Source organism: Rhinolophus sinicus, linkage group LG11 (assembly GCF_036562045.2).
Source record: "Rhinolophus sinicus isolate RSC01 linkage group LG11, ASM3656204v1, whole genome shotgun sequence".
NCBI lineage: Eukaryota > Metazoa > Chordata > Mammalia > Chiroptera > Rhinolophidae > Rhinolophus > Rhinolophus sinicus.
In genome coordinates this window covers 20,466,688-20,524,883 of record NC_133760.1, presented here as the reverse complement: position 1 = coordinate 20,524,883, position 58,196 = coordinate 20,466,688, and the positions used below count along the sequence as shown (strand labels likewise).

Below are 58,196 nucleotides of genomic sequence, written 5' to 3'. Positions count from 1 at the left end.
ATATCAATTTGAGATATAATGTGGAGAGCAAAAAGACTGACCCAAGAGAACACCCTGTAGGTGAAGTGTTAGTACAAACCAGCAAAGCGGATGTCCAGTGTTAGAGGTTGGGACAAGAGTCACCTCCAGGGAGGGGGTGGGGGAAAAGGTGGGATTTGGGGGCCAGGTCTGCCCTGTTTCTTGATCTGGTTGCTGAACGGTGTGTTCAGTTTTCGAATCCATCTAGCTGCACACTTTTGATTTGAACACCTTTTTGGGGCATGAATGTTATATTAATAATAATAATAATAAAAAACTTTAAAATGGCAAAAGTGCACGTGATAAAATCTTAACATTAAAAAAACAAATCCAAAGTCTGGTTTCTCTTGAAAAATCAGAAGCTCTAGAAACCCAAGCCCTTGCGGTAAGGGAGGGAGGGCTGGCGCCCAGTGGCCCTAGCTGACTTAGCCTGAGCACAACCTCCCTACCTGCTTCACCCACCTCCCTGGCCCCCAAAGGCACTTGCATCTGTAGTCTCTCACTTCTGAGGTGAGGAAGCTGAGACTCAGAGGGAGGAAGTGGCTTGCCTGAGGCCACACAGCCCTGTGAGTGGCAGAGCAGTGACTGAAATGCAGATTTCCAGGCCCACAGGCCACCACCCCATGCGGGTCAGTCTAACTTCAACTAGGCTGGAAGAAGGCAATGTCACACTCAAGGTTAAAGCTGGATTCTTGTTATGACTGTAGTGAACAGAGGCCAGCTGCTCCTTAGCCTCTGGCTTTTAATTTCCTGGACAGCCTGGAAGGGGATATAGTTTCAAGCCCTCCTACTGTCGACTTTTCTCTCATGTTTAAAGCAACAAGGACCCACTGAGAAAGGGGTACTGACCCCCTGGTTAGTCCTAAGCCTGGGGGTGGCTTTATAAGAGCAGGACATTGGGTATCCTACCCAAGAGCCAGCAGACACGTGGGTGCTAATGCAGGCAGGTGTCTCATGGGCTAGTAACTCACAGTAACACGGAAATAGAAAGTCTCGGGTTCAGCTCTTTCCACACGTTATATTCTCATTGCAACCAATTCTATGGGCTGACTTCAGGGAGCAAAGAAAGTGGGGACTTAAAATATCCCACTCTACCCCCTGCCTGAAATTCCACGATGGAAGCTTCCGTCCCATGATTATTTCTCTTCCCCTGGAAAGGGCACTTCTTTGCTATTATCAGTCCTTGGCAGCTCACCGTGGAGGAAGTTGCTGGGAGCAAGCGCTCCAAGGTAGAAGGCCAGATACCTGCGATGCGGGGGTTGTGGGGGGAAGGACTGGAGAGTGGGGTGCAGGGAAGACGCTAGACTCCTCTATGAACGTATTGAGCACTTTCTGTGTTCAGGTGAGGTCCTTGCCCTCCAGAGGAACTGGATGGACAAAGAACCATAATGGAAGGATGGACAAATGTCCTGGGCACACAGGAGAGACAGCAAACCACACAGGTGGGAAGGGCTTAACCTCATGAAGCCTCAGTTTCCTTATCTGCAAAGTGGGGCTCATATGAATACACACTGAGGACTGTTGTGAAGCCTGGATGAGAAAGTCAGGGAAAGCACTAAGCACAGTGCTTGGCATGCAGTAGGTGCTCAATAAGCGCCAGGGGTAGGAGGTGTCATGGTTGCCCCTGGGGCTGGCCCTGGCCTGGTGGTTCTCACTGATAGTTTTAACTCGCTGAGTATTTTTGGCCCAGTTGCTGGCAGCTGGCCACACCCCCATCCCTACGCGTTCAATTCAATTCCCTGGCCTGTAAGCCCCAGGAAGATGGGAACCCCAGTGTATCCCCAGCACCTAGAACAGTGTCTGCACATGGTTGACACTCAATAAGTATTTGGCTGACAATGAATGAATGAATGAATGAATCAATCAATCAATCAATCAATCAATCAGTGAGTGCACCTTTGAAGCCTAGCTCAAACGGCACCTCCTCTCTGAAGCCCCTGATTGCTTCCTCCCCTGGGCTCCTATGGCGCGTGTACACCCCCTCACACCGCAGGGGTCTCTGAGCACCATGAAAGCATGTGTTCTTTGAGGGCAGGAAGTGTTTTCTCACCCACCCAGTTCCTAGCACTAAATGTGTGCTCAGTCAGTACTTGCAAGAATGAATACGTGAACGAAATGAATCAGAAATGACTGGTGAAGCTGGTGAAGCAGGGAGTGAATGAGGAGATGAGTGATTAGATGATAAACCCATGAGTGCTGCGCCCCTGGCTTGTGGCCACAGGGAAGACTTGCTTCCTGTTTCCTCCCTTCCTCTCCCATCATCACATCTACTTCTGTAGTCAAATCTCCCTCAGCGTCCCTCTTCTAAGGACAGGTGTGATTTCATAAGGCCCACCTGGACAATTCAGGATAACCCTCCCATATCAAGAATCTCAATCACACACTCAGTGTCCCTTTGGCCATAGAAAGCCACAGTCAAAGTTTCCAGGGATTAGGACGTGGGCAACTTAGGACGCCGTTATTCAACTGACCACAGTGCTTGCCAAAACATCCCAGGTCTTCCATGGACAGTGGCTACTCAGCCTTCAGATTTCAGCCTCCACTTCCTCATCAACAGGGTCTTTTCAGGAATTTAAGGTCAGAGGGTCCTGAGTTTGGCTTCTGGACTTCTCTATTATTGCTCTATTTTTAGCTTCCCTGAGCCTCAGTCAGCGGGTGGTCCTTGTAATGTATGCACTTAATGCCCATGAAATGCCCAGTACATCCAAGACTGGGCGCCAGCCCTGGTTCTGGTCCTGCCTCGACTTTCCCCCATGGAAAGCCCACAGCCGGGGTCTTTGCAAACTCTCAGAGCTGGAAGGACGCAGAGAGCCTGCGGCATCCCGCAGAGCTCTTCATTCAAAGCCACCAAGACAGGTCTTCCCATTTCCAGCCACTACATCAGAGGGATTTTTTTGTCTCCGTGTCTCTATTTACACAGTGATAAGATCTTGAAGGAATGTGTGTAAATCCAAAGTGTAGGTTGAGTGTGACTTAGCATCCCTGTTTGGAAGTCAAAGCCGTCACGAGCATCTCAGACATCTAGAAACATCGTCGGAGCGCGTTGATCCCCGAGTTCCCTGCTCGTGGAGCACTAGTTTCCTGACAAAAGCCCCAACTTGCCTGCTGGTACGAACCTCTGCCGCTGTGGAAATGATTTGGGACCTCTTCTCCAAAGGAGGGCACTCCCTTCCCTTATAAATAAACCCAGGAAAGCCTATCTGCCACCTGAGCTACCTCTGTTGTCTGTCACACTGCAGTACTATTATTTAGTCCATATTTTAAAAATCAACCTACTGTGGTTTTTCTTTTCTTAGCCTTAGCCTAGGCAATATCCATGAAATTAGAGTTTGGATGAGCCATATAGCTCAGTAATAACAGCACAGAGAGTGGATCCAAACTGTTGAGATGGAAAGCCTGGGTCTTCTACAGTGGTGTGACCTTGGGCAAATTATTTAAACTGCCTGGGCCTCCATTTCCACATCTGCAGAATGGGAATGCCAATGGCATGTACTGCATAGTGTGGTTGAAAGGATTAAATGAGTTCATATATGTAAAGTGCTTAGAACAGCGAAGTGCTGTTTAACAACTGGCTCTGGGGTGAGCCCTGATTTGCAGTATTTGCTGATATCCAATTTCCTCGGTGTAAATGCTTTCGTCATGGCTGGTTTCAAGCTAGTAATGTAAGGTCACCAAACGTGGAACTGGGAAGGGACGGAGCACAGTTGGCTCCTGTCAGCCAATAATAGCTACCTCCAGCACACCATCGAGCCCATAGCACCGAGTGTTACGTTAGTCAGTAGTTCTCAAAGTGGGGTCCCTGGACCAGCAGCGTCAGCACCACCTGAGGCCTTGCTAGAAATGCAGATTCTTGGGCCCCACCCAGAACCACTTGACCAGAAATGCTAGGGGTGGGCGCAGCAATCTGCATTTTAACGGGTCCTCAGGGTATGCTCAAGGGGCAGAACTGCTGATGGCAGGGTTAGCGTGTTTTTGTACGTTTTAATACATTCCAATTACATAGCAACTAGCATAATGACTGGTCCTCTGTGTTCCCTGAAGTCACAGCGCAAATTGCCAGTCTCCTATCTGTCTGTCACCTTTTGGGAAGAATGACCTAACCCCAGGGACTACAGAGAGCCGTAGAAGCAGAGGGACAGCCTCAGGGCCACACAGCTTGTCCAAGGCAGACCCAGAATCAGAGCCAGGTCCCCTCACTCCCTCTGGTCTTCACCCAGGGATCTCGTTTCCAGGGATCTCCTGGGGTAGATCTAATGCCTTTGGCGTTCTGACTTTTCTTATTTGGTGGTGTTTGTTGATTCTCAAAAGCCCCCTGGGTGAAGGGAACGTTATTTCAAATGAGAAAGCACAGGTTAAGGGGTCAGACAGACAGCTTTCAAGTGCCAGTTCTACCCCTTCTGGCTACATGACCTCAGGCAGGCAGGCTGGCCATTCCCAGTGTGGGCTCCTCAGCCTGCAGATGGGGACGCACCACTCGCCCATGACCAGCTGCACCAACACCTGGCACCCAAAGGCAAAGGGGCCATGAGGTCATCCCAGGGTTGAAATCAGAAACTCTGAAACCAGAGCCCAGAAACAGCGTTTCAGAGTAGAACCCAAGGATACCATGAAAATGGCCTCTGGCATTTGTTTAAAAAAAAAACTAAGTGTGAATCATGAATCATTAAAAAGCTGTCTTGTCCTGTACTTACAATGAAGTCCCAGGGGTTCCCAGAGAATTCAAAGGGGTGCTGATGTGTGTCGTCACTGCCAGGGGTCCCCAAGAGTCAGTGACCATTACCAGGGGTCCCCGAGCATGGGTTGTCCCTGACAGGGGCCCCAGGAAGGAGGGAACATTTATTCCCAGGAGGGAAGCATTTGTAGCATCTTCTTCCTGACCTGGCACCCTTACCCATCCCCCACTCTCTCCTTTCAGGTTTATTAAAGATTTTTTTTTTTTTTTTTTTACTTCAGTACAAATAACTAGTGAAGTCACCAGTTTGGCCTTGGGAGAAATTTAACCCATCTCAATTTTCCCCCATTTTCACGTGGCAAAACCTAATCAACACGAGGCTTGAACATGTTCTCACATTCTTTCCCAGGCCTTGTCACACTGCCAGTATTTTAGGACAACGATAGTAGCTGCCATTTACTGAGTGCTCATTGTGGCCCAGGTGCCCTCCTAGGTGCTGGGAATGGAGAAGAGAAGGGAGCAGATGGAGCCGGCATTGCACAGGGAGGCGGATGGTCGGTGAGCACACGCAGGACGAAATCATTCCATTGCAGCCTGAGATGCTCCTATGAAGAAGAGAAATGCAGTCTGAGGGGCAGAGAGGCCCGGAGGCCAGGTCTGGGGCCGTGCAGGCTGCACACTGCCTCCTCCATGTCCTAGAGGGAGGGAAGGAGGGAGGAGGGAAAGAAGAGAGAGGAGGAGGATGGATGGATGGATGGATGGATGGATGGATGGATGGATGGATGGATGGGAGGAAGAAAAAAGGGAGGGAGGAAGGGGGAAAAAATATTAGCATGGACTTTTGAGCCAACAGACTTGGGTTCACATCCCAGCTCGGCCACTTCGTAGCTTGTGACCTTTGGCAAGTAGCTCCACCTCTTGGAGCCTCAGTTTCTCGTCTGTAAAATTGTTCAACAATATGGCATCCCTTATAGATGAGACCGATGTGTGCTTGTCACATAGTAGGCCCTCAATTAAAATGGAAGCCCCTCTAGCATGGGAGGGGTTCTTGCTCCCCTCCCCACAAACAACCTGGCCAATGTCTCCTCTCAGCACAGAGGCTTTATGGGGGCCTCCATAGGAAACCCAGAGCTAATGCCTTCCCACACGTAAATGAAACCTGAGATCCTAAGTTATGGTGACTACAGACCTTCGGGCCCAATGGCTATTGGAGAAGAGCCTTTTAGAAAAACTTCCAGGCAGGACCCAGGTTTTAAGGCCCCTGAGGGCTTGTTAGAGCCAGTATCCCCTCCACCCACCCCCCTACCTCCACCAGCTCTATGTAGCACTGCCTGCACCCCCTAGAACTTTCCCTGACAGTTGGTGTACCCCCAGCCTGCCCCCTAAAGGTGGGCCTCGTGGTGAGGGTTTTCTCTCCGCGCAGCACAGCCCCAGCCCCCGATGCCATCTCAGCACAATTCACCAAGCTGGGAAGGTGAGAGTCCGCCCACAGCATCTGCTCAGGTGCTCATAAGTCCACCTCGATCATCCCCGCCGAGGACATCTCCATGTCACGTGGGGTAGGGGTGCTCAGCCCACAATGAGTCTCTGCTACTTTTGTAGTTTAAAAGGATTACAACATCCGTATGGAAAAGCTCCCGATTTAACCGCTAGTTAAAGCTCTACATTGTTAAGGCACCTGAAGGAAAACCGCTCTTCCCTCACAGGCCTTTTGATGTAACGACCCTGGGAGTCATTTTCAAGGCAGATTCATTATTTGTAGTTTTGAAATATTTCTTAGTGACTCTTGAACTTATTTAGTACAAGTGAAAGCTCCCGAGAATCAGAGCTTAGTAAGAACCTAGAACCACACCCCAACACAATGTTTTTCTCCAGGAGGGGCCCACATGCCTCCATGCAGCAGGAAGCAGTCTGAAGTGGGTTGTCTCCACTGCGGGTAGCAGCTGTCCCTGAGATCTGAATCTGGCTGAGAGTCCAGCCTCAGCCGGTGATGGGAGGTCAGGGCGGGCACACACAGCAGGAGGCCAGCAGGGATGGGGACCCAGGGAGGTGGCATGGGTCAGGCTCCAGGCAGAAAGTATCTAAGTATTTCCGGCAGAAAGCAATTCAGGGAAAGGTATTAGGTGTTTGCAACACTGACGGCTGGAGCAAGAGCTGCTCCAGGCTCAGCTTCAGTAAGAGCCCCAGATAACACAGAACTGAGCAGCTGCCACAGTCAGGAGGGTGGAGAATCAGAACGCTCCCAAGCAGATGGCTGAGTCAACAACACACTCTCCGAGCAGCAACCCAGGGGTCAGAGCCCCACTGCTGCCCTCCCCCTGCTCTGGACACCCACAAAGCTGGAGACTGGATGCCAGAATCCCGATACCCTTGCTTGTCAAGGGAAAACAGGCCACAGAGAATTGACTTCTGCCTCTCTCCTGCCTTCCAAATCTCACATGAATGCATCTAGTTGGCACAGCCACACTTGCAGCCAGGACCCTAGCTCTAAGAGAGGTTGGGGAAATCATTTTTAACTTTTCAGCATTGGCAGCACTAGAAGGAGTTGGGAATCAATGCTGAGAACCAAGGGTCCTTACTCAGGAGAGGGTCTATGCTATGGGGGGGTCAGGGACCCAGACAGGCAGCCCGGGAAGACAGGGCAGAACCCAGCCCCAAGGTCCAACAACATGTTCACAGTCCCAGCAGCAAGGAGAGGCATGGCATGCCCCCTGACTACCTTATTTTGATGACCCCAGTGGTTTTTAAACATGGTAATGGGGGTTTAACCTCAGTGTGGCTACAAAGATTAACTCCTGCTATGCTCATACTCTACCATTGATAATCGAAATTCTCATGGCCATTCTGAATTGAGTGATGGCCATTCGTAGCCAAGCACTGTGCTGTGTGCTTCATGAAATATCATATATTGGGTATTTTGCAGCAACCTTATACAACAGGGACAGTTGTTACTATTATTTAAAAGAGGATAAAACTGAGGCCCAGAGGGGTTTTGCAACTTGCCCAAAGTCATACAGCAAGTGAATGGCAGGGCCAGAACTGGAGTGCCTTTACTTAACCATGATATCACACTGGCTACCACTATTCATCTTTGATTTTCTTTTTATATGAGAAAACAAACCTGTGCTTCCCTCAACGCAGCTTGTTTCTCAGACAATTATCCCAAAATATGGAGCGCATGGGGAGGTAAATGAAAAAGGAATTTTTTGAGGGGGAGACACCAGAATCCATGTGCTTCTGTTCAGAGCTAATATTCTATTCTAAAAACATGCCTACTTACGGTGCTAAACAACTGTAACTACATCCATGCTGGAAGTGACTACCCCTGGGGGTTGGTGAATGGCGGGGAGGGGTGCTGTTTCTTGGAGGATACTCTGATCATCCCGGAAGCAATCTACAATATGGTCCAACGGTTGCCATAGCAACTCCCCATCTGGGCTATTTACGTGATATAGAGGAAGCATCCTCTGTCTCTAGGCTATTGTGGCTATGAAGAGTGACTCCTTCCTTCATCCATCAAATATCATCCAGGAGTGGCAAACAAATGCTTGCAGGAATCAGACAGTTAACATAAATGAGTTCATGTAAAAGAATGTCAGGAGGATTAACCGGAGAGTTGGGGCTCTGGGGCCCAGGAGAGTGCACACCCCACCATCTGTGTGGGCAGCTGTAACTCAGTCCCAGCTCCCTCCTGGCCCTGCAAGAATGGAATCCAAGTGTTATTGAATCTTTGGATTCATCAAGAAAAGTTGACAGCTGGGCTTTTATGTGAAATCTTTCCATTTGTAAACACTAGCAACTAATTCAAAATTTAGGGTGGGGCTTCTGAGTACTTCTGGGTTGTGCAGGTCGCACTGTACCCCTCTGGGGTCACCAGTCCCAGGTAAGTTCAAGTGAACTTACAGCTGTGCATTGACAAACTGTGCAGCTATATACACGCAATCCCATCACGTCAGGGGGCCAGATCTGGTTTGTGAGTCACCAGCTCTCCAATTCCAACTCTAAATATCTAGCCATAGAGGTTTGGCGAAAGTAAAGGTTATACCACCACTCAGTATAAGTCACTTTTTAAGAAATGATGACTATAGGAGTATTCATTGATGGGAAGAAGTGTTCACCATATGTTGAGACATGGAAAGAGCAAGTTACAGCAACATGAACAGAATATAATTGCATTTTTGAAAATTAAACTGCATATACTGAGCTAGTGGCAGTCGTTACCTCTAGGAGGTAGCATATCAGCTCATGTGTATCTTTAGCTTCTTTATCTCTCCTTTCTAAGTATTTTTATGATGACAAGTAATACTTATACAATGAAAAAATGTAAGTCCAGTTCAAAAATTCTTCTAAAATGGAATCAGAGTTTCTTTTCTAGTCAAAGGGAGAAGAGTTGGGCCGTGGTCAAAATTAGTAGTTCCCAAACTCAAGCGTGCATCAGCATTTCCCTGAGGGCATGATTCAGTGTAGACTTCCAGCCCACCCACAGAGTTGCTGTGCAGTCTGCTCTTCACCAAGTTCCCAGGCCATGCGAACGCAATCTGCAGTCCCGGACCAAACACATTAAGAACCACTGGGAAAAAGCATCATTAGGCTCAGTGCTCTGCAAAGACCTTTTCATTAGAGTATCTGAAATGTTCTTGATAAACTTGCTAAAAATGAAGATTCCGGGATGATCCCCAAAGGTCATCCTTCCTGGATTCTGGGGTGAGCCCCCGGGAATCTGCGTTTTAGCAAACACATCAGGTGGCTTTGCTATGAGTGTCTGGGGACACCCTTTGAGAAGCAGGGTACTTCTTTGTGGTGCCAGCCCACTTAGGTGGCATCCATTTATTAAGTGAACATGAATTAGGCTACTATTGCCAGGCACGGTGCCAGGAGCTGGAGGAGCTGGACCGATGCCAGAAGCAGCAAGCGTCCAGGCGGAAGGCTTCTGAGGAGGCTGATGAGATGCAGTGCAGGGATCCAGGAGCTAGGCCTGGGCAGTGGGTGTTCCCGGGACTTGAGCGAGGCAGCCTGGAGAAGGACAAGGGGAGCCTCTGGGGACATTCTTCCTCTTGATCTTTCACACCAACCGTTTGCTTTTCAATAGCAACCAGCTTCATTTTGGTTGGTGTTTTCATTTTCTTTTTTTCTTTTTTTGGTGTTTTCTTTTTCAAACTCAAAACTCACACTAGTGAGCAGCCCCTGAGGTCCGGTTGGACCACAAGATCTGATGATCACTTTTTTCCTTAGCTTCCACCTGCCTCTTCCAGCAGTTCTACTTCAAAGTCTTCAGCTAAAGGTGAGCAGCCTGACCTTCCTCCCTGTGGTTGCTGGGTGTGCTAGGTGAATGCTTTTGTTAGCCTCTTTCAAAACAGTCTCTAAACGTCTATATTCTAAACGAACGGGAAAACAGAAAAGATTCTAACAAATTCCCACCTGCCCGTTACATAGATGCCTACATTTTATTGTATATATTTCCTTATCAGGGGGATCACTTCATAGACTGTGTAGATGCCTGACCACTGCACTATAAGCCTGAAGCTGAAGTAGAATAATATTGAATGTCAACTATAATTAAATATGTATGTGTATATACATACATACATATGTATGTATAATATGTCACGGGATATAAAGTACAACATAGGGAATATAGTCAATGGTATTGTAACAGCTATATATGAGGTCAGTGGGGTAGTAGATTGGGGGGGTTATTACTTTGTGAGGGGTGTAAATGTCTAACTATTACGTTCCTCTGTACAGCTGAAACAAACAAACAAATACATAAATAAATAAATAAAACAGGCACAGCTGGATGCTATCTTTCCCGCCTACTCTCCCTCCCCTGGTCTTACTTCTCATTCTCATGACATGTGATGTAATTTTGCTGAGGTGTTTAGATTCAGACTATTTTGTTTGAAAATTTAGCTCTGGTATTTTCACTCTGTAATCCTTATCGTTTTGCAAGTTGCCTTTTGCATCACCTTTGTGCTTTGGGATTTATTGGAAGAATCGCAGCCTGTCTTGCCTGGGCACACCGTCCATGGCTTTGCAACTCCTCAGCGGTGACATCAGACACGAAACTGCTGGGAGCGAGCCAACACAGGAAGCATGACATGTCGAGGTCTGCGTGAGCTCTCTCGGATGTACCAGAAATAACCCGTGGCAGACTGCTAGCCCTCCATTCAAGGGGGCCTCATTTGTCTCTTACTGTCCAGCTGCCGGGCAGCACCCCCCAAACCATGGAAATGGGCTCCCCCTCCAGGTTCCAGGCAGACAGAACAGTCCCCTCCCTAGGCCCAGGCTCACACGGCAGGAAGTGTCCCCTTCCCCAGGGGACCTGCAGGTCTTTGCAGGCTGAGTCCTCCCAGAGGCCCAGACTGTCTGATGTGGCCATTGGCCTGCCTCTCCTGGCCCCCCCAGAGACAGCCAAGGCCCCACACCTGCCCCACTTCCCCAGGGTATCTTAAGACTCCTCCGGAGACAGGTAAAGGAGTAATCAGGGTAATGGGTTCAAGTCTCTGAAGGCGGAGGAGCTAGACAGTTGGACAGGTACACAAGTACCTTCCAGGATGGGACTGGGGGCAGGGGTGGAGGTGGGAGCCAGCTCCCAGGTGGAAGAAGCCGGAAGCCCCCAGACTAAATTTGCCTAGTTCAGCACAGAACAGGTAGGATGCTGATCTGAGCAGGTCTGGGTTCTAGGTGTGGCTTGGAGAGCTGGGTAGGGCCCTTCCTGCTCCAGGGAAGTCCCACTCACCAATTATTTACTGAGCATCTACGTGCCAGGTACTGGGGATGCATCCCTGCCCTGGAGATTTTGACAGTTGGGGAGGAGAGAAGCAAATGAGGGAGGGAAATTTCCTGGGGCTCCTGTAACAAATGACCACCAACTGGGCAGCTGAAAACAACAGTAATGAGGGCTAAAAAAAGAGGTTCTGTGGAAAGTAACCTCACAGGGTGATCTGATCATAAATTCCTAACTGGGCAGGTCATGGTGGGGAGTCAAACCCCAGGCAGGCCTACAACTTCTTTAATGAAATGGTTTTAAGCCATCCCTGTCCATTGTGCTTGTGCATCTAGGTTAACACACCTTTGCAATACCGGAAGTAATACCCCTCCAACAGGATAGTAACCCTCAAGAGAGCACATAATCTTGTCAACCTGTAATCTGTAATCCCCACCTTACTTTCTCCACTCTTCCTTACGTCTCCTCCTTAATTTCAAATGAATAAAAGAAGCTGCAAAACTGTTAATTCTCTGAATCGTGTGCGATTTTGCTCCCCGGCATAGGTTGTCAGTTTGGCCCAAATAAATTCTTACAAAAATTCTCTACAGGCGTGAACGTTTCTTACGTTGACAAACGCGTTCTCCCACAGTTCTGGAGGCCAGAAGTCTGATATCCAAGTGTTGGCAGCGCTGAGCTTCCTCCAGAAGTGAGAGGGTCTGGGGAGGATGCTACCTGTCTCTCAGCTTCTGTGGCTCCAGGTGTTCCTGGGCTTCTGGCTGCATCACTCCAGGCTCTGCCTCTGGCTCCACAAGGCCTCTTCCTCCAACTTGTCTCCCTTTGCTTACTCTTATACGGGGCACCTGCCATTGGATGCAGGGCCCAATCCAGGAAAAGCTCATCTGGAGATTCTGAATTTAATTATATCTGCGAAGACCCTATTTCCAAATAAGGCCATGTGCACAGGTTCCAGGGCTCAGATGTATCTTTTGGGAACCACCAATCAGCCTACTGTATGGGGTGTGGGGGAACTTTCTAGAAGAAGCAGGTCAGAGCAGAGACCAGTCTCTCTAGAGGGAGGAGTGGTGCCTTCAGGAAAGTGAAGGGAGGACCACCTGATCAGGGGTCCAATGAAAGAAGTGGAAAGAAGAGTCCTGGCTGGAGAGACAACTAGGGTCCCCAGCCCCCGCTGGGAAGTTTAAACTGAGCACAAGGCCATCAAGAGCTCCTGGTGGGGGGAGGGGTTAGCAAAAGGCTGACATGGAGCTGCAGTTTGGGGAGCGAAATCCTCGACTAAATTTAGGATGAACTTTTCTGGTAGGCAAGAAAAGGCTCGAAATTCAAGCAAAACCTTGAAAAGAAATAAGCTCTAAGAATGTTTTTCTTTTAGTTTCATGACTTCAGCATTTACAGTCAAACGAAAAACCGGAGTATTGTAGGCCCCCAGGCTGTCTGACTCCTGGGCTGCTCCAGGCTAGGAGGCATGTGAGAGCTAAAAACAACAGTGGGTTGATGGTTAAGTTTATTTGGGCACTGATTTCCTCCCTAGTCCAGCAAGAGCAAAAGTGATGGATTCCTCTACTTGCCTCTTTGTGGCATCATACAGCCCTAATACCCCAGCCTCTTCTCTTATTCTGTCCCCTGAAGCTGGAATTACCCCCAGAGTTGTTTTTACTTTTTTAGAGGGTGGGTGTATTGACCCATATCCACGCACAGCATGCCTGGGTTCAAATCCTGCCTCAGCCACTTACTAGGTACGTGGGGAGGACTGTATTTCTGTTCACAAATACTTGGTGATACAGCCCTGCCCCTGCTGAACCTCAGTCTGACCACATGACTTACCGTGGCTGCCTGTTCGTGGCAGAGCTGGGATTGGAGCCCTTCCTTATCACCCTGTGCTTGCTCCCAGTACCAGCAGCCCCACTCCATTAGGGGGTCTGAGAGCCCCTTTCAGGGTTCGTCCAGGTGTCAGCCTGCTCTGGCAAAACACGGCCCAGAGGCATTTGTGTTCTCAACATTCTGACTTCTAAACCCAGAGCGATAATGGTGGGTCCGTGGGCGGTGGTGCTGACAAGCAGAGGTAGAAGGATCTCAATGCTCAGTCACTGCCTTGGTGTTCGGCTGGGAGGTGTTCACGGCCCAGACCCTCTCCAGAGCAAGGATGGTCTCCCAGGACTGCACACAGAGAGTAGCCATCATAACATCAAGGTAACATTGTGCTAAGCAGTTTGCACAGCTCACTTCCTTTAGTCCTCATATAAATACATGAGGTAAGGCTGTGGTCTGGATGTGTTTATCCTCCCAGATTCACATTGGGAATCCTACCCCTTGTGGACGGAAAAGGGGCCACATGTTAAATCTGACAAGCTCAGGAGACTGAAAATAACCACTAAGGATGGCGTGAACACAAACATTCCTAACTAAGATGGGCCATGGCGGGAACTCACATCCTTGGCCTGTGGCTTCCTTCACCAAGGTCAATCTTTACCTTAAGTGAGCCTGTCTGTTGTCTCTTTGCATCTATTAAGAAGATAACATACACTTGGAATGTAAGAATAATCCCTTTCCCAACTCCCCAGGGGGCAAAACCCACCACACCAGAGCAGGAAACTACAAAATCCCTCATTGTTATCTTGTTCCCCAAATACCATCTCTATGTGCTGTAAAATGCTATTAACTATCCTGTACCCACCAATGCAAAAGAAGTGTGTGTCTCTCCATTTTGCTCTTTGTCCAATCCCAGTGATTTCCTCGCTTTGCTTTCTCCCACCCCCTTAATCTACAACCCATGGATTTCATGTAACCCTCCTCCTTTGATTCTAATGTATAAAATAAGTTGCAAAATGGCCATTTTCCGGAGCATTTTCTCAATCTGTTGAGACTTTGCTTCCCGGCAATTGTCATCAGTTTGGCTCAAATAAACTCTTATAATCTTTCTCTTAGGCTGAAAGATTTTTTGTTGACACCCCCAATGCCCTGGCATTAGGAGGTGGTGATCACGTCATGAGGATGGAGCCCTCCTGAGTAGAATTAGTGCCCTTGTAAAAGAGACCCCACAGCTCTCCCTTGCTCCTTCTGTGTGAGGGCACATGGAAGGAATCAGGAGCTAGGAGAGGGCCCGCCCCCGATCATGCTGACACCCTGACCTCAGACTTCCAGCCTCTAGAACTATAATACATTTCTGCTCTTTATAAGTCACCTAGTCTATGGTATTTTGTAATAGCCCAACGGACTAAGACAGGGAAGTACTGTTATCCTGGCCCATTGTTTGCAGAGGAGGAAACTGAGGCTCAGACCACCTGGCTGGCCACCTCCGACCTGACCTGACTTGACCTACACATTGAGCTGCTGCCAATTCCCTGATGACTCATCTCCTTGCAGCCAACCGTTTTGGGTTCTTGTTTTTACCTCTCTCTGTAGCTCAATGAGAACGGGGAACAGGAAGCAGCAGGGAGACTGTCAGGAGGAGAAGTCATCCTGGGGGTGGGGCAGCAGGAGGCCTTTCCCCACCAGGGAAGCATCTGGGGCTGCCCCTCCCCCCACCATCCAGCCTCAGATAGCTCCCTGGAGAGTAAACGGGTAGTGGAAGGGCCTGGCCAAGTTGAGAAACAGAAGTCTCCCCAGGGATAAATCAGCTAGGAGCAAGCACCTCCCCAGGGACACAGGAATACTTGCTGCAATTATTGGCTTGTTTCACTGTACATCTCCTTTGCCCCACCCCCACCCCCTTGCAAGTCCCCTGAGCGCCTTCCCCCACCCCCCCAACACTAGCAGTGCCTGGTCACAGCAGGTGTGGTGCTTTAAAAAGAAGGTCACATGTCTTGGCATTCTTATCATTGAGAGGTGCGGTCAATGTCCCCTCCCCTTGAACTTGGGGGCTCATGACCACTTCCCCCAGTAGAGTGCTGTGGAAATGCTGCCATGTGACTTCTGAGGCTTGGTCAGAAAAGGCCATGCAGCCTCTCCCTTGTCCTCTGGGCCACTTGCTCTGGCGGAAGCTGGCCGCCATATAGAAAGTCCACAACCCTAACTAACACGGTTGTGCAGAGGAGGTCATGTTGCGTGCTCTGATCCACAGCCCGAATGGGCTATCAGACGACCGCAGCATCAGCTGCCAGCCATGTGAGGGGGCCAGCTTGGACTTCTAGCCCAGTCAATCTGAGCACAACCAAATGGGACACCTCTGCTAGGGAGAACTGCCCAGCTCAGCTCTTCCTAAATTCCTGTCCCACAAAATTCATAGCAAAATAAAATGGTGGTGGTTTTACACCATTGGATTTTGGGTAATCCAGGAGTGAAGTAATTCAGAGTGTGTCTAAGCAAGGAGACTCAAATACCCAGTGCTCCGTTCCCAACCCCTGCCAGGCCCTCATGGAGGCCAGATCCGGGTGGTCAAGGCCTTGGGTACAGACAGGAGGAACGGGTGGAGGCAGCTCCAGGCAACAGGATCCCTAGTGGGTACAGGGGATAAAGAAATGGTAAAGGCAAAGCCCCTTGCTGCCCTTGAAGACCTCGCGATCCCACCAGACGCCTTGTGAAATCCCAGCGAAGTCCTGAGTAGCAGCTTTCCATTAAAACCAAGCTCCTCGATACGCAAACCCAGTTCCACCCTCTTTGCTTTTCCCCTCAGCAAACATCCCCATGGAGCATTGGTCCAAGGTCCCCCTGTCTCTCCACCCCCTTTGCCTGCGTACTCCTCTCCTTCAGTTCTCAGGTGTCCTCCTCAGGAAAGTCTTTCTCTCATAGGACCTGGCTTTGCTTCCAGAGCGGGTCTTATCCTCAGGTGTAATTGTCCCAAGTTCTCTGACCAGAGCCAAAAAGTCCGTAGGCCAGGAAATCAGAGACCCAGTTTGGCTCCCTCTGTTCTAGGTACAAGAAAACACTGGGGCACACAGAGCTAACAAGACCTAGTGGCAGACGAGATGTAATGAGAACTGATCCCGTACCAGACACCTCAGAATCATGCTGCTCCTTAAGCTGTCCCACCTACGACAGTAGGTAACAGTGTTGCTCATTTCGCAGATGAGGTAACTGAGGCCCAGAGAGGTTAATGAACTTGCCTAAAGCCACACAGCTTTGAGCAGAGGAGCAGGTATTAGAACTCAGATGTGGCTGGCATGGGCCGCCAGTTGACCATTGGCCCTGTGCTGTTGTGGGAAAGCATAATCGTGGCCTTGCCCACACCTGGCAGGATTCCTTCCTGTTCTGACTTTGGCTTCTGCTCTCTCCCGTCACCCTCCCCACCTCACACTCAGCTCCTCCAAACCCAGTTGTCTTATGTGTCTGAAACTCCTCCGGCCTGATTCTGAGTTCCCACTGGGTCTGGTGTGCTGAAAGTCCAGTTTTTAACAACTCAGAAAGGATGTCATAGCCCAACTGTGTGAGACGGTGTGTTCGCTCAGCTTTTCCTGAAAAGACAGAGGGAAGGCCTCTGACCTCTCCGTAAATATCACAATCCTGCTGTCATGTCACTGTCTCAAATCCAGGGCCTTTCCACTCCACTCACAAGCCACAGGGACAAGGGTATCAGGAGTCCTAGGTTCAAATCCCAGCTCTGCTTCTTTCTAGCTGGGTGGCCTCAGGGGAATCACTTACTCTCTGAACCTCAGTTTCCAGAAAATGGGGACACAAACAGCACCTATTTCTTAAGGTGGTTGTTAAAAATTAAATGCGATTCTTAATATGAATGTGCCTAGGCCCCGGTAGCTCCATAAATACCTATTAATTCTGAAGATGACAATGGCCTTTGTTTTTATAGTAAAGAGAGAAGCTTTATAAGACAAATCAGACAAACTCGTTTTTTGAAAAACAAAAAAACATTTATTTCTGTAAACTGTTGGAGAGCAGGTGTTCTTCACAACCCCAATACAGCACAGATTTCCTCCCCCCGAATGAAATGAGCAAGGAAAAAAAGAAAAAAGAACAATATAAAATACGCTCATGAAGAACCAAGCTAATCTCATCTTTCTTTCAAAAAAAAAAAAATCCTTTTGACTGTACGGTGCGGATGTAGGATTAAAACCACAGATGTTCTGGTCCCCCTGAGGCTGGGGCTCCACTCCACACACCGCTAAGGTGGCAGAGCAGGCCCTCTGGTCCGAGCTGTCCTTGCTGTTGGCAGTGGACCTTCCTGAAAGGAATCAGTTCCCAGGTCTACCTAAATTCCCATTCCACACCCCGGGCCTCCCTCCCTAAAGTTCTGGTCACTTCGGGAGCCTCTGAAGTTAACCCTGAAAGACTCCTCCTGTCAAATCTGGACTCAGACCTTTGCCCCCTCTCCATGCCATAATGAGATGTCAATCAAAAGGGCGTGAATGGGCCGTTTCAGACCATGTGGCAAAGCTAATGCCAGGCAACTTTTAAGGCAAATTTTATCTCTTCTCCCTTGGTCTGAGTCAGGCCTAAACTTTCCACCACCGAGCACCGTCTCTGTCAGACATGTCGCTTAGGCAACTTTGAATAGAGGTGGGTGAGGGGCCCTGGAGCACATTGTAGGAGGTCTGAGCCTGACAAATGGGATGAATGTGTGTGCTAACGAAGGCCGCCACCGATGGCGCAGCTCCTGGCACAGGTGCCTCCTCTGCGGTAAGCAGGCGGGAGTGCCCAAGAAAACCAAGATGGCAGCACGGGCCCAGGCTCCAGAAGCAACATGAGGTCATGGTGGAGGAGGCCACGTAGGCTAAGAGAAATGCCAAGAAAAGGGGTCACCACAGGAAGCGCCTCAGATCTGACGATGTGCATCACCTTGGCATCAAAATGATTTTTCTTCAGATCAAGAAAGAGGGGGGATAAAAGAAAAAGAAGGTAAAAGAAAGATGTTCCATGAGCTTTGCGAGACAGGCTATAACAGGGCTCATGAGGGCAGCAGGGAAGGGAAGCTGGGTTACAGACAGGGTGGCAGGCGTTGCCTCTCATTGCGTCTCCTCTCCCTGGTGGGCTGGTGGGCTGGTAGCTGAGGCCGAGGTTCCCCTCCCCCGGGGAGCAGGCAGATGATTTTGGCAAGGGGCAGGGGGAGGGCTGGAGTTACTCTGCCTGCGCATCGTAATTGGCTCCCCCAGCCTTCTTGAGCTCGTTCTTGATGAAATCTTCCTCTAGCTCCTTCCGATCACTGATCACAAACTCTTTAGCGAAATTCTGCAGAAACAAAATAAAACACAGAGTTCCAGGTAAGAAGGGACAGGATCTAAGCACTGCTCAGGCAACATACCAGGAAGTCTTGGCACCTTGAAAACTAAGAAATGATTAAAATAAAAATTTGGTGGCATAATGAAATGGTTTGGTAGGAAAAACAAACAACCATGACTAGAGATCAGAAAATGGGGCACGTCAAGTTACTGTGCAGTCCCAAGACCATGGAGATGGGCTAAGGTCAGATGTGGGTTTGAATTCTGGCCCTGTCACTTTCTGGCTGTGTTCCCTTGGGCAAGTTCCTTCAATTCTCTGTGCCTCAGTTTCCTCATCAGCGAAAAACCATCTCATCAGGAGAATAATAGGAGATGAGGTTGGAAAGGCAGGTTGATGCGCTGATGTATATTTAATATGAGATCCTCCAAGACAAAATAGAGAAAAACGGGAGAAGCCCTGATTTATAGCCTTTACCCATTTCCATGGTGTAAATATTCCCACAGTGGTTGATTTCAAGCTACCAGTATGACATCCTTGTACGTGGAGTTGGGAAGAGATACATGACTGGCTACCATAAGCGGGCACAGCTAGAGCCAGGCACCTCTGCTCACAACAGTGCAGGGCTTCTGGCCCCAGGTCTGAGTGATCAACCCGGGCACTGAACGTACAAAGCTCTCCAGCTGGACGCAGATACTTGAGGGCAGGGGGTTTGTTTGCATTTACTCAACAAATACCAGGCCATGCAATGGGACTATAGTGATAAACTAAACGCAGTCACTGTCCCCTCTTGGGGTGCACAAGTTTCAACTACAAAATCCCCCAGGCCTGGCACACAAGAGGCACTCAGTAAATACTTGTGGCATGAATTAGTGAAGCAGGTGATCTGGCTTATCAGATAACTTTGAGCCACAAGGAATCAAGTTCATTTAATATGTGGATCATAAGACTTCAATAAACAAAGAAAAACTTCAGGATCGTGACAGATAGGAATACACAGAAATTTACCAAAATACGAACAAGAAACCTGAAGGTCAGAAAATCAACCCCACAAAAAAAGTCCACAAGGAAATAACATAAACAATTAACCACCATTTATTAAGCACCTAACTGTACCAGACGCTGCCACACATTGGCAAACTTAATTCTTAAAACTTTATACTATGACCCAGCAGTTCTTCTCCTAGAGATCTATCCAAGAGAAACGAAAGCCTACGTCTACACAAACACTTGTACGTGAATATTCCTAGGAGCATTATTTACAACAGCCAAAAAGGAGAAACAATCTAAATATCCATTAACAGATGAGTGGCTGAGCAAAATATGATCTATTCACACAATGGAATATTATTCAGCCATAAAAAAGAATGAAGTACTGATTCATGCTATAACATGGATGAACCTCAAAATCATTATGCTCTATGAAGCCAGACATGCAAGACTCTATTGCATAATTCCATGTATAGGAAATGTCCAAGAAAGGCAGCTCCAAAGAGACAGAAAGTAGATTAGTGGTTGCCTGGGGTTGGAGGGGGAATTAGGAAGCGCCTACAAACAGATCTGGGGCTTTTGGGGGCTCATGAAAACATTTTGGAACAAGAGGTGGTGGTTGCACAATATTGTGAATGTACTAAATGCCACTAAATTGTATATGTTAAATGGTTAATTTTATGTTATGTGAGTTTCACTTCAATTGAAAAAAAAAACACAAAAAACAGGAATACACAAAAAAGTCCCCATACCTCCAAGAATAACTAAACCAGAAGAACACTCAAGGTCAAGTTTTACAGTATAAACACAAACCATTTGTCATGCCAAAAAATGGCCACTGAGAATATGAACAGGGAGAGGGGTGGGGGAGGTTAATATTTATCAAGCAACTAGTATGTGCCAGGCGCTGCCTCACACATTTTCTCACTTAATCCTGCTTCAGTATATTAACTTGTGAAGAAGTTGGGCTTGGAGAGATTGTGTAACTAGCCTAGAATGACTAAACATCCTTTCTATTCCCATTCTACCATTCTGTGCAGCTCAGGATCTGTGTGTGTCATCACAGGGTACGCGTGAACACAAGCTGGACGAAGGAGCAAAAAAGGAGAACTGAGAATGAATGTGTTTCTCAACCCTGAGGCACGGGGGAGGGGCGGAGGGCAGGAGGGCAGACCCGGGGAGAGGAAGCTAACAGCCCAAGGTGCTTACAGAAGAAGTCCAAAGTCCCTCTGCTTCATGATAGCTATATATGGCAATCGAAAGCAATAAGAACACTCCTGGCTTGTGTCTGTTAGCCATTAGAAGATTTAGATTAAGAAGTTTAATAATGGCGAAGAAATCTACAGTGAAACTCGGACATGGAGCTGTGCACAGTCCAATCTAAAACCAACCACCAATATATGGGAAATCAAATCATGGCCCAAATAAGGAACAAAACAGGATAGCAGAATCTAGTAAAAAACTTAACAATAAATGTTCCTGAACAAAATTGCCTTCAATAAAAGCTATGCCTCAAACTACCAAAAAAAAAAAAAAAAAAAGCAACCCTGTGCCCGATGCTGTATACCAGACATGTTTAGAACCAAATGATTAGCAAAACATTATTCTATCAAACAAAAGTACGTAGGAAAGAAATCTCACGCACGCCTACGATGGGGAGCACCTGGCTTCCAGAGGCCCAAAGAGGCAAGTGGGAGGTGACGGCCACACGGGCAGTCCCAGCAGGTCTCACAGGCCTCCCACACACAGGGTGCTCACCCACCCCCAAAAGCTTCCAAAGTGAGCCGAGTCTTCCCCTCAGGATGTAGACTCTAATAAAAGTCTGCAAAAGGTCTGAGACAACCCCAAATCCAATTCAAAAGCCTTGAGATCTCCTACATTCTGTCCGCCACACAAGGGCTTACAAAGCCGATGCATATTGTACACGTACCACACACAGCAGTCCAACGAGCCACGACTTACGTGCTCAGCAGCCACCGGTGGCTGGTAACAGCACAGGCCTAGATACAACAGTAGTGTCCAAAAGAATACTGCACACAGGGAAGGAGAATCATTAATTATAAAACATTAGCGGTCATCTGAGCGGGAGAGGGGGAGACTTCCAGGGGCTGAAAATGATCCAGGTCTTGATCTGGGTGGTGGTTTCACAGGCGTATACAAAAATTCACAATTTTTAAATTCAAAAACGTATCAAGCTGTACACCAAAGATTGTGCATTCTTCTATGTAAGTTATACCTTGGTTAACAAAAAGGGGACGGGGGTGGGGGGAGGATGGAGCTAAAAGAAGAGAGCATTTGAATCCCTGACTTTTACCCTCTCATTTGATACAGAAGCAGCAAGAGACCCAGAGAGGGGGAGCGATTCACCCCAGGGTGCACAGCAGCCTCATAGCAGGGGTCCAGGGGGCAGGTCCTGGCCTTATCTCTCCAGTGTCCTTTCTCCTCCTCATCCCACCTCGTGGGCTGCTCCAGATTACTGGGGCCTCCCAGGTAAGCATATCGTACCCCCAAGACTGCCTGAGCCAAACGTCAAACACTTCTACACAAAATGTGCCGGTCTGGGAATATTGTCACCTGTGGTTCTAGAAAGATCTTCTTTGTCATGTCTAAGAATGCTATGTCCCTGGCTAGTAGCTTCCAGACAGGGTCTCTCCCTTGTCTGTCACAGCAGGACTTTTCAAAGGAAACAGCTCCATCCAGCTACAAGTGACTCAAAAGATGGTTTGGAAACACACACCCACCAAGGCTGGGACACATTTTGTCCCTGTGACTTTTCTCAAGTGCACATATGCTCATGCTTCAAAAATGTCAGGCAGACATCAGTCTGCTTCTGAGGAAGGCAACTCTAGGGAAGGACTGGGGTTAGGAACCGGGGCTCTATACATTGTCAAACTCTATTTGTGGGTCAGCTGGATGGCTCAGTTGGTTAGAGCGAGAGCTCTCAACAACAAGGTTGCCGGTTCTATTCCCACAAGGGATGGTGGGCTGCGCCCCCTGCAATTAAAGATTGAAAACAGCGACTGGACTTGGAGCTGAGCTGCGCTCTGGAGAAACACACTGTTCCCCAATATTCCCCAACTTAAAAAAAGGAAAAAAGATGTTTAAAAAAATAAAAAAGAATTTATTTGCAAGCCTGATATAAAAAGGGCATAAATATTTTTCCTATCCTGGGTTTTAAATCATCTCATTTTTAAACGGCTCCCAACTGCCTGAGTTTAAACCCCAGCTTCAGTCCTAAAGTGTGATGGGAATAGGTTTGGGTCAAATACAAATAGGGACCGTGGTCCATGTGCACCACCAGCAGCCTGTGGACTTACCCACGCTAGGCCTCTGACTCCTCATCTGTAAATGGCAACATAAGAGGACCTCCATCCTAGGGCTGCTGGGAGTGGCTGGTTCCTCTTCTGTTACCCCACACTGATTTCTCTATCGCCATCATTTACGTTTTAATGAAGGAAAGTCCAGGGAATTCCTTGGAATAACCAAGGCAGTGACACTGGCCTCTCCTCGCCCTTGCAGAGAGAAAAAGATGGCAAATCCAGCTGCATATCCAAAAGAGGAGCCCAGGGTTAGCCATAGGAGGACAGGCAGGAGGCCCGTTGGCCAGAACTATCAGGTTTTCTACCTAGAATATCAGATCTACGGTGGGTCTCTAACCTACACAGAAAGTGTGGGGAAGGTCCAGGCAGAAAACAATGAGTGGGGAGACTTTGACAATTAAGTTTGTGATGTCAGCAATGCACATTTCTACAAAATGGGGCCTGGGAAGAAAGGTGACTTTCTTATTGAAAGACAATGCAAGCTGATGCAATTCGTTCTTCCAGCAAACAGAGGCTTCCTAAACATCAGACACTCTCCTAGGTTATCAGAAGTCAAAATTCCAGTATTTAGAACATGCCCAGAAGGAAGCACTCAATGGCTCTGGGCCCTGGTTTCCATCTCTGTGAAAGAGGGCTGGACAACAGGTTCTCCCGGCCCTTTTCCCACCAGCCATCCACGGATTTGCCCCTAAGCCTTTTGAGCACATGGGACCAAGTTTCAACTTGGATGCCAGAATCAGAGGCAATGGGGAAAACTGGCACAGAAAAGTCAACTTTGGGATGGATCAGAGTGTGGCTTTCAAAAGGAAGGCTGTGTGCAAGCTCAGGCCCATCCCAAACCCTTGCAAAAAAGCACAGGGGTTAGAATCTCTCCTCCCACCTGTGAGAGATGGCACAGAGGGTGGAGGAGACACATGCTGGCTACAATAATGCATGTTTTCCCCAAGTGGGCGAAAATTAATTATACACCAAAGACCTTGACGTGCTGAAGAAAAGCAGTTGGTCCACAGCAGCTGGAACATGAACCAGAGGAAAACGCACAGCATCCAACCCGCTGGGCATTCAGCTACCAAATCCTCCTGAGCTCACTACACTTCCCTCCTACCACCATTCAAAAGCGCTTCCAAGACCAAGGTTTTAAAAATCCTCCCAGGGAGGTGTAATTTACTCAAAAAGAACAGGTTCTTCTAATAGGTATGAGTCATAATAGGTACGAGACCTACAGAAAAGTGAAAAAGACAAACAGATCAAAATAGTGTGGTCTCATGTTTGACAGATTTGGGAACAAGGCACCTACGTCGCCATCACGGTTCAGGAATGACGAGACCCTGCCTCACTAGAAAGAGAACAAAGGACAACAGAGGCACGTGGTCACATGTCAGGTGGCACAGGGTAACTGTCCAACGCAGGTGGAAGGCAGGAATGCATGGTGTCCGAAAGCACGCTGTGGGTAGGTTTGGCCGCAAACCACATAAGGGCAGTCACCCATATGCCTCAAATCCTGACCCCTGCAGGTCCACCTACCTCTTTAGCATTTGGGGGGACTGCCTGGAACCTGACCCCTGCTTTCCTGACATTTCCATGTCAGGAAATGCCCATTTTCCGTGGACATTTACAGAAATCCTGACTCCGCTTTGCCTGATTTTTGACTATGGCTCCATCCAGATCAGTGAGGGCAAGAATGTGGGAAACATACTCCACTCTCTCTTCCTGTATCCATGGCAGACATCACATATCAATCATGCACGTTTCCCCGAGTTCAGATTTAAACTCAGAATCCATCTTAATCCAGAGCTCCAACTAGTCCCTGCTAATGACACACAAGATTAAATCCAGGGTTAGGTCTTCATTTCCTGCCTGGTCAAAATTGTGCCTAGCATTTCTTAGTCCTTAGCCACGCCCACTTCTGGGAACTTTTCCCGAAGAAGTAATTCAACTTTTTTTTTTTTAAGTACAGCACATATACTCACAGATGTTCACTGGCGGTAAATACCAGACTGTTTTCCCTTTTCAACAAAAGTTGAATAAATAAGTAAATAGTACTTATGTTGAACATTTTGCATACATATCAGACATTACATACAGTATCTTATTCAATTTTTACTATGCCATTATCATCCTAGATTTTTAGAGGAGGAAGTTGTAATGCAGAAAAGCAAAGTAGTCAGCAAAAGGTCACACACGTGGTGAGGGGTGGGGCTGGGATTGACACCCACACTGAACTCCATGCCCAGGACACACACACACACACACACACACACACACACACACTACATTCACTGAACGGAACAGTATTCAGCCACTAAAATCATGAAAACTGAAAACATACTTATGAACTGTTCGGTGAAAGGACCCACATACCTCCGCTATGATAAATCATATTTGTAAAAGCATGTACCACATGACAAGAATGCCACGGGAATTAGCAGCTATTACTGTGTGAGGTAAAGGACTGTGGCTGATCGTCCTTGAGTTCTTTAATTTTGTCTGAACCATTTTTACAAACCACAACACCATAGGGGAGAAAACCAAGCACATGGGGCTGGTTCCGGAAGGGACCCTCAATAGGCAGAATATCCAGCCACCAATAATGACAAGAGAACGACAAAAGTGCAGAGTGGTACATGGAAGGGAAGAGAAATCTGAAAGACACAAGATGTGAAGATGCAGGCAGCCTACCGCCACCACAAGCATGGCGGGTGTGAGTATCACACGTGAGGAGCTGTCTAGACTCAGGGCCCCAGGCTCCTTCAGTTAAGATGTGCACACAGTCTAATCCAGCATCCCCACAGCATGGAAACTGTTACCATTGACAGGGTCAGGACTCACTGCCCAGGGTGGCCTGTTAGGAGGCCAGTGGCTTGTGGGAGACCACGGCAAGGCCGGCTGGCCAGGAGCTGGGACCTGTCTGGGGTTTAGTGATGGGCACCCAGACCACAGGCTGCCAACCAGAGCTCTTGGCTTCCATTTCAGTGCCAGGCTCAGGGTGTGGAGTATCTTCCTCTTTTTCCTGAGGTCTTTTAACCACTTGGTTAAAACAACTCAGCTGGAGCACAGAGCTGGCTGGAGGGTTCCAAATGCCCAGCCCCACGGTTAAAGCAGTCTTCGATCCCCCACCATTTGGCGTCTGCGTCAACACTCCCCTTGGTTTAAGGACTCATCCCTCCAAGCCTCGATTTCTTCATCTGTATATTGGGGGCAGTCACAACACATGGCTCATGATGAATAAGCAGGGTCCTCTCTACACATGACACCTGGCACCACTTTTCACAGGCTGCTGGGGAGCTCTGTACTTGTCATCAGGTGGTTTGTGTTGTAAATATACAACAGGAGCAACAAAAAGCCCCATTCCCTGAGCCGAGACCCAGGTGAAATGCACCAGCACAAAAGGCCCTTTCTGGTTCTGAGAAGAATAAGGGCCTTTCCATGCACCACAGGCTTGGAGAAGCGTAAACACTCCCTGTAACGACAAATAGCTGAAATCCTCAGGAGAGCAGTGAGGTGTCTACAGATGGTTCCCAAGTGCCAGGCGGCAACTGATGCTTTGCATAGGGGAGCAGCAGCCTGTAAATCTCATTATACAGAGGTGTGTGGGTTCTCCCAGATGACCCAACCAGCACTCACCTCTGCTTTCTATTGAAATAAAAGCAGACCCTTTGGAAATTCTAATCCACCCTCATATCCCTCCCTGAGTGTAACTGGCTCCCACAATTTAATTCAACCCAAATGACAGTTATTGCACATTTACTAGCTTCTATCCTAGGAATACACAAAGAATAAGACATAGTCTAGAGCCTCTGTGAAGAGATTCGTTTCTTGGTGTTTTCAGCACCTGTTATGTGCCTAGTACATAATAAAGTATCCATGGTCCCTGCCCTCAAGATGACTTTGTAGGGGTACTTTATGTTTCATGGAATCTAGAACATAATAGAAACACAGATAAAGGAGCAATTAACACTGATTGAGGATGGTAGGAAAATGGGGTAAAAAAAGTGGGGTTTTGAAGGATGAATAGGAGAAATGGAAAAATGGAAAAACCCTTTTCATATCCATTGTTTTTCTTCAATCCTTCTATTGGCTCTGTTAAATTTACATTCTCTCTTTTCTAAGTGAGAAAAAATTCTAGAGAGAAAGTTGCTTGTCCAAGGTTCTCAAGCTAACATTTGAGCTGGAATTTCAGCTTGGGTCTCCCTCTCCCTAAGCCCATGATCTTTCCCATTCAAGACAGCAGCATTTTTTTTTTTTAAATAGGTGCTGAGCTACCATATTTAGTGTCCACTTAAAAATAAAAGGGTTCTACCATCAAGGAAAATTGAGAACCAGTAAGTTTACAAATAAATGTAAAAGGTTTGTTTCCTGCAGAACTTCTCAGAGATTTTCTCGTGCCATGTGAGTCTACAAAAGTAGAGTGTCTAAAATGCATGTGGCGGGGTGGCCAGTTGGCTCAGTTGGTTAGAACGTGAGCTCTGAACAACAGGGTTGCCGGTTGGATTCCCACCTGAGCCAGTGAGTTGCGCCCTCCACAATTAGATCGAAACCAACGACTTGACATGGAGCTGATGGGTCCTGGAAAAACACACTGTTCCCCAATAAAATTTTAAATAAATAAAATGCATGTGGCCTTGGAACATTTTTCTTGGTGCTGGAGGACTTTGGGAAACTTGTAGTGGAGTGAGATGATTGAGTCTGGGCTCTGGGACCACCAGTCTGGGCTCCAGGCACAGCTCCACGACATGCAAGTACTGGGACCTAGAGCAAGTTACTCAACTTCCCCAGGCCCCAGGCTCCTCATCTGTACAATGGGGATAATGGTAGAACTGGCCTTGTAAAGAATAAATGATTTAATAAGTGTAAAGTCCTTCAAAGTGTCAGGAACATGGTAGGGGCAAAATAAAACTACTGTTATTGATATTATTGTCATACTGGTATATAAAAGTGACCCTCCCTAAAGAGTGTTGGGTACATCTGGCCCTGCAGGGGTGGGAGGAAGTCCAAAATTTAAGTCGACCCTGCACCAGGGATTTAGAGGCCATCAGCATCCATACTAAGCTGATAATTCCACACCGTCACTGAAATGTTCATCCTTCCTGCCTCCACTGCTTCTTGGAGGAAATACTTACTCTGCCATTCTCTTTTCCCAACGCTGAAAGCTGAGATGTACCCTCTGGTTACTTGGCTCCATGGACATTCATACAATGTTTAAAAGCAAGTTTTTAAAATTGTGTGAATAAAGCCATCCTGCGAGCCAAGCATGATGCATCACTGACCAAGACTGCCTGGCCGGCACAGACAGGTCTCTAATAGTGGCGAATGCCCCATTGTCCCCGTAACCCCAAAGAGGCACCAGAGCAATGCGACAGGGGCTTTGTCCTCAGCACCAGCCTGGCTCTTCTGCGTAGCAGATGACAGCGGTAGAGAAGCAGTGATGGGTGCTGTGTGCTGTGTGCCTCATTTCCGGGATTCAAGTTTGGTGTCACCATCACCCACCCAGACTTGTTTGATCCCTTTTCCCCGGTCACTGACATTACTGTTTCTCAGCCTGACTCTGAATACAGACGAAAGAGACCCAACGTCAAACCTCCTGAATTTTAACTCTTCTGGACACCAGCCCTGGACCTGCTGCTCGCCAGCCTGTGGGGTTTGAGACCAAGTCCTATGACTGCTCTAGGCCTCAGCTTCCTCGTATGCTGATGTGCCTGTGTGGCAGGCCCCAGGTGACATAAGGATTGTTTGAAGCCAGCACTGGTACGGGTGGATGAGGCCAGGACCTTGCTATGTTGCTATGGCTGTGACTCTTGTCCAAGTCATTTGCAAGACAATTAGGCAATGTGGGTCAACACGATTCGTTCCCCTAGACCTGTGGCTCACCATATGGACCTACCATCTCCTAAAGAAACAATTCACAGCACAGAAAGCTGTGCATCACAGTGGGGTCTAAAAGGGAAAGCTGGGAATAAACACAGCTACTCCTCTGGGTCTTCACCAGACACAGTTCTAAGCACTTTCCCTATATTTGCTCATTTAATCCCCACAACAATCCTAACAGGCAGATACTATAGTACCCCAGTTTTTGGTCTCAGGGGACTGAGGCCCAGAGAGGATAAGCAATGAGCCCAAGGCCACACAGTAAATGGTGGAGCTTAAATCTGAACCCACACCTTCTGGCTCAAAAGGCTACACTCAGACCATTGCACTACGCTCTCTCTTTGTCAGACAAAGCAAAATAAGATTCCTTTAAAGATGAGATGCTGGCATAAACAAAGTACCCCATTTTTAAAAAATGAAAAAAATTCAGAATGTCAAAACATAATATGACACAGCAAGTCAACTCATAAATGGGGAAACTGAGGCCCAGGAAGGGAGACTTGTCCACCATCAGGCAAGTAGTTAGTGGCATAAAGACCCACCATCTTGATTTCTGTGTCTCCACATCTATTTACATTCTCTACATTTCACACAAAGCACAAGGATGTGGGTATATTACTTTCATTACAATAAAAACCAAGGGTGTAAAATAATCTTAAACTAGAAGTAAATCCACTTATGCTTCACATGGAAATCGTGGTAGAAGGCAGCTGGGGAAGTGACCCAGTCCCCAAAATATGGAATCCAGAATGGCCCATCTGGAAGACCCCTTAGAGGACATCTGGTCCAAGTCACCATTAAACAGAGGGGAAACTGGCACACATGCCAGGATCAGCATGATTTTAGTGACTATCAAAACACACCATTATGCCAGCAAAATTGACCTTCTGTAACTTAGATGGCTGCATTTGCAACTGTAGTATAAATGTGAGGTCTCGTAGGGCAGCCGGGGGGCTCAGTTGGTTAGAGCATGAGCGCCGAACAACAGGGTTGCCGGTTTGATTCCCACATGGGCCAGTGAGCTGCGCCCTCCACAACTAGACTGAAGACAACGAGCTGCCGCTGAGCTTCCCGAGGGGAGGCCGGATGGCTCAGTTGGTTAGAGCGCGAGCTCTTAACAACAAGGTTGCCAGTTCAATTCTTGCATGGGATAGCAATTCCCTCATTGAAAATGGCAACTGGATTTGGAGCTGAGCTGAGCCCTCCACAACTAAATTGAAGGACCATGACTTGGAGCTGATGGGCCCTGGAGAAACACCCTGTGCCCAATATTCCCCAATAAAATTTATTTTTAAAAAAAGTGAGGTCTTGTCATAACTTTAGGTAATAAACCTTTTTAAATGCAGACATGGAAAATACAAAAGATAATGGTCAACATATTACATTTCACCTGCAGTTAAAGATGTATTCCAGCTTCCCGGCCAGAGTGAACATCTGTGCTTTTCATCTACTAGCATCCCTCTTAACAAGTGGGATCGTGCCAGAGCTGCCAATCATGAAGCCCCACCTCCCTGCCACATGATGTGCATGTGATCTGAGCTGGGCCAATCGGGGTCCTTTTAAGGGAATGATTGACATTGAGGGAGGAGAGCTCTCTCAAGACCCAAAAGCAGCGTCATGCCTGGACCATTTCTCCTGCTGTGCAGAGGCCACCTGAGGCCAAACCCAGAGAAAAGAGAGATGAAAGGAAGATACTGCTTCAGCTCTGGATCCGGCCACAGCTAAAGCCAGCCGTCCCTACACTTCCCAGGTCTGAAAGCCAGACAATTCCCCTTTTTGCTGCACTGTAATTGAGCTTGCAAACAAGATAATTATAACCAACATTTGCAACTGAAGGTTCCTACCAAAAAGTCCTATTTCTCCAAATCATCCTCAGTCACTGGCCCACTTAATCAAACTGAGAAGAGTTCCAGATTTAAAAGGAACTCAGCAGACTGCTAATGGGTACGGAGTTTCCTTTGGGGGTGATGAAAAAGTTCTGAAGTTAGACAATGGTGATAATTGTACAACATTGTGAATGCACTTAAGGCCACTGAACTGCACACTTTAAAATGGCTAAAACGATCCACTTTATGTTACTGTATTTTACCAATACAATCTACAAGATTCAAAAGACTGTCCCCATGGGACACATCCTGGCAAATACTCCCTCCCTGCTTATTCCCTTTTCTCCTGGCCACACCCAAGCTGGCCAATGAAGACTTAATAAGTATGGATGGCAACATACAGCAGGAGACCTTGGCCATGGAACACGTATTCTTTTGCATTTTCCATTCCACTGCCATAAAGTAGACCCCTGAAAGCTGACTAACCATTAAAAACCAACTGTCCTAGAGAAAAACAGCCTGTAGGGTGGTGTGTATAGCCTTCCAAAGCAAGGGTGTCAGTGCTGGACTGGGTACAGTGTGTTAACTGGTAATGCTGATGAGGATGTGAAACAAATGACATTTATTGAACACTTACTATGTCCCGGGCACAGTGCTAACCCTTTTAGAAGGTAATCTGACAACACGTATTTTTTTTAAGTGTTCATCATGCCTATTAATTCCGGAACTTCACCTCCTGAAAATGTATTCTGAAGAAACAATTCATCAGCAGAGAGAAGGGAGCTGCAGGTATCAAAATGTTGGTTAAAACATTATTTATAAAAATAAAAGTTAGAAGCAATTCAAGAGGCCAAAAAAGGGGGAAGATTTAGCACATAACAGTGCACTTGTGAAATGGGATAGTCAGCCACCAGAAAAGCGTCCATTATGAAGGCTCTGCAGCCACATAATTTATGAAATTATGTTAAGTTAAAAAAAGGAAAAAAAAGAAAAAGGAAGCCAGCTAGAGTGTGACTTGCAGCTGTGATTGCATCAATGCAGGAGGTAGATGAGCTCGCCCACAGAGCTGGTAGGGAAGATGGAAAAACAGGCCTTAATGATGGAATAATAGGAATTTTTTTCTTTCTTATTATTTTTTAAATAAAAGTTTTATTTGGGGATAATTTTAGATTTACAGAACAGTTGCAAGAGACAGTACTGAGAGTTCCTGTAGACCCTGTACCCGGTTTTCACAATTGTTAACATCTTGTGGTAGGTTTGTCACAACTAAGAAGCCAACATTGGAACGATGGCTAAACTCCAGGCTTCATTCTCATTTCACTAGTTTTCTGTTCCAGGATCTAATCCAGGCTATCACAAGGCATGTAGCCTTTTTGGTGTGTGTGTGTTCTGTTTTTATTTTTTACAATTCAATAGCTTTTGGTATAGTCACAGATATGTACAACCATCACAATTAATTTTAGAATATTTTTATCACCTAAGAAAGAAACCCCCCTACCCATTAGTTACCACCTCCCTATCATGGGTTTTGAGAAATCCTTTTGCAAAATAGAGATCCCTTGGATAAGGAGAGAACTCTTTCCCTCACTTCCCCTCCCCTGGTTTTTCTTTCTGGAATTCAGATTTTCTTTTCTCAGCATGACCTCATGCTCTAGCCCCAAATGAACCACATTAGAAGAATTTTCCAATAGTATCAATTTTCATTATGTCCAGAATGGAAAAAAACCTTTAAAATAGAGAGCTCTATCAGTAGAACTGTTCAGGAGCTCAGAGACAAAACCAAGGGCACACCCACCTTTCCCACTTTCCCGTCAGCCAAATAGGGATTTGGGAATAAGTCAGCCTGGCCAGTGCCAGGCTACCCGGTCTAGGAGTCTGTGCCATTGCTGATACAGCCTTTGTCATTCTGTAGCCACTGAGATTATCATAAAGCCCCCACTGGCCCTCATGAGGTTGACATTTATTAATTCAACAAGTATTATTGAGCACCTACTGTGTGCCAGGCACTGTTCAGAGAGGGAATGCATGAATTCTCACAGTGGGTCCTTGTGGCCACGCCGGAAGTCAACCATCCATGATCCAAACAGGTAGTGGCTGCCATTTCAGTTATCCCTCCAGCCCCCCTCTCCATGAGCCACCTGCCCCAACCTCAAAGGTAGACTCCCAGACACCATGCTTTTCCTATGTGATGGTCAGGATCACAAGTGCAGCTACCTGCCTCCTAGCCCACACCCTGAAAACAATTCGGGTAGCATTTCACCAGTACCTGTGGTGATCTGCAGGGCTTGCTTGAAGCGAAGTCACAGACCCAGGCGCCAAACCCAGCCCTGTCCATCCCTGCTGGGTGGAGACCCTCTGTGGTGGTGACCCCCAGATCCTGAAAGAACACAAGGCCAATTACCTGCACGACCTCCTTCACCAAGGTCTTGTCCGTGCCCGTTTTGGCTCGCTGCAGCCCACTGACGTTCTCGCCGATCCATGTAATAAGGGCAAACTTGGACCTCTTGCTCATGGCGTCCCCGGTGGTGAAGCGCACGAAGGCAAACAATCGAACGTCATCTGTGGCCAACAGCAAAAAGAGGGCACAGGACTCAGTTAAAACACCCCAAAACCACGTCCCCAAGGAGGGGCTATGAGCCAGTGACTGGGCTCTGAGATGCACAACAGGGGTTCAACACTGATGATGGCCAACATTCCGTCATTCGATCCCCAAAATAGCACCTCAGGCTTGAATACCCATTTCACAGATGGGAAATAGAGGTTCAGAAGGGTCACATGACACTCCCAAGCCCACACGGGCAGTTGGAAGCCACGCTGGGATGTGAACTCAGGCCTCTCTGGCTGCTACGCCTGAAACCTCCCATCCCTCACACAAGTCAGGCTCAAGTTCTGGATCTTATTTAGGGAGTTCTTCAAGTCTTCTTAGCCCAAATCTTTGAGGCGCCCCTAGGAATAGGAAAGCCATGTGGTGGCGAGATGGGAACTGCGTCGGGAGAGGGGTGCGATGAGGAGGAGACAAAAAAAGTGGCCCTTATTTTGGCTTAGGATACAGTCTGGGCCCACTGGCACGCTTAGCTTATGGCTAGACAGCTAGGCCTTTGAGAGTTCTGAATATTTTCTCATGAGGTGCGTTCTGCTTGTTATATCTTATCTGTTCATTTTTATTAAAATGACTCAGGGGGCTATTTTGTTCCATTGATTTACATTTACGTTTCGTTTCATTGCCACACTTTTTTCATTACTGTCACCTTAGAATCTCTTCCCCGGTCCACCATAGTAAGTTCCCCGTCAACCTCCACTGCTCTGCGTTACCAAAATGTTATATGTGATATTCTGGAGTTCTGAAAGTGCCGTGTGTTTGTATGCATGTCTGTGTGTGTGTGTGTGTGTGTGTGTGTGTGTGTCCCACGAGGTCGGCTTAGGGTCACTCCGCCTCAGGACCTCTGACACTGGGGGCTGGACCATTCTTTGTTATGGGCCATCCTTTGCACTGTAAGATGTGAAGCCAGCATCCCGGCCTCCACCCACAGATGCCGGTATCACATCCCCTGCCTCCACTATGACAAGCAAATATGTCTCCATACATTGCCCAGTGTCCCCTTGGGGGAGCAGGACCTTAGCTGAGAATAAATTTCTAGACATAGTTTGCGTCCCTGATTAATCAGGACCGCCTCTGTTTCCACCAAAATTCTGTGCTTTTCATTGAGGAAATCACATAGCCTCACTCTGCTTATTTCCTAAATAGTTCCTATGTGAACGGCACTTACCCGTGAGATCTCACTAGCATCCCTCACTGGTGAAGGCTGGCTATGGGGACGCTACTGGTTTGGGTTATTCATATGGTAGCAGCTGCTCTGCTAAATGAGCTCTGGTGTTCTCAATGGCTTTCAGTGACTCGCTGTAGGATTTCTCAGGTACCCAGTGACAGTGTAGAGCTGTGCCTCTCAAACATTCGTGTGTATTTGAATCACATGGGGTCTTGCTAGAATGCGGATTCTGATTCAGCAGGTCTAGGACGGATCCCTGGGGTCTGCATTTCTAACCGGCTTCGGGTGATACTGACGCATTTGAGGTTTTTCAAGTTTGTCTTTTTAATCAAGGTGCCTTTCTTCTTAGACGCTTTCTAGATGCCTCCATGCAGAATCCCACATAACGTCTAGGGTTACACTAAGGCCACAAGTCTTCCCAGTGTCATGGAGACACAGTCTGGAGCTGATTAAGTTCAATGCCTGGTTAGTACCTCAAAAACTGAGCACTGTCAGAAAACAAACTATGCCGTCTACTAGGTAACCATTTGTCCCAGGGCCACTAAGAAACAGTTCTCGGCAGGCCAGGGACTCCGGGTGCAAACTCTACAGTCCAAGCTAAGGGACGGCACCATGTTTATTTCTTAAAGGAAACAGACCGTTAGGACCATTCACACCGGCACAGCACCTCTCCGTTTACAGAGCACATTTATGTTTTACTATCTCATTTTGTCTTCAGAACGATGCTGTGTGGTGGGTGATGGGGGTTGGTTACTGTCACCACCTTCATCAACATCCAAATCACTATTTGATAGATGAGGCTCAGATGTCGTGCGATATGTCCAAAGTAACACACTAATAATAAAGCCAGGCCTGAAGCCAAGGACCTAGACAGCTTGGATATGTCTGCCCACCCGGTCATGGGAGTCTGGTGGGTGCCCGTGGTGGGACCTGAGCATGGGGGTCAGTGGGTGACAAGGCAATGGGGATAGAGAAAGGGTGGTCTCAGGACACTTCACAGGCCAAATCAACAGGGCGTGCTGACCAACTCGCCATGGGAAGTACAGACGGAGTCCGGGGGATTCCCACATTCAGGGGTGGGGGAGAACCCCTCTTACTCCCCAAGGGCTCTGACTTATTTTCCAAACATCTGAGCCTCAGCTGCCTCACCTGTAAAACGAAGTGATTTTTGTTTTTGTCCTTCCCACTGTTTTTCCTGTTTTGAGTGAAGTCATATAAAATACAATTCACCATTTCAAAGCACAAAATTCAGTGACATTAAGGACATTCACAATACTGTGTGACCATCACCACTATCTAATTCCAAAACATGTGCATCACCCAAAAGGAAACGCGGTCTCCACTAGCAGTCTCTCCCAGGCTCCCCTCCCCCAGCCCTCAGCAACATATTCTGCTTTCTATCTCTGGATTTGCCTGTTCTGGACATTTCACACAGATGGAATCATATCCTATGTGGTCTTTTGTGTCTGACTTCTTTCACTCAGCATGTTTTCAAGGTTCATCCACATTGTAGCCTGCACAGGACTTCATTCCTTTTAGGGTTGAGTAATATTCCACTGTACGGATATGCCACAGTCTGCTCATCTCTTCATCTGTTGAGGGGCAATTTGGAGATGTTTCCAAATTGGGCTGATTTTATACCTTCCCTCATTATTGGATCATGTCGATTAAATATGTACGCTGTGAAACCTGCCTGGCTGACATGATAAAACCTTTTCCCTGAAGCTGTACCCACAGGGCGGAGCTGCCAGGTGGGTAGTGAGCACAGGAAATGAGGCTGGTGCGACTGAGGAACCGAAATTCACTCAGCCACAGGTGTCTGGTGCAGACAGAGCGTGGGGGTAAGTGGCGGAGCACTTCCCAGCATTCACGGCCATAGTCGGAAAGCCAATGCATTGTTTTGAGGAGTGTTATTGGAGGAAAAGGAGAACCCACACCAAAGCATTTAATTAAATTGCAGCCTTGACCTGAGGGGGAGGCGGGGCAACACATCAGATGCCCAGGCAATGCAAGCAAAAAAAGGCAGTCTGTTGCCCTAGGAACCACTCTATTTCCCATTTCCTCATCTGTCAGCCTGGACATTGGGGTTCTGTGACTGCATTTGGATCCCAACCATCCATCTCTGGCCAAAGTCTCCATGTGGGAAAGTTGCAAGACATGTGTCCCAAGTATCAGCCCAGGACCTGGCACCAGGTAGGTGCACAATAAGTAAGCCACACACCCCGACGCACAAGGACATGGGGAAACGAGCCTTTAAGGACCTTCCAGAACTGCAGGCCAATGTCATTTAAATTATCATGGCAGGCAAGACTGTTTTCCTGGGTGGCTGTTTGGCGCTTATCTAACAATGGTTTGCCAACAAGATTGCTGACGTTTTTGGAAATCCAAGAGTCACGTATGCTTACAAATGTTTGCTGCTCAAGATTTGGCCCGATATTGAAAAGTCAGCTGAGTCTGGAATGAAAAACCTGCTCATCTGAGCAACATTTTCGTAGCTGCCCACACAGACCGGCCACACTTTGACCTGCCTCTCTCTCCCTCACTTACCCTGAAGGAGGCTGTAAAGGCCATTTTGACCTCAAACTGATCTGTGCAGGAGGAAGTTGTAGTTCTTAGTCACTTGCTGGGCTGCCTTCCTTCTTCGGGACAAACTGGGCAGACCAAACACGAACGTACGGCCACAGCACAGCATCAGAAGTGGAAAACACACATCCCCTCCTTCCTCTCCTGCTAACATCGCACACAGGAAAACAGGTATACTGACTGACAGGCATAGCTGTACCTCATCATATATGTATATAGTGTGTGTGTGTGTGTCTGGGTGTGTGCACACATGTGTTTGTGTACAATAAAATGGCAAATCTTCCAGGAGACAATTGGTACCGGAGGCTGTCATCACCATCATGGTGCCACTCGGTCCCCAGTGGGGCCAATGGCACATCTTTTCAGACTGAGGTTCCGCAGTTGAGGGTGCAGCTCTGGATGACCCCAGTGGGGGAAGTTGGGCCCAGGACATCACCCAAACACACCAGGAAAAGATGCCCTGAGCGCCCTCTGTCAGCACAGCTGTCTACAACTGCTGCTCCCTACGCGGCTCACCCTCAACCTTCTGCTCTAGGGCATCCAGGTTGAGCCCAAGTTCTGGAATCCATTAGAGACTCACCCCCGCTTCATAGCAGCTCTGTGCCCTCTACCAGAGTCCTGAATGTCTCTAAGGCTCAACTTCCTCATCTGCAAAATGGGCCACATACCTACCTCATAAGGTGGTTGTGAGGATGAAATGAAAACAGTGAGACGCGAAGGGCTTGGCTGATGGGGATTCTTGCTATTTTTCTATCTCCACCCTGCCTGTGAAACTGCCCGCAGAGAGGTCCACAGTGGCCTCCAAACTGCCAAACCCAAGGGAGAGCCTCTTAGCCTCTACCTTCCTCACAGGCTTTTTCTGTATCCACCAAACTCACTACTCTGGGTTTCAAAGCTGGGCACTCTTAGGCACACAGTCATTTAGTCACTCATTCCAGGAGTACTTCTTGAGGGCCTACTATGTGCCAAACCCAGCGTTAAGCACTGGGGTGTACAGATAAGAACAACGAGGGTCGTGAAGATAACAGAGACCACTGTTTATTGAGTGCTTCCAATGTGCCAGGCACTATTCTAAGCACTTAGTACCCATATTTGCGCATTTCTTCATCCCAGTCTTTCTGGGAGGTCAGCACTGCTCACAGTCCCATTTTACAGAAGAAGAAACTGAGGCTTAGAGAGGTCAAGTAATAGACAACTCTTTCACTGCCCATCAGAGAACTGGTTATATCTAGACCAGCAGTCCTCAACGTGTGGTCCTGGGACCAACAAGTCAGCTTCTCCCAGGAATGCACTAGAATGTGATTTCAGACACTGCAAAGGGGGCAGGGCATGGAAACTGAATTTGAATGAGCCCCCAGGGGGATTCTAATGCCCCCAAACCTTGAGAACCACTGAACTAGAGAAAGAAGTGAGAAGAGGAAATGAGGGGCTTTTAGCATGGAGAGCTCTACCCCCGGCAGGGGAAGGGGGGGGGGAGGCAAAAGGTCTCCTGGGCAGAAAAGCTTAAGTGTCCCAAATTCGGCCCCAGGCCCCTTCCTTCCCACCTGTACCCCTTTTGTTTTAAGGAAGTGATCATGTAAAGGAGCTTCCTGTGTGGCCTGGCTTCTCAATACTATAATTTACAGAATTAGAGGCATCTAAGTATGGTTCCTGAGCATCTCACCATCAAAGACCATCATGACTGTCCCCCCCAGAGAGTCTCCCTCCACCCAAATCCCACAGCCCAAGAAAGAGCAGAGACATATTTAGAAAAAGAGCTACTGAGCCATGGTACTGGGATGAGGGAGTTCTGTTACCTCTAGATCACCTATTTGACCTCAGCCATCCTGAACAAAGATTCTCAAATGCATCACAAAATCCCACAGAGCCCCATCTCAGGGGAGATGTAAGTCAATGACAAGGCAAGGTCAGGAGTCCTGTCTTTGACGACTGTCAATCCCACTGTGCCCTGCCTTCTGGCCAGAGCCATGAGCTCGAAGCCCAGGCTGACTATATGTTACGTGTCCCCAATTTGAGGCTGTGGAAACCCTCCCCCCCTTCCCATCCCGTGAAAGCCTTGTTCGTGAAAAGATGGTCTTCACATGGTATTAATAAAACTCCACTCTCAAAAGAACTTGACCGTTTGGTTGGTCTGTGAAGCCTCATCACAGGCAATGACAGGTTATCAGCGTGGAAGAGCTCCTGGACCAGGCACCGGCACCAGCCTGAAGGACCCCTCGGAACTTAGAAACGCTAGGGTTAGTGTCCTAAGTCTCTCTTCAAGGCTCCTCACCTTCAGTTACCAGGTTACCATGCAGCATAAAGTCATCACACATCAAGTTCTCAGAAACTGCCTGGCGCAGAGGAAGTGCTGGCAAACACTGGCTGTCGTCCTGTTTTCTCTCCTCTGCAGCCCCTTCCTCCCTCTGGCTCTCCTCTAACCCCACTCCAAGACCCTGCCTATCCCCTTTCTCTCCCACCTTCCACCCCGCCCCGGCCCCCCGCAGCTGTGTCTCCTCCTCCCCTCTCTTCCCTCTTTCAGTCTCTGTCTAGGACCAGAGAGCAGGTAGGGATTTAGAAAGAGAGACAGAAGGAGGGAGCCAAGGGGTAATGCTGAACAGTTATAGCAAAGGGATGTGGGAAAAATAATGACACAAAGAAGGGGACATGACCACAAAAGGGCCTGGGGAGAGGGGAAGGGAAAGAATGGAGGAGTCAGACTTCTCAGCAACCACCAAGGCCACCAGGGCGAGCTGCTCTCATCTTTGCCTCAAAACTACGAATGGCACATGATCTGCACTAACATCTCAAGGACTTTCTCTGCCCCCCTCCCCCAGGCTCGACATCTCCTGAGGCTCAGGAAATCCCTGCCAGTATTCTCACCAGGGTGACCCCAAAACAGGGTCCACAATGACGGGGCCTTCTCCAAAAGGGACCTAGTCTTCCCCTCTGCCTGCCCCCAAAGTCAGCCCTGGCTGGCAAAGGACAAAACCCAGAGGGTCTGTGCCCTGCCAAGCAGTTCACAAATTTCTCATACTCTTGCAAATGCTTTGGACGATTTTTTCCCCTCAGTACCCACAAAACACATACTAGATGTAGAATAATTAGAAGTATAAATAAGCAAAAATTAGGGTCTCACCACCTAAATAACCTCTGCAAATGTTTCTGTGCATGTCCTTTTGATCTTTTTAACTCCTTTCATATCTGTCCAGTTCCTGTTATATGCCACAGTGCCAGGCACATAGTAGGTACCCAAGAACTATCTGCTGGCCAACAGAAAGAAGAACGAATGAGACCGATGTAGTCATTTCATAATTGCCACCCAAACTTTGAACTTCAGAGCAAGACAAAGAAAGGGGAAAGAAGTGAGAAGGAAATTGCCCCAGCATGAGCTACAGGATTGCAGCTCATTCTAAAGCTGACCTTACCTTATATAGATAGACTCCCTAAGAAGTTATGCAAACAAGGCTCAGTAAGGAGAAAACAACCCACACACCAAAAAGCTGAGCTGTCAGCTTTCTCCAGCTGAGCTCCCTGGAGTGGGTATGAAAGATAATGGGAAAGAATTCTAACATCCTGCCACCCAGGGCAAGGTGACAGCTGGACAGTAGCCACACCAGTGCTTGCTTTCAGTAGGCTGCTAACGGGAAGGGCCCAGGCAGTGACAGGAGACAGGACCAGGGATTGGGAACCATGTCCTCTCTCAGGTCTTACAGGGTGCCCCCTGCCCAGGGGCCTGATGCTGCAAGGAGCAGGGGTTCCCTCCCTTGAAGGGAGAGCTATCGTTATTGAAAAGCCCCAGATCACTCACTCTCTCTTTTCCCAAGTGACTTTTATTGTGTACCCTGACTGGTAAAACAAACAACAACAAAAAACCCCTCCTGTCCGACTCAAAAATTTTTTAGAAAATATTAAGTATAAAAAAATAAAGAAAACTCGTTATCCCAGGAACCAAAGCCCTGTGTACATTTTGGTGCATTCCTTCCTCATAGAGGATGAATGGAGATTTTGTTTCTTGATGTGATCTATACTGTCTGTGTACATACAGATATGTACAGTCTCTGCCTTGAGACCACACTGTATATGCAATTCGATACTTTGTTCCACACATTCCTCAAAGCACAGACTTCCCAAAAGGTTCCTTCCTGATTTTCATTAAACGTGGAATGACCCAGCTTTCCCAGTCTGACAGAGAACACCGGAAAATAGAGTACAGCATAGCCAGAGGAAATGAAAGATGATTACTTCAGTGGGAACCCTCAGGGAACGGGCTGATCTGGATATCAAAATTACCAGGATAGTGAGTGGCTTTCCCCCAGTGACAAGGCACCAGAACTTTTCTTTTTAAATGATGACTTTTACTTCCTTAAATGGAAGTCAGTGTGTTATACTCGACTCCACCCTCTGACTTAGAGCTCAGTGGCTGAAACAGTTCCTGAAGGTTCTGCGTACACCATTACAGCGTCTACAATGAAACACTGAAGCATCTACAGGGAGACTGAAGAAGTCGGGGGTCTGATGGCTTGAGCACAAAATGCCCCTGCAATGCACTGCTCTGCTTTCTTGTATCTACTTTTTAGCGTTTTGCTGTTGTTCCGCCGTTACTAGTTAGTCATTTGACAAGCACTTATTGACAGTCTGTGATCCAAGAACTTTGCTGAATGACACACAATCCCCTTCCTCAAAAAATACACCATCACAAAAACAAAGTGTGAACACAAAGTAGTTAGTGCCAAAGCAATGAGAGTCATCATGGTGTGAATAGCAACATCAAAGAAAGAAGAAAATCAGCTCTGCCTGGGGGATGGTGATCAAGGCAGGCTTCACAGAGGAGGTGATATTTGATATAGGTCTTGCAGGTTGACTTAGAGTTCATGCAAATAACAGGGTAAGACAGAAGGGGGCTCATGTCAACAACTTGAGGGATAGAGTGAGAGAACTACACAGAAAAAAGCAACAGCTTCTGTGGGCAAGGCCAAAATGTCTGCCTCCCCCAGCCCCTCTATTCCTGACTTGCCACAGGCATATAATTAGCTTATCATTAATTAGCATATAAGTAGCATATAATTAGCTTATCATTACTGTGTGTAAAATAAGAGTTTAAAGGCTAGGGGTGACTTCTCTGAGGGCTCCACAGCGGGCTCAGGAATCTTGTTCCTACTCTATCTCAAGTGCCCACAACACTACCTGACACACTGGCCATGCTCAACAAATATTTCTTGATTAAACGAAGAGCCTTTGCACCATTTTCTGAAGCTACTTCTCAATCCTCAGTTCTCAGCTGCATTCAATTCAGTGGGAGATGCCATTTTATAAGAACAAAACCAATCTCCTTCCTGGATTTTATAGGTGTGGCTGCCACCAGCAGAGAGCAGGGATGAATAGACCAGCAGAGGTGATCAGATGTGGACAGACAGATAACAAATGACTGGTCTGGACAAATGTGCCCTTTAAAAAAAACATGTGGGAAGGGCAGACCAACATGATGTTGCTAGAATCAGCTGTGCCTGCATAATGTGGGGGTTCTTCTCTATCTTTCCTGCTCGCGTCGCCAAGTAGGGTACCCCGAGGGGCACACGCCAACCCTCAACAACCTGGTTCGCATCCCAGCTCTGCCTCTTGCCGCTGTGTAACCAGGGCCCAGAAGCTTTGCCTCTCTGATCCCCTGGGCTAGATGATGGCTTCTCCATCTCTGCCTCAGAGCCCCTGGGTGGTGGGGACAGACAGACAGCTCTCCATCCCCGAGGCTATTAATGACAATCCCAGCCCTTGAGTTTGCCCACACATTTACAACTGACTCATTTTACTCTTCCGTTGATTCACTTATTGATTAACCCACACAAATATCCGTGACAGAACCTCCACGTCTCATTTCTCATTTTGGACGCAAGGGATGAAGGCAGTGAAACATCCCCACGGCACCCGCCCTCTGCCAGGCTGGATTGGGAAGATGAAACCACAGCCAAGGGTACGGGGCTGTGTCTGGGCGCCAATCCTCATCAGAAGTGGTTGACAGTGTAAAGGCCTCAGAACGGGGCATGGCACAGAGCAAGTGGTAAAAATCACTGGACAGGGACGATGACAAGGCCCCTGGTAACTATTATGGAGCAAATGGAGGCAATGGGGACCACAGGGACACATACAACCAAGTCATTGTGGGCTGGTGGGGTTGAGAGTCACTGTGGGGTGACTCTAAGCAGGTCTAAATGGAAGGAAAAGTGACAGAAATAAAAATGCTGACCTGGAAAATAGCCACAGAAATGACCAAAGTGAAATTCCAGAAGGTCATAGAACAAAAGTAGTGGGAATAAAATACATGCTGCTCAGCAAAGTCCAGCGTCCTCACCACGGCCTGTGTGGCCAGCCACGCTCAGGGCCCCACCTACCTCCTGACCCCACTTGGAGCCAAGGGCCTACACGATTTGTGTCCTGCTCACCCCTTCTCTTCTTTACATGAAAAAAAAAACGGAGATATCATTTACATACCATAAAATTCACCCCTTTTAACTGTACAGTCATTGGTTTTTAGTATATCCACAAGATTGTGCAACCATCACCACTGTCTAGTTACGGAACATTTCATCACCCCAAAAGGAGACCTCATACTCATTAGCCATCACTTGTCATCCCCTGTCCCAACCACAAGCAATCACTAATCTGCTTTCTATCTCCATGGATTTGTTTGTTCTGGAAACTTCAAATAAATGGAATTCTACAATACGTGGCCTTTCATGTCTGACTTCTTTCACTGAGCATGTTTTCAAGTTTCACCCACGTTGTAGCATGTGTCAGGACGTCATCCCTTTTTATGACTGAATATTCCATTGTTGTCAATGGACCATATTTTGTCTAACCATCTGGGTGGTTCCTACTCTTTGGCTAGGGTAAATAATGCTGCTGTGGGTATTCAGGTATACGTGTATGTGTGGACACATATTTTCATTTCTCTTAGGTAGATACTAAGCAGTGGAATTGCTTAGGCTTAACCTTGTCAGGAACCACCAAACTGTTTTCCACAGCAGCGGCACCATTTTCCTTCCCCACCGGCAATGCATGAGGGTTCTGATTCTCTAGAGACTCACCAGCCTGCTATGATAGCCCGCTAGTGCGTGTGACGTGATATCTCATTGGGGACTTGACTGGCATCTCCCTAATGACTTGTATTATTGACCATCTTTTCATGTGTCTATTGGCCATTTGTAGATCCTCTTTGGAGAAATGTCCATTCAAATCCTTTGCCCATTTTTTTAATTGGGTGGATTGTCTTGTTATTGTTTAGTTGTAAGAGCTCTTTATATATTCTGGACACCTGATCGTTATCGGAGATATGGTTTGAGGGCCACTCCTCATTCTGATACCACGTGTCCAGGTCCTTCTCATTCAGGTCTCTTCTCAGTGTGAATCTCTCCTCTTTAGGCCTCCCCTGACCACCCTGGCTAATGGTGGCTTCCCTGCACTGCAGCTTGTCTGTAGTCCATCGCTTCATTTTATTTGCTTTATGGCACTTGTCTCATTCTGAAATCATCTCACTTGCTAGCTTGTCTATTATCTGTCCCTGCACTTCCAACAGAATGTAAACTCTGTGATTTAGATCCCTGAACTTCCCCAGGATCCAGAGTGCCTGAATCCTCGATTTAAATTTGTTGGATGGATGAGTAATTATAAATCACCAAAGAGAGTAAGTTACTTTCCCGGAATTGGACACATGGCAGTAGGTTTTGCCAAATCAAGAACAGAACAAGTGGCATCCAGTTCAGGGCTGCAAGAGCTTGCAGAGTGAACACAGGCCCTCCTCTGTTGGGCAGGGGGCCAGAGGGGAGGTGACTGCCTGAGCTCACACAGGGGTTGTCGAGGTTGGCTATTCTCACTCTTCCCCAGGAGGCCCAGCATGACCCATAGGGGGTCCCTGGCCTGCCTGAGGCAGCAGCTTCCTTCATTTTCAAACCATGAACAATACACTCCATTCTATAGTCAGGGTAGAATTAGAGCCAAAAAAAGGGGGGGGAGTACTTCCAGGTCAGATCAGATGACCTCCAAGGGATAGCCTTTCAGACAATAAAAGCGAAATTAGAATTTTACCCTGGGAAGGATGGAGGCGTTTGAATTACAGAGTGTTGCTCCCCAGAGATCCTCACAGGTTTTCCACTGCGACAAAGGCGGAAAAATTACCTCTGAGCTGCGTAGTCCCACAAACATGACACGAGCCAGTGGCACAGGCCTTAGAGCTGTCCCTTAGCTTTCAAGAAAAGAGCTTGTGGAAAGTTGTTAGGAGAGTAGATCCTAAGAGTTCTCATCACAAGGAGAAATTATTTTTTCTTTTCTTTTTATTGTATCTGTATCAGATGATAGATGTTAGCTGAACCTGTTGTGGGAATCATTCCACCATATATGTAAATCAAACCATCATGCTGTACACCTTAAACTTATACAGTGCTTGATGTATGTTAATTATTTCTCAATAAAAATGGAAACAAAAGTAACATCTTGCCTGGGGTCTTTCTTCCTTCCTTATTTCAAAAGAATTCCAGCTGCAAGTGTCAGAAAGCAGCAGGGTGTCAGGAGTGAGTAAGGCCCTGGGTAAGGAACACTGCTCATCCTCCTTGCTCAACCCTGGGCCAGTGCCTTCATGTTTGAGCCTCAATTTTCCCATCTCTGAAATGGGAATAACAACAGAGCCTACCATACAGGGTCACGGTGTAGATTAAATGAAATCCTGATTAGATGACTGTAGCTAGCAAAACAGTGTCCCCTAAAGATGTCTATGTCTTAATCTCCGGAACCTGTGACTATGTGACCTGATATGACAAAAGGGACCCTGAAGCTATGGTTAAGGATCTCGACATGGGGAGATGATCCTAGATGATCCGGGTGGGCCCAATGTCATCACAAGCACCCTCAAATGGAGAAGAGGGAGGTAGGAGAATCATAACCAGAGAGATAGTACTGTGAGGACTCAGCCTGCCACTGCTGACCTGGAAGACGGAGGAAGGGGCCATGAGCCACGAGCCAAGGGATGTGCGCGGTCTCTAGAAGTTGGAAAAGGCAAGGAAATGGATTCTCCCCTCGAGCCTCCAGAAAGAACCAGCCCTGCTGACACCTTGATTTTAGCCCACGGAAACTGACTTTGGACTTCTGACCTTCTGAACTATAAAATAATAAAATTATGTTGTTTTAAGCCACTAAGTTTGTGGAAATTTGTTACCTCAGCCATAGGAAACTCATACAATGGCCTTAGCACAATGCCTGGCAAATAAAAGTTCAGTCTTCGCCATTATTTTTTCAAGTATTATTCTGACTTATTATTGGCAAGGAAGTTTACACAAACGCATAGGAGATAAAAAAGAATAAGTACACGATAAAAAAATGAGATAGATGATCAAAAACTAAGTCTAGAACTAAAATAGGATCTAAAGCAGGTTAATTTCAAAATGCACTGGTGAAATAAAATATAAAATGCTGAGGCAACAGCCCTGCCTCAGGGGACCTGCCTCTGCTGAGGCCACTGAGCTGAATTTGAAAAGCCAAAGGCATAAAATGAAATCGGTGAGGAACGCAGCCACGCAGGGGCTCCAGGTAGAAGACCTGGGCCAGAGGCCAATGGAGGGTGGGGGCATGGGCCAGGGGCATCAACCAGGGAGTCTCAGTGCCTGCTCACCCTCCCTATGGACCACTGGGCTGTTATGTTGGCAGAGGGGACAGCAGGCCTTCCAGGGGTGAGCTCAGCTCTCAAACATCTCGAGACTGTCATTCATTCATCGATTCAACAACTGTCTGAAGAGAATGCTGAGTGCTGATGACACAGCAGAGACCCAAACAGACCAGGATCCCACCTCCCCCAGGAGCTCAGATTCTAGCAGGAGAGTCAGAAGACAGAGACACATGCTCATGGGATAACTTGGGGAACTGGTAAGTGCTACAGCCCATGACTTGGGCCCATACAGGGAGTGACACACCCACTGGGGACAAAGAGAGTGGGACTGGCTACCCATGAGGGGTGGGGATTTTCCACTGAGGAAACCACCTCCAGAGTGACAAAGTCCCTCTTTCCAAAAGATTTAATCATGGAATTGAAGAAACAGACAAGCACGTAACCTCCGCATAATGGGATGGCATCACAAAGGCAAGGAAGGCATCTGAGCAGAGGGGACATTTGCACTGGGCTTTGACGAATATATGTAAGTCCTCCAGGAAAGCAAAATGGGAGACTGCCCACAAGTCATTAAAAAAGGGGAGGGCAGGGCAGTACAGTGCAGGGGGAAAGTGGGGAGCCTCAGTCATAGACCTGGCTTCCAAGTCCCGTTTTCCCACTTAACTGTACCATTCCAGCAAGTGACTTTCGTTTCTCCATGGAAACCATCAGATTCCTCATCAGTAAAACGGGGATGACTCCTACTTAGGGTGTCATTGTACTCATTCCATCCACGGCCCTCATGGATGGAAACAATTAGATGAGCTAATACAGGCAAAGCAGCCACTGAGTGCCTGGCATTCGGGCGTCCACGAGGTCAGAATGCTGTATTTTGACGATGTGCATTGGGGATGGGTGGTTAGCTAGAAAGCATCTGTTGGGAAAATGTGCCAAGGTGTCCTGGAACTGACCTCCAAAGGAGGACACAGCCAAGCAACTAAAGCAAGCGGCTGAAAATTCCATAATTAAACCAAAAAGTTTATTAGGGGAATTTATGGGTAACTTGGGCAACAGCGAGATGGTGGATCTCCGCACCCAACGGGATGCGAGCTTGATATATAGAGCCTCGAGGAACACAGGTGGCTTGAAGCCACCTGGTACGCGCTTGTTACAAGCTGCATCGTCCAAAGCCCACCCCTCCCGGGATGACCCAGGTCACTGAGAGCAACTTGCTTCTTAAGATGGCATCGGTCACACCAAGCGCTAGAAACCATTTTGCTAATAGCATCCTGTCATAAAGGGCATCCGTGTCATCTCTAAGTATTTGGACCTTATGGGCAAAAGCTACAAAATGTTCTTAAGGGGAGAGGAGTTGATACAACCCAATGTGAAGTTTAGAAAGCCACCTCTGGCCTGGACTGTTCACTAGAGTCAGAGCAAGGGCCTAACTCAGCACTTGGCAGTGGGCTTGGCACACAGTAGGTGCCCAGTAAATTTCTTGGAGAAGGAAATACAGTGATTAAGGGCAGAGCCCTGGGAAACACCCACACTTATGGTGCAGGAAAGGAAAGGAGAACCAGCAGAAGGAAGTGAGAACAAGAGATGAGAGACACAGAAGGAGAACTAAGGGAGCATTGCAGGGCAGAAGCAGAGGGAAGGGAAATTAGATTTTCAGTAAGTAGAGATCACTGACAAATGCTTGAGGGAGCGAAAGTGGAATAAAGACAAAGAAATGGCCACTAAATGTGGCAACTAGAAGATAACCGAAGACCTTTGCATGCATGGGGTTCCATGCTTTGGGTGTGGGGGACACCAGAATGTAACAAGGTGAAGAAAGGAGGGGAGGGGAGCCGGTGGACATAATTATCTATACAATCCACAAGCAACACTTCCAAAAAGTTTGCATTGACTCCTAAGGATTTTCAAAGAGCTAAAACTCAATTCAATTCACCTAATTGAACACTTTTTCTGAACAAGGGACACCCTACTTACCAGGAAGATGGACAGTTAGCAACCTTCCCCATGACAGATGTGGCCACAAACTCAAAAGGAAGCACAAATATCGCCAAGAGCCAATCCAAACAAAGAGCTATCACAAAACGCATGCACCTTATGACACAAGCCATGCCATGCAGCTCAGGACCTCCCAGAAACAGGTATGTGGGGACAGAAGGCTTGAATGTTGCAGAGAACTATGAAGGCAATGGCTCAATAGCCGTCTAGGGTACCACATTGTTTCTGGAACAAAACCAGTGCTCAATCAATGTTTGTTGAATGCATAACTGACACACTGTTTAGCACTTTACAATGTCCAAAGCACTAATTTAAAGCTTCCTTTTGACCTCAGATTCCCGTAGACTCACTAGACAACTTCTCTCCTTTCCTTCTCACTCAAATTTCTGAAATCCATATGTGTATGTGCAGTTAGGGGGAAAAAAATCCAAGTGCACAACAGCATGGTACACAGACTGCCAATTGTATGTGTGTTGTACAGCTACACACAGAGCCATGGACCGCAAGTATATCTGTCTCTTGCATCCCATCCCCCTTCTTTTGGTTATGGCAAAGATTCTCAAGTTGACCAAACTCTAGCCAGGCTCTCTGAGCTCTTTTTCAACTACGTCTCAACCTATGGACTTGTGTGTTCATCTCTGCATCATCTGATTTTGGCAACATTCCTGCTAAGTCAGTTTAGCCAGAATCCCCCAGACTCTTTATCTGATCACCCTTCATATATAAGCATGTTCCTCATCTTCCACGACCCCCCTGGGGATGTCTGATCACCCTGGGCTGCCTTCAGCAAGAATCTTGTTAGGTTGGTTTAGCCAGAATCCCCTTTACCCCTGATGTTTCCTCTTGGTACTTTTCTATCCACTGGCCACCCCCTCCCCCTCCCGCCCCACCCTGCTCTTGGACAATAAATTTCCACTTTTTTTTATTGAATTCTCAGTTGTACCCAATTTTTCTCCTCTACTACCAAACCTCATTGCAGTGGTCCCTACACCGATCACAATGGTCCCCCTGGATAAAGTCTACCTTACCATTCTTTAACAAGCATCAGAATGAATAATTTTTCTCTTTAACAGTAAACACACCCCCATTCTCTTTCGGAATCATCCCACTGCCACTCTCAGTACCTGGTAAAGCTGACCCCACCCTAGAGGTTGTTAACATTGTCCAGGCCTACGTTAATGCATTTTGTCATTCTCCCCAGTGCAGAATACCAGAGAAGGGGGCTGTGAGAGAAGAGAGTGCACGGTCAAGGGGGGCCTCTTTCAATCTCTTTCTTAAACATCTAGGCCAAGTGGTCAAACATCCTCTCCTGACATACCTTCCATGATGGGGGTGTCACTACCTTCAGTAACAGTCCATTCTAACTGGAGGACAGCTCTCCCTCACATGTACCCAAAATCTATCACTGAAATTTCTACTGTTTGGTCCTCTTCTACCACATGGGGTTGGCATGGGGGTAGGAACACTAAAGTAGTTTATATCTTCCCCACGACAGTCCCTCAAACATCTCAAGACAACAGTCATGTCCTCCTGAGGTGTCACTCCTCCAGGTTAAATATGCCCAATTTTCTCAGTCAATGCTCAGATGAAAGGTTTTGAATTCCTTGCCAACCTGGATTATTCTCTTTTAGCCTGTTCCCAGCTGACCACCCTGAGGATTATGGCCAGAACTCTTAGATGGAAAGGATAAAGAACTCATTCAAGCTGGCTTAAGAAAAAAAAAATTCCATTGGTTCAAAAAAATTCAAATGTCTGGATCCAAGGTTTTAAGCCATGTCATCTGGTGTCCACTCCCCATCTTTGGCTCTGTTCCTGACTTTTCAGACAGGTTCTTTCTTCAAATGATGGGTCCCCTTTAAGTTCCAAGCCTTTTTATTATGCTTACAGGTCTTAACCCCAGAGAAAGATAAAGGGATTCTTTCCCAAGAACTCTATCCAGAGACTCAGGGATGAATCTGATTGGCTTGACTTGAGTCACATGGGCCCAACCCTGAACTAATCAGTTAACAGAGGGGATGGCTTACTCTGATTGGCCAGGTCTGGATCATGTGCCCTCCCTGTGGGGAGGGGTGGAGTCAGCCATGCAGGAACTACATTGGCTGAGCAGGATTATTATGAAATAGGATGGAGAAGTTGCCCCAAAGGATGGGATGCTGGACAGACAGAAACATCGAACCTCACATCTCTGTGAGTAATGTTTTGAGCTGAACACTCCAGGCTCACCAGAGCATCATGGGAATATCATCTGCACACAAATCATCCTCCAGCCAACATCACAAGACATCCACCCCAAATCAACTTCATGCTGACAGTGCCCTCCATGAATGCACCTTTTCTGGTAACTACCCCACACATCAAATTAATTTCAACCTATCCATTGATGTACAACACCTTCCAAGAAGATGCTACATTAACAATAGCCAAATTTATTGAGCAATGACCACCAGGCACTACCCTCCAAGCTTTAACTGTATCATGTCAATTGGCCCTCACAACAACCTTGGGCATTATGTTCAATCATTATCCTCATCTCACAGACAAGGTGACAGAATCTGTGAGACTGACTTGTCCAAGGTCACACGGCACCGCAAAGCTACAAGTCAAGGCAAGACACCCTGGCTCCACCGTCAATGCTCATATTGATCAGCTTTAAAATCTGCACCAACAGAAAATTGGATTCATTCCCAGATACCTGGATTCTTTCCAAAATAAAACTACTTGCAACAGAGTACTTTGGGGTCCATCCATAAAGGAACAGTTAAACAATGTTACATTTATATGAGAGAACATTATGTAGCCACTTTGAAAGCTGGGCAATGACAATAAAACGTCAGTTCCATGAGGACAGGGACCTGCTCTGTTTCCATATTTATCCTCAGTGCCTAGAAAAGTACCCTGCAGAGTAGCCACTTATGTCCATTGGAGGAAGGAAGGAAGGGAGGGAGGGGAGGGAGGGAGGGAGGGAGGGAGGAAAAGAAGGGAGGGAAGGAAGTAGGCTGGGTGGGTGGCTGAGTCCTAGAAAGACTGAGATAGGGAAGAGGAATTCTACCTGGAGGGAATATCCAAAATCAAAGGCCCAAGGAAGGGAGAGAGGGAGGGAGGGGAGGGAAAAGGAGGGGAGGGGAGGGAAGGGGAGGGGAGAGAAAGGAAAGAGAGAATGAATGAAGGAATGAACAAAGGAATGAACATATTTCTGCATGGTAAAACTATATCTGAACTATATCTGGTTTTTATTCTCTTTTCTCTTAGTCTTGGTTTCTGAATATTTTATAAAAAACATGTATTACTTGTAAGGTGCAAAAACAGAATGTGATTTTATAGTCCAAGCCACTGCCTCGTCACATATGAGTGATCTGTAAGCCCTTTCTACTTCGATCAGAGAGATCATGTGTCCAGCCAGTCTGGCAAATGGCTCCTTTCCTGCAGCCTTTGCCAGCTGAGCCCGGGCTCCTCCTGACTCCCCTCATGGCTGTCAAGGAAACCAGAGACCCTCCAGCGCAGCTCAGTACCCATTTCCTCCCAGCGCCTCTTCACCCTCCCACCTTTCTGGTGCTATCAGATCACATACTCTACTTCCTCGTTGATCAAATTAGATGACAACCATAGTAATTAACATTATGGAGCACCTACTCTATGCTAGGTGCCACGGACTTGCTTCCTTACTCCTCCTAATGACACTATAGCAGAAGGATGACCAAGGATGACCAGGTGGGTGCTCTAAGTCACATGACTGGCAAGTATTGAAACCCAGGCTGTCTAATCCAGGCCAAACCTTTAACCACTGTGCTAAGCACCTCTTAGCATGTACTGAGCACCTACAGTATGCGGACCTGGGCAAAGGTCTAATGCATGCCCTCATGGGGCCTGATGCCTACTGCATGCCAGCCTAGGGTCTAGCACCTACCAGGGGCGAGCCTGGGGTTAAGTGCCCACTGTGTGCTGAGCTGGGGCATGCACAGAAGGCTTCAGAACAGACAGCACAATGTCCTCGTAAGTGCTGTAAGAGTAAAAATAATGCTATAAAGTGACAGTAATGAGAGCCAATGTGCATCAGGTGTCTGCGCTCTCATTTTAGACATAATATTTCTGTGAACCCCCTCCGTCACTCTCAGAGGAAGGCACTGTCAGGATCCCCATTTTACACACCAGAAAACTGAGGCCCAGCGGAAGGGAGGTCCTTTCCCAAGGCCACATAACAAGAGAGAGGTACAGTAGGGATGTGAATGTAGAGCTTTTCTGATTCCAAAGTGTCCTGGCTTTGACCCAAAGAAGGGATGGAACCAGGCTGCATCCGACATGGGCTGAGATAGGGAAGAGGAATTCCACCTGGAAGGAACATCCAAAATCAAAGGCTCGAAGGCTGGGAGTGTGACACTGTGTCAGGCTGCAGGCACACAAAGAAGGGTGTGCAGGGAGCTATTGGGCAGGAGATGTAGGTGGAGACATTGATTGTGATGCCAATCGGACAGCCTGTGCTTCATTCAACGGGCAGAGGGGTGCCACAGAAGGTTAATGAGCTGAGGGGTGACTTGATTAGAGATGGGCTTTAGGAGGTGACTCCAGTGATAGAGGGTAGACCGGATATAACCCAAAAAGGCCTAAAAGACTGTTGCAATAAGGCGGTGGCAGCTGAGAGGCAATGGACCTGTTTGTAGTTTGCCTCTCTTCCAGAAGTAGCACCCACCCACCACCACCAACACCACCCCACACACACACACACACACCCTTTTCCCTTAGGAAGGAACCCTCCCTCACTTGATCTCCTGGTTTGGGTAGGGTTGCCTCTCCCCCACTCCAGCAATGGGCACTGATCCAGGCTTAGCCAGCCAGAGTGCCAGGGATTAGTTCAAAAGGGGCACATGAATCCAGCCAGGCAAAGGAGAGTCTGTCGGTCTGGAGATGCAAAATCACTGGCAAAGGGTCTCTCTCTCTCTCTCCACTGAGATGGCTCTGCCTGTGGCCTGGCTGAGGCAGCTGGTGGCCATCTGTATCACCCCCTCCCAGAGAAGCTGCCCTCCTGCCCACAAGAAGGGTGATGATGGTGAAGGCAGAGCTAGGAGATGGAGGAGAGGGGGTTTGAGTTTGGGCAGCCTTACCTGCAGCTAGCACTTCTCCTGGACTTTCCAACCATGGAAGCTACAGACTGATTTTTTGCTTAAGCCAACCTGCGTGGGGCTTCTCTCACTGCACCTGAAAGATCTTTCACACAGACAGAAGTATGGGGCAGAAGCAAGAGCAGAGGTGGCTAGTGCAGGAGTGCTTAGCGCAGAAAGAGGGGCCAGAGGAGTCCAGCGCAGGGCCACAGAGGGCTCCAAATCCTGCCAGCAGAAAGAAACAGGAAGATGACGGCCCAGCAACTTTCTAGATCAGCGACCTTCCAGTAAACAGCTGCAGTGGACAAGGAGAGGCCCGGCCTGGGAGCTGAGGAGAGATGAGAGCTGCAGGCTAGACAGGCAGATTTTTCTGGAAAATGCTGGGGAAGGACAAGAGAAGGAAGACAGTAGGCGGAGAGGAGAGGACAGGGGAAGAGGGTGTTACGGAGAGATACTGACTCAGGGGGGACTGTCAGGGAAGAGAGAGCCCAGGAGCTAACTTCCCACTCCCATCCCGACAGCCCCCAAGCGAGAGGCAGAGACCAGGTGTGGTTTTCAGACTCCCAAGTCCTCTGTGCACCTTGTGAGAAGATGTTTGGAAACAGGAAACCTGTGCTAGAGGGGACCCTCAGGCTTGTCAGGACACGTGGCTGGCAATTAGGGCCACAAAGCGCTCCCTGCATCACCTGAGTGGGCAAACATGTCCTTTGTAAGCTGCAAACAACCCCACAAGCCCTGACCAGAACCTACGGTACCAACTAAAGCCTCATGGCTTGGAGATGAGATTCTAAACCACTTCCTTGAAGCAAAAAGGCCAAGAACATTGGCCTCGGAGCCAGCCTGCCTGGGTTCAAGTCCCAGCTCTGCAGTGACCTACTGTGTGATCTCGGACAAGTCATTTAACTTCTCTGGACCTTGGTTTACTCATCTGTAGAAGGGGAACAATCTCAGCAACAGAGATAAGGCATGTCAAGAGCAGGGACAAATATATCAAAAGTCACTAGTTGGTGTTCTGATTCCTTTGTCAATAGGTTATAAGGACACAGCAGTGGGAAGGAACAGCTTTTCTGAGAGGAACAAGAGCAGACACGGCACCCATAACCGGCCTATACGTTTGTCCAACAGATGGCTAGGGAAGGAAGGCAGACAGACTTCCAGCCAAAGCAGACAGAGCCTTCAGGTCCCACAACCCATTCATAAGATCAACAAGCAGCAGGGAAAGCATTTTTAGTTCCCCCACCAGGCATGCTCCACTCCCATCCCTGTCATTGGGGGAAGGGTCAGAGTAAAAAAAAACCACAAAGCCCAAGAGAGGAAGGAAGTGTTCTCTGACCCTAGCAAGCCCTTCCAGCTTAGCAGCCCCAGTGGCCAGGAGCATCTGTTCGGAATGTATTGACAGGATGCTCTTTCTTCCCTGGGTCACCTTCTCCTACTTGGTGGAGAGAACAATAGCTCCAGAGGCGGAACCCAGTCTGATGGGGAGTAAGTGATGGACAGCCAGGAGGAGGAAAAAACTGCTAGTTTACTGTCCCCAAGTTCAGGGAGGAGGCAAGCTGGCCTATGAGACAAAGCCTCAGAGCCAGCAAGGCAAAAAATACTGCTGAATCTTCTAGTTGTGCACCAAATCAGGGGAAAGTCAAGAGTACACTTATTCCCCTCGCAAAAGCATTCACCATGATAGTGGAAGGATAACGATGGTCCAGACGGCTCTTAAGTCAGGGGCCTTGGTCCAAATCCTGACCCCACCAACTCTCCACAAGAGGCTCTGTGCAGCTTGAGATATGTGAGTTGTTCTAGTACTTTACATGTCTGATATTTTAAACCAATTCTTTACAAAAGCAATGCATGCATGTCTAGAGGCAGCTCTCAGGGAGACATTTTAGTTGGAAGAACATTAAAACAAAACAAAACAAAAAAAAACCCTAGTACCAACCACCCAGCTCATAGCAGACACTTCATAAATAGTCTTTGAATTAGACTAAGTGCAACATATCATTTGATTAAGGAAGCAGTTAGTGAAAGGAGCAGTCACATGATTCTTGGCATAATTTTGTATTTTTTATTTATTTCACAAAGGACCATGTAGTTTGTAAGGGCAGTCCTAGGAATCTGACACACATTAACTCACTTATCTTTACAACAGCCACCCAAGATTACAGGCGAGGAAACCAAGGGCCCCCTCCCATGCCACGTTAACTTGCCCCAAACCACACAGCTCGGAAGTAGCCACTCTGGGATTCAACACCACCTACCTAGCTGGCTCAGAGGCTCCACCCTAACCTCCAGGCTGCACTGCCTTTGTCTGAATATATCTGTTTCCAAGCTAGAGACCAGAGGCCAGGAGAGAGCCCACTCTCCAATCTCAACTTTAAAGGGTCCTATTACCACCGAGTCTGAGCCTTCGCCTCTGTTGAGGGGCTCATGGTTATACACACCACGTGTCCTTTCCTTTTAATGGTTCAATATACACCAGGGAAATGCACAAAGTTTACAAATCTTAGTATTTGCTTAATGATTTCTTACGTACGTACACACCTCTGTAACACCCCCCAGATGGAAATAGGAGACATTTCCAACACCCCATCTCCCCAAGCCTTCCTAGGGCCGCTCTCCCAGTCAGTAGCTATCTATCCTGAAATGTGACCACGATGGTGACTTTTCACACCACAGATTAGTTTTGCCTTTTCTACAATTTCATATAAATAGAATCCTATTTATGTGTATCCTTTCATAGCTAGCTCTATAGTCTTCAAATAAAAAACATATATATATAACCAGCACACTGGCAATGATTGGGGTTGAAAGGAGGGTGCAGCTGACAGTTTGTTTCTCTTGCAATAAGCTCCAGGATTGTTTTTATTTTGGCTCACTGACAATCAAAGGGAAAGGTGGGAGGGCTGAACACTGGAGTTTGGAACCACATAAGTTGTCTGTGGAAAACCAGTGACCCGAAGGGGGCAAAGGAGCTGTCCCACCTGGAGAGAGTACTGTGGAGCAAAGAAGCCAGGTGGTCGGTGGGTCACCTCTGGTTGCTCTGGATATCCAGAGGGGAGAAGGCTTTCTGAGGCTTTAAAACGCTCAAATCTTGTTCCCCCAGCACCAGAGATGCCCAGGGTGGCCACTGCCACTCCTCTCCCCAGACGTTAATAATGTCCCCCAAAATCAGGAATTCCCCCCCAAAAGGCTCGTCTCCTCCTACCTGTGCACTGTTGGATGAAGTCCTGATATTCTGCTCCCTGCTCACCGGGGACGATGGTGGAGCCATCATATTTAAAAGTCACCCTTTGGATTGGGAGAAGAAAAAACACACACACATCAGCGTTGGTAGCTGCACGGTGCCCAGCTTCCAGCAGGACAATCTAAAAGATGCTCTGGCTGGGGAGAAGCCAGCGCTGGCTTTCCACTCTGTCCTGGGTTAAGGCTGCAGAAGACAGCACGGGATGACCCTTAATCCGTCCCGTCTGGAAGACGGCTCAGAGCACCAGGCCCCTCGCGAGCTTGGGGAGCAGGGCCTGGAGAGCAATATAAAGTTCCTCACCAGATGACGGCCGAGCCGTCGTCGCGCACCAGGTTGTACGCCTCCCGGCAAGCCTCTTTGTCAATCTTGGTGGCCATCGCCGCGGGGCCGCAGTGGGGACACTGCCCAGAGCGATCGAGCGTTTCCCGTACCGGCCGCAGAGATCCGAGAGCAGCAGGGACTCGCCGAAGGCGGGCGGGCGACGGCAGCTAGCGACTGCAGCGGCGACAGCGACGCTGGGCTGCAAGATCCCAGCTCCAAGCGCGGCGGTGGCTGCGAGTGTGCACCGAGCTCGCGCCTGGACCACGGCCGCGCCGCCCCGCCCCGCACCGCGGCCGCCCTCCCAGGCCACCTCCAGCCATTGGCCGCCCAGGCCGCGGCCGCCCCCGCCCCCCCTCGTCATTGGCCGCTGGGTTTCGGGGGCGTGGCCTCTTTACTCGCTGCCGGCCAATCTCAGCCCGGGCGGGTTGCGCAACTGCGCAGCGGGAGCTGAAGAAGGGGCTTTTTCCTCCTCCCTCTCCCTCCTCCTTCCTCCTCTTCTTCTCCCTCCCTCTTTTCCCTTCTTCTCTCTTCTCCCTCCTCCTCCCCCTGTTCTCCCAACACCCTCCTCATTCTTCCACTCTCCCAACTCCTTCTCCCCCCCATTTCCTCTTCCCCAACCCCTCTTTCACCTCTCCCTCCCCTTTCTCTACTTTCTCTCCTTCCTCCCCCTCCTTGTTCCTTCCTCCTGTTCCCTCCCCCTCCTTTCCCCCACTTGCGCCTCCTCCCACTTCCCCAACCCCTTCCCCCATCTATTCCCTCCCTCTCTTTCCAACCGCCTACCTCCCTTCCTCCTTCCCCCTCCGCCTTGCCTCTCTTCCTTATCCCCACCCCAACTCTTCCTTTCTCTTCTCCTTCCCTCCCCCACCTTGCATCTCTCTCCTTATTCCCCCTCCTTTCTCCTCCCTCACCACACACAACCCCCCACTACCACCTTTCAGGGCTGCAGAGCTCCACAGCTCCAAAGGGGACCTCCAAGTGGGTGACTTAATGCATCAAACCAGAGGCGACTGCCCCCACCTCAGTGTTTGGTTCCAAGGTTTCTAGGTGGGGAGGAA

General features: G+C 48.0%; 1 protein-coding gene across 1 annotated transcript; it reads right to left on the bottom strand.

Moving 5' to 3' along the window:
- Positions 1–17,193: 17,193 nt before the first annotated feature.
- COTL1 (coactosin like F-actin binding protein 1) lies at positions 17,194–57,380 on the bottom strand. Its single transcript, XM_019747133.2, has 4 exons — positions 57,121–57,380; positions 56,782–56,864; positions 32,921–33,078; positions 17,194–18,530 (listed from the first exon to the last, which is right to left on the bottom strand). Exons 1-4 carry the CDS (start codon positions 57,195–57,197, stop codon positions 18,420–18,422), a joined length of 429 nt encoding a protein of 142 aa, XP_019602692.1. The 5' UTR covers positions 57,198–57,380; the 3' UTR covers positions 17,194–18,419.
- Positions 57,381–58,196: the final 816 nt, after the last annotated feature.

What these genes read in the sequence shown, in the direction of transcription:
- COTL1 (XM_019747133.2), bottom strand. Translation starts at nt 57,197, where the DNA reads ATGGCCACCAAGATTGACAAAGAGGCTTGCCGGGAGGCGTACAACCTG. An exon ending in GACGGCTCGGCCGTCATCTG is followed by an intron (nt 56,865 to 57,120) that starts GTGAGGAACTTT and finishes CCCAATCCAAAG; the next exon opens with GGTGACTTTTAAATATGATG. An exon ending in CTTCATCCAACAGTGCACAG is followed by an intron (nt 33,079 to 56,781) that starts GTAGGAGGAGAC and finishes TGTTGGCCACAG; the next exon opens with ATGACGTTCGATTGTTTGCC.